Genomic DNA, 72,089 nt, shown 5'->3' with positions numbered 1-72,089 from the left:
TGACATTTGTGAGTGTGTTGTGTTACGATTTTTTGGAGGTACATGTGGCACTGCCTAGTTGACAAACAAGACACTATTTCAGAACATGGTTTTGGATTTCTTCTGACAAAAAATTAAACTGATATCTAATGGTAAACATAAAATAAGTAAACTAGAGTACCTCCAGTGGCCACAGGTTCCTTTCGCCGCCTTAACACATCACACGTATACTGTCACGTTTTTAAACAAATATGGCGTCTGGTATCTGCTGGGTGTAAGGTTCGTATAGCAGAAGAGAAGGCATAATCGCAAAGTGCAAAGAATATACATCGTAATAACATGATTAGAGAATAATTGTTTAAAGCATTTGGAGGTGTTTGTTTTGAGGTGTCGAATATATGTGTGTGTACTTCAGGTGGCATATAAATCCAATATTGACAAGTTAAAACAGCTTAACATTCGTACTGTTTTATACAATCAGGTGAAATGTTAATATGGCTTAAACTTCATACTTGTTAATAACAAGCAGGTGAAATGTTACATACCGCAATATTGTACGCAACTGAGTACGACATGACCACAAAAGTTGAAGATGTTTCCAGTACCTTTGTGCCACAGTCTGAAGGTACAGATCGAGCATATACGAAACGACATGCAATTCTTTGTCAGTAATATGCACGGGACAAACAGGTAGGAATTTTAAAACAAGATATTCAGAACAGCTCACAGCTGTAGAAAGTAACAGCTCCCGTAGCACACTTCCTGACCACTTAGTAGCCCACAACCTTCACGCGACTAAGAAGAAACATATTTAAAAACAGTGAAATCCAGCTACAAACTTGCAACAGAGAAATCTTCCACAAACTGAAGGCTTTAGCAGAAAGAAAACAGGTTATGAGAACTATGCAACGGGACACTATTTCACACTTTTACACACTATAGCAGTTACACAGAAAAGACGACACAAACAGGTGAACTGAACACACAAATGTACACAGACACACACATATACACGTACACAGATACAAGCTCGCGAACGTACGTACAAGGGAAGAGAAAATAAATAAAATTCAAATTTAGTGTATCACATTGCTTTACGAACACCAATACCGACTGCACACAAAGCGACAACATAAACACAGCGTTTTGTAAAATTGTAATATATCTAGCTGTACAGCCATCATAGTCAGGCACAAGAAGTGCTTCTTAGATCAGTTTCTGAGGCGTCTTGTCACGGTTCGTGCGGCTTCGCCCGTCGGAGGTTCGAGTCCTCCCTCGGCGCAGGCTAGGGTGGCCGAGCGGTTCTAGACGCTACAGTCTGGAACCGCGCGATCACTGCGGTCGCAGGTTCGAATCCTGCCTCGTGCATGGATGTGTGTGATGTCCTTTGGTTAGTTAGGTTTAAGTAGTTCTAAGTTCTAGGAGACTGATGACCTCAGAAGTTATGTGCCATAGTGCTCAGAGCCATTTGAACCATTTTTGAACCTCCCTCCGCCATGGGTGTGTGTGTTGTCCTTAGCGTAAGTTAGTTGAATTAGTGTGTAAGCCTAGGGACCGGTGAACTCAGCAGTTATTCCCATAGTTCTTACCACAACTTTCAGATTTTTAGAGCAGTTGAGAAGGCAGCAGTGGGAAGAAGACTTACTATGGTGTGAGGCCCCGATGACAGATGGTTTGTTCGGTAGGGTATCGGTGAGAAAGACCACCTGAATTCTGATCCTACTCCGCGATTGGCTGCTATGCTCGGACGTTGCGCGCCGAAATGATAATCTTCTGTTATTAATATTACAATAATAAATAGCGTATTTACTTGCATTCCATATTAAAGCGTCGCTCAACAGCGTCCTAAAATTCCATATTTTACAATTATTAGTAACCAGCAGAACAATAAACAATTGCTAAACGAAAAGGCAGACGAAGGAAGGACTTCGGTGATCTCCGGATCGCGCCCGACTTGGCTGGCGGGCGAAGTGGTTCGCCTGTAAGATCCGAGCTGGTTGGGCAGTCTCGGAGGACATAAATTTTGCCTGCTGCGGTCGGCACCGGTTAAAGTTTATTAGCAACGCATGATTCGTACATGTGAGAACTGATTCGGTAGTTTTGTAGGACAGGTATGTTGTCTGCCACGATCACTTTTACTTAACAAAATGGTTTAAATGGCTCTGAGCACTATGGGACTTAACTTCTGAGGTCATCGGTCCCCTAGAACTTAGAACTACTTAAACCTAACTAACCTAAGGACATCACACACACCTATGCCCGAGGCAGGATTCGAACCTACGACCGTAGCGGTCGCGCGGCTCCAGACTGTAGCGCCTAGAACCGCTCGGCCATCTCGGCCGGCTCACTGTTGCTTAAGACTTTATAAGTTTCTGGTTATTCGGACATGTAGTTGAGAACAGTGTGATAGTAATTACGGATATACGCAGTTCATTATTTTGTTGAAGAATGGAAATTATTTGTGACTCTGAAGTGGAATGTAATTGTGCAGTTTCTCGTGTTCTGCTAATAAAAAGCGCGTGGCATCCCGCATAAACAAACTAATTGGAAATTTAATTATTTCCAAAATATTTGTTCTACGCAAAGAGTTTATTACAACCTCAAGGTATCGAATTCGCGACCTACCTGCGGTTTTCTGCATAGGCGACAACACATATAGAAGACTGCAGCTTGGTGAACATTTTTAGAACTTATGCATTCCAGTCAGGGCGGTGGAGGCAAATAGGCACCTCGCTTGTACTGCAATCTTAGTACAAATCAGATCAGTGACACGTCATCTGTGTTACTGTAATAAAAAAAAAAGGAGGTATGAAGGAGAAAAATTTTCGAGGGACATGGTTTATCACAAGCACACATATGTCTCAATACCACTCCCTCTCTCTTTTTCAACTTGCTGTAAAATGAAAAAAGTGTAACTTGTGTGTGAAGTTCCCCAAAAACATTTATTGTATTTATGTGTGCATTTCAACAACGGATGAGACTTCTGGTGAGAACAGATACTTCGAAACGAACTATGGCAAGCTACCAATAAACAATAATGTACAGGGGGTTCTACATAACCCAGTAATGTAGAAAAAATTAACTTAATAATAACAACAGACAAAAACTGTTTTTAGGTTTAATTTCATTAGAAAAATTATTGCTCAAAACATGTTTACATTTGACAGAACTGAATGAAGTAGCCGCTGACAATGACACAAAGATGGTGAAACATGTTAAGGTTTATATTAAAAACAGTTGTTTCCCTAGTAGGCGCATCTGGATTCCAGTCATTCAGAACTAATAAAGTTCGAAACAAAATGATCATAATTTTTTTATGCTGCAACAAGTGGAAACTCGCACGTAAATCATTATGTCTTAGGAGCAGGCATCACACTGCAAGCAATTTTCACAAAGCACAGCAACTATCACGGTATAAGTGTATAAAGGGATGTGTGGGTCCACGTATCACGGGACAATTATATATTTTTATTTTTATAATTATATTTTTATGATTGTGGTTGGGGTGCCTTGAAATATTGTGGGCTAGCATGAGACTTTTAATTAACTTATACGGCGATAACACTCGTACGGACATCGGCTGCCCCGAAGTACGTACGATATAATATTTTTTAAACACAGCGCGCGACTCACCGCCTTCTAATAAACAGCTCGCGTGAACGCTGCTATTTAGAAAAGAAAATATGCGTATTCTTACTCAAAATGTAATTAGTAATATGGGTCTCAGGGGCTACTGGTTATTTATGTACCACACTACATAAACGTTAACTGAGATATTGCGGAGCTTATTCGATGAAAATATTTTCATTTCTTGTTCGTTATTTGCAAGGCAAAACTGGAGAGAGTCTCATAGCATGCATTGTGTGACGGTACGTCACATAAATTGACATTTGGAGAAAGGGAAAGGAAGTTTTTGTTGTGTGACTTGTGAATTACAAATTATTTCAAGACTGTGTATAAGATTAAAAAAGTTAAATAGTACCACCAAAAATCAAGAACAGCGATGTGATATAAAAATAAAAGAACATTCTTTTTATCTGTTTAATGAAAATGAACATGACCAGAGACTGTCGTTTTATTGTATTGAAAGCTCTCCTGGTTTTCTTTCGTCTAGCGGTAGGCCGCCATTGTAGTGCTGGATAATAATTAATGTAAGTTTTTCTGTATTTTTTGCAAAATATAATAGAAATTGTTATTAGAAAGTGCTTATTACTGACTTAGTTGTCACCTCTCATGATCGCAACCATTAATTCTCATTAACCAAGTTTTTACATAACTTCGTAGTGCAGGGAGCTTATCTCCCGCAGCAGGATTGGATTTATAGGCGGCCAAACTCGAAACATACTGAACTCATTCGGTATTCTAAATATTAATAAACCAAATCTATTTTTACTCTGTTAACTCTGAAACTGTCGTAAGATCAAGGTAGAGAAACCTCTCACATTTACATTTAATATTATGACATGCAACTTTAAGTAATACAGTCAGCGGAATGGCCGACTAAATCCTGCTGCGGGAGATAAGCTCCCTGCACTACGAAGTTATGTAAAAACTTGGTTAATGAGAATTAATGGTTGCGACCATGAGAGGTGACAACTAAGTCAGTAATAAGCACTTTCTAATAACAATTTCTATTATATTTTGCAAAAAAATACAGAAAAACTTACATTAATTATTATCCAGCACTACAATGGCGGCCTACCGCTAGACGAAAGAAAAACAGGAGAGTTTTCAATACAATAAAACGACAGTCTCTGGTCATGTTCATTTTCATTAAACAGATAAAAAGAATGTTCTTTTATTTTTATATCACATCGCTGTTCGTGATTTTTGGTGGTACTATTTCACTTTTTTAATCTTATACACAGTCTTGAAATAATTTATAATTCACAAGTCACACAACAAAAACTTCCTTTCCCTTTCTCCATATGTCAATTTATGTGACGTAGCGTCACACAATGCATGCTTGCCTCTACATATTCACACACACTGTGCAAGCCACTGTTCAGTGCATGACCGTGGATATGTCTTCCTCTTGCTTTCTAAGGGACTGAAAGCTACCGTGCCGATATCAAAAGTTGCCTCAGAATGCTTCTGTCTTGTGCTGCCTCCTGCCAATTATTTTTGCCCATCCTGTTGCATATTATTTTAATTTCACTGAACCATGAATTCCTGGGTCTCACCCTCGGTCTATTACAAAAAGACTACTTCATGAATATTGTTGAAACCGCTTGATCCTCTTTCATTGTCATCGGATGATCGGCCCATAGAAGTCTTCTGGAATTTGTTATGCTCATTATTGTTGCGTTTTATGTTAGCCTGTGAATATCTGTATTGTGTCTTCTCTTCATTCTTCATTATGACGGAATGGACCAAAAACTTTGCCATAAACTTTGTTCTCAAATATTTGTAATTAGTGTTCTTCCCATTTACCTAAACTCCAAATTTCTGCTCCGAAATTTGGGACTCGTCTGATGCTTTTGTTATACAGCTTCACAACCGTTTTCCTCGTCAGCAGTTTAGACGCTAGAAGTTTTTTTGTATGGAGTAGTAGGCGACATTAGCATTTTGCTCTCTCGTTTTCACTTCTACTTGTCACTGATTCGTCTATCATTGCGTCTAGAAATCAGAACTGTTTAACACTTTCGTATTTATATTTGTCGATTACTAACAGATGCGACTGGATGTCTCTTGTTCATCTCTACATCTTTGAACTATCAAATATTTTGTTTTCTGATCGTTTACTTATAGTTCAAGCCTGGATACCCCTTCTACGAGCTCCACAAATAACTGTCTAATCTCTGTTTCACTTTTTTCAATGAGCACTGTATCATCTGCATACGCTAAAGCCTTAACTTTATTTCTTTGGAGCATCCCAGTAGGTTATAGTTTCAGATTCCTCACAACTCTCTCCGTGGTCAGAGTTGATTCCATTTAGCAAAACCTAAGTTATATTATCGTTCATTAACATTCTACAAAGTTTTACTAGTTTAATTGGAAATTCCAAGTCCATCATCACCTTCCAGAGGCTATTCCTGTGAATTGAGACATAAGCTTTTATAAAATAGACGAACAAGCATGTATGTTTTGTTTGATACCCACATTTTTAATTTATTCGTTTGATTACAAACAAATTGTCAGTAGTGGATCTATTTCTGCAAAAAAAAAAAAAAAAAGGAAAAAAAGCGTATAAATTTTGTACTTGGCAATTACTATTACTTGCAATTATGCATCGGCGATTTACGACAGGGCCACAGCACTTACGACATCTACCACCAACATGCTCTCTCATGTGGGACTACGTGCCGTATGTCTCGGTTCTAAGCTTCACATACGTTAGGTCATAAAGTTATTTCCTGAGTGGACTAGTAAGCCTTATGTTTCTTTCGTCATGAACTGACATTCTTGTCAAACTTGCATTTTCCTTCTATACTAAGTGGTATGCATTTTGTTTTAAATGTGTTCGTTGTTCAGTCATGTCTTTTAACACTTGAGTAAATTTGCAAGACTGTAAAACAAAAAGATTTCTGTTACCAATTTGTCGCTAGGTCATCTGGAGAGGGGCAGACCCCAGACGTGTAATGAATAATAAATGGGTCCAGAAACATCCAGTAATTATTATTTTGCGACCAACCGGCTATTTTAAAGCCATTTGCGTAATTAGAACTGTGAATTACATAAATGCGATATATCTACGACCAGAATTATGGGACGCGAAAAGTAATGTATAGAAAGAAACAGCAATAAAAAGAGACAGCAAATTGCTGCCCATTAAGTCGGAACCACACGTGTCGAAACTTGCAAAAGAAGTCAGAAGTCATAAGAATCTGTGTAGCAGCGAGAATGTCCTCTGGAGACACCTGTCTTCGTTCCATAACTCTCTGGTCGTAGATGTACGCATGACAAGTATGTAATTCATCGTTGTCTCTTTTGCTCATTTTTGCATTTCTGTGGACAAAAAAAAAAAAAAAATAGAATGCCCCCTACGTGTGCGCGCAATGTTTCGAAACTGAAGCGAAAGAATATTGTTTCGTTTATGTGACCTGGCAGTGCAGGGCAGGCGGCGCGGGAAAGAGGAAGCAAGGCTGCGAGGGAGATGGGAGCATTTACATAAGGACAGAGGCAGATATTGCTCTGCAATAAGAAACATTCTTGACACCTGGTTGACAATACCGGCAACTCGTCCCGGCAGCACGTCGGGAACACCTGCAAAGCCTTCCTTCCTCCGTCATCCATCCCAGTATTGCCGGCCATCGTGCAACATTGCCGTGTATTGTAGCCATGTGGCGGCAATGTTGATAACAACATTGTGACTACACAGCCCAAGTAAACAAACGGCACAGGCTCACAAAGCTGGCTTGATCGTGCTGCTTCCCTCACTTTGGCGGGAAACACGGCGCTTGCGGTGCCAGGCGAACAGCCGGTTGCAGGAGGTAGCAGTGTAGCCAGGATGCCGCCAGCAGCGCCACGGTAACAGACTTGGACAGTAGCGACGCCGCGTGGCCGAGACGAGAACCAGTTGGCGTTTCGCTGTCGAGTAGCAGCTTCCCGGAATATCAGTCGCGGTTTACGTCGATGCGTGTACTGCATGCGCTGATCGAAGGGGAAAGTGTCACGGGGGTCATTATTTCTCCCCTCCCTCATTCCCAAACAAACAAATAAATAAATAAATTTTTACAAATATTCATTTTCAAAAATTTCAGATAACTTTCGGAGAATGCGGTATCGTAAGAACTAAGAGTCTCAGAAGTGACAGGTAATTCTAAAAAAATTACAATCTTCGTTTTACACAGGATAATATTCAGTTGCTTACCTGAAGGTTAGTCCACATGTATTGATTTGTGGACTGACCGTTCCAGCCAGAAAAAAAAAAAAAATCTTATGGGACTTAACTGCTAAGGTCATCAGTCCCTAAGCTTACACACTACTTAACCTAAATTCAAAGGACAAACACACACACACACACCCATGCCCGAGGGAGTACTCGAACCTCCGCCGGGACCATCCGCACAGTCCATGACTGCAGCGCCTGAGACCGCTCGGCAAATCCCGCGCGGCCAGCCAGGAAAATATCCCATTTAGACACTGATCAGTAACCGCTGACAACAACAAATTTTTCACGGTTCGAGAGTCCACAGGTGCAATCGGAAAATCACAGGAAGTCGAGGGAAGGCAAGAAAGAAGGAAAAACGAGCTCCACCTAGGAAAAAATTGCCAGATGCGAGTAAAACTCGGAGAGTTCCGTACAAACTTAGTTATGTATGTACACAGTTCACCTATCCCGGGAATTGACATTCTCGGCGATTTTTGCCTGTTCTTGACATTGACACTGACAACATATCGGCCCCAGAAATTTCAAGACTTTCGAAAATATTTTAATTTTGATTTTGAAGTCGCATAACAAACGACAAAATAAGTATTTTTTTCGTCTGATATAATTACAACTTCATACTTTTCGAATTTTTTTGTATACCTGTATTGTGAAACCTTACTTTTTGCCAAATTTTGTGATTCTAGGCTAACGGGAAGTATCCTATCGGTTTTGATTGAGTGTGACATAAATGGCTGTATCTTGATTACAATGACTTAGAAGTTTCAATTTTTTAGACTGCTAAGACACCGTGGACCTTACTATGACAGATAAATTTCTACTTGACTCGTGCAGCCATTTCCGAGAGTGGAGTTTTAACAGTCGGACAGACAGAAAGATGGACAACAGTGTGATCCTATAAGGGCTGTTTTTACCGATTGCATTACGGAACTCTAAAAATAATAGAAAAATTGACATTTTAGAACGTAGGTCGAACCGACAGAAGGCTACAGCATTGTCCGCGACTCATATGCTCACATAACCGTTGTCTCCAGACCTGTGTTCACAGTCTTATGCGTAATGAAGTACTGGTACTGGTGACTGCACACTTCGATTTTATATCTTATAAGTTACGAAGCTGTCAAAGTTGTGAAGTTAGTAACTTTCATTACTATTAAAACTATTGTATGACACAGACACTTCCGAAAATCTTTGAAATATTTTCCAGATAATGCATTTACCTAAATTCCAATTTCTTTTGCTTCAGCGATGTCTTAAGCACTGGTGTAAACAGCTTGTACAGAATATTTAATACAATAATATCGTGTTGTTGTTATTTTTAGAATCTTAGTTGTCTGTAGCACTTCAAAAGTGAAGCTGATAACATCTTATATTTTGAGGGGACTGAAGTAACAAAAAGTGACTCCTTCCGGAACCGAACACAAGACCTGCGTCTGATGTACGGTATGTCATAACACACAGTAACTTGTCCTATCGCCGAGGAAAATTAACTGTGTCGTCGGAATCACTTCGTCCGTTATCGGTAAAACGTCGTTGGAACGACCTCTCCGGTATCGATAAAAACAAGAAATCGATGTCGTTCAGTTCGGAATGCCGTTCCAAATGAATCATATACACATACTCTGCTTCTCCGATTTATGCTAATCCTGGAAATACTTAACGCAGTCTTTACACAGAACCAATTGAAACCTTTTTTGTTTTCGTCCAGCATGTTGAACATGATGGTCCAGTTACCGCAGCTGTAGTAATTAATTGAAAAAATTAACGGCACCATTTGGAATATTATTTGCTAAGCAATCAAAAGCTTGAAAATGTCGTTAGTGGCTGAAACTGGTCGCGATGTCAGATATGGTGCTGTAATTTGTGTCCACTTGGAAAACTTTACCTCACAGCGGGAACGGCTCCATCAAATATCGGAAGAAAATTCTGTGCTTAAGTGAAATTTACTAAGGGCCTGAAGTCCGTTACTACGATGCATTTAGTGCAGACAGCGACTTCAGTCAAGAAGGTAATATATATGACCACAGAAAAAATTGTTCAAATGGCTCTAAGCACTTTCGGACTTAACATCCGAAGTCAACAGTCCCCTAGACTTCGAACTACTTAAACCTAACTAACCTGAGGACACATCCACTGTTCAGTCTGTACATCGAAGAAGGAATGATGGAAATAAAAGTAAGAATGAAAAATAGATCTAAAATTCAAGGTGAAAGGATATCAGCGATACGATTCTCTGATGACATTGCTGTCCTGAGTGAAAGTGAAGAAGAATGACACGATCTGCTGTATGGAATGAACAGTCTAATGAGTACAAAATATGGGCAGAGTAAATCGAAGAAAGACAAAAGTAATGAGAAGCAGCAGAAATGAGAACAGTGAGAAACTGAACATCAGGATTGATGGTCACGAAGTAGATAAAGTTATGGAATTCTACTACCTAGGCAGTAAAATAACCAATGACGGACGGAGCAAGGAGTACACCAAAAGCAGACCAGCACTGGGAGAAAGTGCATTTCTGGCTAAGAGAAGTCTACTAGTGTGGTATCGATAGCAACGATGCCACGGCGTATTAAAGTTATTAGGTTGGCACTACGACATACACCGACGACAACGCCCTCTAGTTGGTGCTGTGCAAGTCTGCGAGCTCCGCTACAGATTCTCCCCATCTGCTCTAGAGCAGACGGCGGGGACGCTTCGCTTCAGCTTCGCACTTCCCTGCAAAGTTATATACTACTCTTCTTGCACCAGTAAACCACTTTTACTTTCTTGCAGTACCGACGCGTATTACTTTTTCCTGCTCCTGCTCCTACCCACAAAAACTAGTATCAAACATAGGCCTTAATTCGATGAAGAAATTTCTGAGACTGTACTCCTGGAGCACAGCATTGTATGGTAGTGAAACAAGGATTGTGAGAAAATCGGAGCAGAAGAGAATCGAAGCATTTGAGATATTCTGTCACACACGAATGTTGAAACTTAGCTGGACTGATACGGTAAGGAATAAGGAGGTTCTGCGCAGAATCGGAGAGGAAAGGAATACGTGGAAAACACTGCCAAGGAGAAGGGACAGGATGATGGGACATCTGTAAAGACATGAGGGAATGACTTCCATGCTACTAGAGGGAGCTGTAGAGGGCAGAAACACTAGAGGAAGACAGAGATTGGAACGCATCCAGCAAATAATTGAGGACGTAGGTTGCTAATGCTATCTGAGATGAAGACGTTGGCGCAGGAGAGGAATTCGTGGCGGGCCGCATCAAACCAGTCAGAAGACTGATGACGCAAAAAAAAAAAAAAAAAAAAAAAAAGAAAGATGCTCTGCCGGTGTGGTCTCAGGGTCCTGTTGTCTGCCAAAGATAATAATCGGCGTATCTCATTAGGAGAGTCGCTCTTGCGTCAGGGAGATGGGCAGGTTTACGAAAGTGAGACTGCGACGTGATTCATGTTTGTGTGGGCAGAGCCAGCGCCTGATCTAGCTGAGGGCAAGGAACACCCTGCCACCACTACCATCCACAGCTAATAACTGAGTATGACGTTTTTGCCCTCTCTGCGCGAACATCAAAGGTCTATCACCGCAGTGCCGCTGGCCATGTTCAGAATTCTTCTGGTCGCTTTCATTCGAAAATTTTGGTCATCCAATTGAGCTGAGTTTGCCCATCGCCGTGCTCAGTGCAAAGAGACTGACCAGTCGGGGAAACACTGCTCTAGGTCAGTAACTACCTCGTGTTTGTTAACGTGCATTTTGTATGCCAAGAATGGGAAGTTTCTGCTGTGTGCCCTCGTCTTTTCATTAAATAAGAGACACTCTCGTCCGTCACCATGGCAACGGCGTTGAGTTGTTCCCTCCATACTGAGATTTAAAAAATCTTGAGAGTTGAGAGTGGAGAAGTAAAAGTTCAATGGCATTCGTATTCCGGCCACCGTGTGATTGGTCTCCCAGCCGCTGTGTGATTGGTCTTACGGTCGCTATATGTTGCCGATGGGAGCACGCTTTGCAGGGTATAACGATATGTTTACATAATGTGTATACATAAACATACAGTTATAAATGTCCCCGTTCGTCGTCTGATCAGTCGGAAGTTGCATTGCATAGGAGAGTAAATGCCTATTCAAAATATAATTGTTTTGGATAGCTCAACATGAATTTCCTAAGGGACCGTAGTTTATCATGCATTTACCAGTAGAATATGGCGCGGAGAAAGTATTTCGCCGCATGCAACTTCCGTCCGAACTCGACGAAAGAATTCGTGACTGTGAACTCTCTATTTGGCAGAAACATAAAGAAAATTAAATAACTTCATGAAGGAGTGAGACATAGATTCTATATTAAATAAATAGTCCATACACCAGTTCCATTTAAGTCTGAATTTATGGCAATTAATAGACGAACTTACACTGCAATGAAGAATTTAACATGGATGCCGTTTTGACTGGCACTTCTCTTAATGAAAACAATTCCTTCGACGTTTTCACATACACATCGCACAATAAATCTACTGCTAGGCACTTTTAGTATTACACATTCACTTTTCACTAAAACAATATTATTTTTAACGATAATAATACGGCGGCAAGACATGCGCGTCCGACACAAGTTACAGGAGACAAGAGAAGAATGAATAACTGTTCATCGAGAATATCTCGTACCTCAAAAAAAAAAAAATGGAATAAAAGTGTTCTTCTTCTGTCCGTTTTTCGCGCCGCGGTTTTCAAAGTCAATAACTCACTCATCTCTGACGGCGCTTCGACAATAAACAAGTTACGTCACAGGTCGTTCACCTTTTACATTCTCGCAACATTATTTGCTAACTGTAGCTGTTGCCGAGCGACTGCTCGATTAGTGAATGATTTAAAATGATAAGACAATCACATAATGTTACAAGGGATATCTAAGTTCTGCAATCTGAGATAGTGTGCCCTGTACTCTAAGCATCTCGCTACTCACTTCTTCTGGCACAGAAACTGAGTTGTCCATTTGATTATAATTTGTAATTTTCAACGTTGAACTCGTGAGCTGTTAGATAAGGATACCTTGTTGCGTTTTCCCAAAGCACTTTTCCGTGTAATTTAATACCACGCCGCAGTGATAGCGTAGTTTTGTGTAAATTCGATTAAATTTTTAGAAAACTTTCCTCTCTCTTAACTAGCCGTATATTGTGTCCAATAATTCTACCAAATAAATCTATTATACTCGGACATGATTTATGTTACAAGATCTTTAAATTGGTCTATCCTGTCTCTCTCACCTAGTGTGAGGATCATTCACGTGTCTGTGAGAGTTAGAGGTGGTGTGGAGTATTGGAGGTGGTGTGGATGTAGTTGTTGGTCATCTGTAACATGCCAGACGGTACAGGGAGCAATATCCATTGTCAACGTGATGCTGTGCAGCCTCATCAAATTTGTTGTGTTCAGCATCTGATTGTTACACCACAATCCCAGAGATGGCAAGGGCAAATAAATACGAGAACTGTCACACATTCAGCTTGACGGCTCACGCATCCAAGTACCTGTCCGCCGCTCGTGGTCTCGCGGTAGCGTTCTCGCTTCCCGAGCCCGGGGTCCCGGGTTCGATTCCCGGCGGGGTCAGGGATTTTCACCTGCCTCGAGATGACTGGGTGTTTGTGTTGTCCTCATCGTTTCATCATCATCCAGGAAAGTGGCGAAATTGGACTGAGCAAAGGTTGGGAAATTGTACGGGCGCTGATAACCACGCAGTTGAGCGCCCCACAAACCAAACATCATCATCATCGCATCCAAGTACCCTTTTCTCGAAGCTGTTGCGTTAATAGCGGCGAAAGGAGTATGCGATGGAGTGGCAAGTTGTGTACAACGATCTTGATAAAGGCGATGTGCAGCTGTTTCATTATCGTGAGCTGCGTCACACAGAAGGATCAAGTCGGTGTCTTCCGCAAGCGTGTACTCAACCATGTTACTCTAACACTCTGAGACACGTGAATAAGGCTCGAACCAGGCCAGAGAGGTAGGACAGATGTCAAATAACATCAGACAATTCGACGTAAGCACCCCTATATAACAAACACGTTTTCAAGCGGCTGTGGCATGGAAACGGTACTTCCGGACTTGAGTTCCTATTCAAAATATGATGTACTCACTCTCCTCTACAAGTCCTAGAAGTTTGTAACGGGAATTTCTAAGTACCCTATATAATACATGTAACCTGGTGCACACCTAAACTTGTTGTTCTTACTGTGATGGTCTATTGTAGTGCTCAGTGGCTAAAATCAACGATCATTCACGTATTATACACTGAAGACAACGAGAATTGCACTCGCTCTTCTTGTTGAATAATGAGTCTGTTTATCGACTAGGGAGAGCTGTGTAGATTTCCACTAGGATTATAAGTTTGCTATGCTGTATTTCATGACTATTTTGCTAACGGCCTCGCAGTATTCATACCTATTTAACAACAACATTTTATAGCAACATCACAGCACAACGCAGATCCAGAGTGACTGCATATGCAAACAGCATAAACTTTTACTTCGTACAAACACCAACAAGAGTTAAAAACATCTCCGATTTTGTTTTCATTGTAATGACACTTCATCCTACGGTGAACTACATCTACATCTACACCTACGTGATTACTCTGCTATTCACAATAAAGTGCGTGGCAGAGGGTTCAATGAACTACCTTCATGCTGTCTCTCTATCGTTCCACTCTCGAACGGCACGCGGGAAAAATGAGCACTTAAACTTTTCTATGCGAGCCCTGATTTTCTTATTTTATCGTGATGATCATTCCTCCCTATGTAGGTAGCCGGCCGGAGTGGCCGAGCGATTCTAGGCGCTACAGTCTGGAACCGCGCGACCGCTACGGCCGCGGGTTCGAATCCTGCCTCGGGCATGGATGTGTGTGATGTCCTTAGGTTAGTTAGGTTTAAGTAGTTCTAAGTTCTAGGGGACTTATGACCTCAGCAGTTGAGTCCCATAGCGCTCAGAGCCATTTGAACCCTATGTAGGTGGGTGCCAACAGAATGCTTTCGCAATCGGAGGAGAGAACTGGTGACTGAAATTTCATGAGAAGATACCGTCGCAACGAAAAACGCCTTTGTTTTAATGATTGCCACTCCAATTCACGTATCGTGTCTGTTGCATTATCTTCCCTATTTCGCGATAATACAAAACGACCTGCCCTTCTTTGCACTTTTTCGATGTCATCCGTCAGTCCCACCTGATGCGGATCCCACACCGCACAACAATACTCCAGAATAGGGCGGACAAGCGTGGTGTGAGCAGTCTCTTTGGTAGACCTGTTGCACCTTCTAAGTGCTCTGCCAATGAATCGCAGTCTTTGGTTTACTCTCCCCACAATATTATCTATGTGATCGTTCCAATTTAGGTTATTTGTAAATGTAATCCCTAAGTATTTACCTGAATTTACGGCCTTCAGATTTCTGTGACTTACCGCGTAATCGAAATTTAGCAGATTAGTTTTACTACTCATGTGAGTAACTTCACACTTTTCCTTATTAAGGGTCAATTGCCACTTTTCGTACGATACAGACGTCTTATCTAAATCATTTTGCAAGTCGTTTTGATCATCTGATAACTTTACAAGATGGTAAATGACAGCATCATCTGCAATCAATCTAAGACGGCTACTCAGATTGTCTCCTATCTCGTTAATATAGTCCAGGAACAATACAGGGCCTATAACAGTTTCTTGGGGAGCGTCGAATATTACTTCTGTTTTACTCGATGACTTTCCGTCTATTACTACGAACTGTGACCTTTCTGACAGGAAATCACGAATCCAGTCACACACCTGAGGCGATACTCCGTAGGCACGCAGTTTGGTTAAAAGACGCTTGTGAGGACCGGTGTCGAAAACCTTCTGGAAATCTAAAAATATGGAATCAATTTGACATCCCCTGTCGATAGCACTTATTACTTCATGAGTATAAGGAACTAGTTGTGTTTCACAAGAACGAATTTTCTGAATCCATGCTGACTATATGTCAATAAATCGTTTTCTTCGAGGTACTTCATAATGTTCGAATACAGTATATCTTCCAAAACCCTACTGCAAATGGACGTTAGTGATATAGGCCTGTAATTCAGTGGATTACTCCTACGTCCCTTTTTGGGTATTGGTGTGACTTGAGCAATTTTGCCGTCTTTAGATACGGATCTTTCTGTGAGCGAGTGGTTGTATACAATTGCTAAATATGGAACTATTTTATCAGCATACTCTGAGAGGAACCTGACTGGTATACAATCTGGACCGGAGGCCTTGCCTTTATTAAGTGATTTAAGCTGCTTTGTTACACTGGGGATATCTACTTCTAATGTTTCTCATCTTGGCAGTTGTTCTTGATTGAAATTCAGGAATATTTATTTCGTCTTCTTTGGTGAAGGAGTTTCAGAAAACCGTGTTTAATAACTGCTTCAGTGGCACTGCCATCAGTGAGTTCAGCGTTGTTATCGCGCACTGAAGGTATCGATTGCTTCTTGCCACTGGTGTAGCTTTGTAACCTACAGAAGTATGATATAAGAGTTGCGTTTTACTGGATACTACGTAGGCCATTGGACTGTCGGTATCTCGTACTATACATAGCCATTCCCTTTCTTGTCTCATTCACATACTGAGCAAGGTGCAAGTAATTGCCTAAGTGCGGCATCGTTAATACGATGCTCGAGCGAAATATACCACGGCGTAGGTAAAAATGTTGCATGATCAGTATAATTCGTTCTGTTCACTGTGGATACCAAGTCTCATCGGCGGAAGGGACAACAATCGTGGCGCCAAACTTCCCAAAAAGTGCAACAGTTCTGACACAGTCTGAGATACCTTTCGTATTGTTATGTCGACTGCTTACAGTTAGGATACCGGCAGAATGATGGACGGTACGCAACGAGGACGTTATCTTCAAAGGAACTTGGCACTGGACTATCCGAGCCCAGTGCGTGCCTAATAACCCACGATTCCTTAGTCTTGGTGTCAAGCAGAACGTGATTGTTACCATTAATGAGTTAACCCTAGGACCCCTAAGGGGGGAGGGGGAGGTTCGTTGAACCCACAATTTTTTTATGTCCCCTGCTTTTGCCCAAGTAACTTTCATACTACATATTCCCTTTGAGTTATTGTTTGTTGGCTATTTTATGAAACGTTAGTGTCAATATATTTTATACAAAATTCCTGCTTTGAAAGAAAAAATAAATAAACTTATTATGGGTCCAACAAACCCTCCCCCCCTTAGGCTTCCATGCTATAGAAAATTTCCTTTAGTAGGGTTTCGTATTCTCATCTCTACAACAATGCAAGTTAGTTTTTTGTTGGTTGGTATTCTTGATATTCACAACAATCGATTTACTTTCAGAGGAAGTGATTGTTGATGTCAGTCAGCTGTTATTTATCTTGTAAATTTGCAGTGTGTGAGTGCAGTTCCCAACACATGGGCCTCCAGTAACTTTGGTGTCCTACACAGCAAAAACGAAACCAAGTAAAAACTTACTGACGTTGTCAACAATGCACCAAGATAAAGGCACTGTTGGAGGAGAGAAGAATAAAACTGAGATAAATGCATATTATAATTCCACTAAAGGTGGAATTGATACCACTGATCAAATGGCGCGTATGTACACCTGCAAGAGGGGAACAAAGAGATGGCCTCTATCTGTATTTTACTCTCTCATCGACATTTGTGCTATCAATGCAACCACCATATTCATCCAGCAACATCCAAGATGGAATGAAAAGACACACAACAAACGGAAACTTTATCTTCTCCAAGCTGGGATGGAAGTAGTGAAATTGCAGGTAAAAGAAAGAAGTGCCAATGCAAGAGAGTTATCTAGCAAAATTGTTCAATCAATGGAGACTATCCTACAAAATAAAATCCTAGAAGTGACAACAGAAGCATGTCAGCCTCCTACAGGGAAAGGTCGGTGCCATATTTGTGTAAGAAAAGCTAAAACAAAAAAAAACAGAAGTACAACAATCTAAGTAAACCAAAACAGTATTGTGGACAGTGTCGTAAATATGTGTGTAACACACATTCTGAAAAAATTGTGAAGTGTGTCTCTTGCCTTCAAGTTGAGGACTCAGAGTAGTCTATTATATGAACACATCTGTATTTTGTATTGTAATATGTCAATTTGTTATTCACTCAATCCAATATTTATAACAATTAACAATATTTATAAAGCGATGCCTTAGTTAAAATACATAAACCATTTCGAAAGTTGTAATTTTTCGTCAGTAAACTTATTTTATACCTGTGGGCTCGCCGAACCCCTCCCCCCCTCCCCCCCCTTAGGCATCCAAGTTAGAAAAAAAGGCTTGGGCGTCCTAGGGTTAAGAGCAATCCACAGGGTTAACAACAAATCGAAACATTTGTTAAATATCCTCTCCGAATTGAGATCACTGTTCAGTTGAAGACATCGTCATTTGTTTTACTGGAGTATGTAAAATACGACAATGGGTGGAAATACTAAACAGAGTATACAAAATTGATTGCTTCTCACTTCGATTATTTCTAATAACCAACAGTCAGCGCTCTAAATGTGTTTGTAAGTTCATCAGCCTGTAAAAGAGATCTAAACCCGGGGTCAAGGACCTTGTACATTACTCATGCAGTGCACACATTCATCTGTGTCCCAGTGCAGTAAAGGTGAATTGCTTACGAAAGCAGAACACATATGAGAATCTTACAATCCCGCCTGAGGCAGTTTTCTCGTAAAGCTAACGTGTCGTTCTGTTATTGTGAGCCGAGAAACTGAAGCAGACGTAAAGCCCATTAAACGTCTACAGTCCGTGTATCTCCGAAACGCTTAGGACAGTAATTGTAAAATAAAAATATTGCGATATCTCTAACCTGCTGAGGCTACCAGTATCAGAGTGCAATGAGGTGACTTTTTTTTTCTTTTGGCCGTAATAGATTTAATTCCATTGACTTGTCAGTCTATTTCTGCAACAAGCAGAGCTTTTGGGCAGTTCGTGTAATGGATTTATCCTACACAATTAATTAGGCTCAATTCCACCGCTGAAAGTGTGGAAGCAAATGAAATAATTCATTCGTTCGTGTCAGCGAGTATACTGTTTGCGGTTATTAGCACCATAAAGTTGTGACTAGAAAGCGCACACGTCATAACGGAGGAAACGAATTGGGCGCCTTTTCTTTCGGTTAAGTGGCGGGGACTGCGACAAGGGGTAGGGAAAGCCGGCGAGAGTGGGAGCGCCCCTTCCCTCGGCGTCAATTTTCTGGATTCCGCCACGAATTCCAGTTTCTGGCCTCCAGCTACTAATACAAGAGTAAATTTCCAGCAGAAAGAGGGAGATAAGTGTCTGTTTCGAGTCGCTTTTCGTGTTGTGGGATGCTGTGGAAGCTAAAATTGCTCAAGAAGTGGGGACAGCAGATCGATAACAGGGTAGGGAGACACGCGAGGGTGGGAGATGAGCACCGCCTCCACGAGTCCGCAGCCACCATCCACTGGGGCCGGCGACGGCCAGGGACGTAGCAGGTTCGAGGAGGTGGTGAGTGGCTGGCCGCGCGGGGAGCCGGCAACTGGGGCACTGCGGCTGGCGTGACGTCACCGCCGGAGGTGGGGGGCCGGCGAGGGAACGGGAGCAGTCGAATGGGCCGCAGCGGCAGCAGAGAGAGGCGCGGGGCACCGCGGCGTCCTTCCGGTACCTTTCCATAATGTCGTCGCGTCTACTGGAGATTAGAGCTTTCTGCAGGGCCATTTGTACCATTAGGCAAGACTAGACAGCCGCCCCGGTTGACAAAATTTAAGGGGCGGCAAAGGGCTGAAAAAATTAATTTCAAATAAAACAACGATAAAACTGAGCAAATAGGCAGAAAAAAACTGTGGCGAAAGTAAACACATTGCCTTTACCTACCTCAAAACTAAAGCAGCCGCTAGTGGGTACGAAACGGAAACAAATGTCATGCTGATTAATCTCTGTCGAGCGCTGGAGAGGAACCCGTGCGCTGGCTCGCCGAAGATTAGCAAAGAATTTATGAACTGTATCATTATTGTCCAGTAAACGTATATCGAATCGAAGTGATTCTCTTTCGTGTAAAATGGTTCAAATGGCTCTGAGCACTATGGTACTTAACTTCTGAGGTCATCAGTCCCCTAGAACTAACAACTACTCAAACCTACCTAGCGTCAGGACATCACACACATCCATGCCCGAGGCAGGATTCGAACCTGCGACCGTAGCGGTGGCGCGGTTCCAGACTGTAGCGCCTAGAACCGCTCGGCCACCCCGGCCGGCATTTCGTGTAAAATACGTATAAAATAAGAATAACATGGTCTTTCAAATGTTACTCATACGGGCAGCACCTAAACACAAAGCTACATTTTGATATAGTGCTGAAATTTCATTGTGATTCTGTGAAAAAATAATCGGAAGCCAAAGAAGAAGGAATATTCGAAGTCCAGTAAATGGCTCTCAGCACTACGCGACTTAACTGCTGAGGTCATCAGTCGCCTAGAACTTAGAATTAAAGTAAACCTAACTAACCTAAGAACATCACACACATCCATGCCCGAGGCAGGATTCGAACCTGTGACCGTAGCGGTCGCTCGGTTCCAGACTGTAGCGCCTAGAACCGCACGGCCACTCCGGCCGGCTCGAAGTCCAGTAACTTCGGTTGTAGAAACAGCTTAATGAAAGAAAAGTACTTAACAAATGCTTCATTTTTTATTTCTTTTATTTTTATTTCTTTATTTTTTCTGTTTTACTTTGGGTTTAACGACCACCGTGAGCAGTTCAATGGGGTATAAGCAGTCGCACGTCCCTAATTTAGGGCCTTTTGCTCCAGTGAAGGGACCGAGCCAGTGTCTTTAGACAAACACAATATCCATGGCTCACCCGGATTCGAACCCGGACCCATTTCGAACGGGTAATCAGAAGCCAGTCGCTTAGACCAATGTTTCCCCGGGGCGGATAATGAAAGCCATGGAACTTTCAACGGAAATTGCAAACAAGGCGTCATTTATTTAATCGCAAGAAAATGGATGCTTAAAACGACGAGACTTAATCCTTAGTCTTAAAATATTTCAGTTAAGACAGAAACGAAACAAAAACCACAATTATCGAGATGATCTAGTTTGATGCTTCGGCATATCTCCCATCAGTATAGCATAATTTCTAAATTCAATAAAAAATTCATTCGCATCAGAAAATAGTTCCACACCTTTCTTAGTCCATTTTCTTGCAATTAAATAAAATAAGTAAATGATTCCATATTTGGTTCCTCTGTTATATTCATTTGAGTTCTAGTTTAAAATGTTCAGCATACATTTTCTCTTTCAGTTATTTTGGGAAATATCAAAAATTGGAGGCTAAAAATACGAAATTGAGGGAATTTATAGTAAAAAAGGGAGGATGTCATTTTTCAATTCTCGCCTATGACGGCAGAACACCTAGCATTGGCACTGCGTTTCTCATTGGCGAAATAACTGAGCAGCTAGAGTTCAAATGTGCAGTAACGTGGAACTTGTGTGACAAACGAATATTTAAGTTTTCAGATGCTTATGTTATTAATAGACATAACGTCGTGGTCTCTCCGTGGGAGTAACTTCTAAGCTAGGGATTGTTAATTAATAATATTCCGTCGTAAGTCACATATTTTTTTTATTTTTTAAAATTCTGTCCAACGTCCGTTCATTAGAAGACCTTCTTACAAAATTACCACACGATTCGACATGTAAAGCATCAAAATGAGCTATTACACTCCTAATAAAACAAAGCATGTACTGCCTCACATCTGCAACAAACTTGATAAACATAAACAACCAGGTGTTCACACTGTCACATGTTCACACTGCCCCGTTTTTTATATAGGTGGTACAGGCAGATCATTTACCATACGATATAATGAACAGTCAGCTCTTCAGTTAAACGTACCTAATAAAACAGCAGTGGCAGCTGACCCTTATGATATCAAACACATCATTCCCGACCTCATAAAAGATCTTACCATCTGCAATAGACAATATTCAGGCACACAACTCAACGTACTAGAGGCACTTGGAATAAACATATTACAGATTTTCAACCCAGTGACATGTTGAATGGGCAGACAGATACTGAATACAGAACATGACTTCCTGTATTCGGTATTGACAGTCTCTTACCACAATACTCTCACAATAAGAAATGAACACAATTTCCTTGTATATGGCTCAAAAACGAATATATCCCTTCATATCCATCTCATTCACCTACCCCTGTCTCTCTCTCTCTCTCTCTCTCTCTCTCTCTCCCTCTCTCTCTCTCTCTCTCTCTCTCTCCTCTCCCTCCCTCTCACTACCTCCTTACCCCCTCCCCCACTTCAATACAACTCCCTCCTAGGACATACTCACTGGCAGTCTGAAGGCAATTTCATTTGAGGGTAACTAAAACAATGTGAAGTGAGAATTGTGAAAAGTATAAATTACGTAATTAGTAATACAACTAGTAAACTGCAGTGCTTACAGGTCACCTTTCATGTAAATGAACATGTCAGTTTTGTCTTGAATTTATGTGTCACTCCTCCAAATAACTTATAAATTTCTTATGTTATTTCGTCAATTATGTAAATGTAAATAACAGTAAATCTAACACTCCATCACATCAGTGTAAGGTAGGTTAATATGCACAATTTGAGACCTGTAGTAACGTAATAAACATGTTAAATAGTTTCAGAATGTAAGTACGAATGTGGAACTTTTTCACCAATGCAGAAGATGAAAGCCAGGTGATAAATGCAGGTAACATTTTACAAGACTTTATTTCATTTCTCTTGCTTCATCTCATTAATCCCGCCTGAGGTGTAGTTTACTCGTTGTATCTAACAACTGTGTCGTTCTGTCTCTGTTAGGTGAAAAACTGAAGGAGGTCTAACGCCCAGTATACCCATACAACCCTTGGAAATGGAGCAGTAGTTCCAAAACGCGTTGGACAGCAATCAGAAAAAAATTGTGACTGGCGACGTCGGAACTAGACCGGAAATAAAAGCAAGCACTAACTAGTACTTATCTGTATAGCAGTTTAAGTGGCTCCTACATAGCGCAGCTTTCAATGTAGATTAAAAAAGATGTCAAATTAATACGAGGACACACACTGAAACGTCCCCTTAGAACAATTTATACATATAAAATGTCCACTTAGAACAATTGTACAAGACTGTGCTTAACCTGGCACACAATAATTTTAGTGCAACGCAATCTGACTATCAAAAATCCCTGCAAAAGAATGGCCCTGACAAACATTAAACTATACCTTTCACAAATCACTTACCTCACAAAAATCTTCGTTACTGGAACTACGGCAATACGGCGAGCGCCACTACTGCCAGCTAAATAAAAGATTCAAACTACTGAAGGCACTAACTACTGATAGGGATAGTTAGCAAATGAAAGATATTAATAGAAAACAAACACTGTATTTACCTTAATAGTCATCAATAGTCATAATATATACAGCAGCTCATGACATCAATTTTTACAAATTTCAAACTCCGCCATCTCTGTCCTCACATCCACCACTGCTGGCGGCTCCCCTCCAACTGCGCAACGCAATCTGCTGTTCACATCCAGCTGCCCCTCTACAATGGCAGACAACAATGCAAACTAGCCACAGACTGCACACAGCACAGCCAGTGATTTTCATACAGAGCGCTACGTGGCATTACCCATATAAAAATCTAAACAGCCTACTTACAACACACCTAAATACTCTGTTCTTTCCCGTCGACTAAATAATTATTCAGAAGGCAGAAAATGACCTGCAGTTTGTAATACAGCGCCTAAATCAGATATGAAAGAATTGCCATCTAAAAGTTTCAGAACAAAATTAAATAATTGAAGGAAAGGTCTTCAATGGGATATTTTTAGTTCGCTTCAGAATCGTATTAGATGAACAACGTTTTTCACATTTTCAAGTGTCATGCTACGATATTAGCTATGAATATGAAAACGACGTTACTAATAGGTCAAATTAGTTTCGAATCATAGGCGACATAAGGACGGATACAAAGTTAAAGCTTTACAAAGTAATTGCGACCCTTATTCAATTACCAATAATATGGAAGAGAATTTTCAACTTAGAAAGACGAATGTCTTGGTTAGCAACTACCTAACGATACTGCGTGGTGAATGAGTACTACTCAACGAAGCATTTACTTTGGCAAGTGTGTCTTCCTTCCGGTGTAGGAAAAGAGGGCGTTAAACAAGAGTAACGAAAGTTTAACAAAGAATTCCACTGGCGAAGTGAAGAATCTCAGCTTACCATTGAGTAGTAAAAATATCGGTAATCCGATACATCGATATTTCAAAAGACATCATAATAGGTCCTTCGTATACCAAAAAAATAATCGCTATATCGATGTATCGACGGAGAAAATATCAACATACCTGAGTGTCAAAATTGCGTGGGGAAGGTAAACGTTTGCAGTTTCTGTTGGTAGCGCCGAACGCCGATTACGTCAGCATTTCCCTTCACACGTATCAGCCCACCGTAAAGATCTGCCTTGTCATTTAGATATTTGTTTTTGACCACAATTGGTGTTGTTCACCTCAGAAACGTTGTTATTTCATTCACAGCGCCCCCCCCCCCCCCCACGCCATGCAAACGGACTTCCATTGTGCCACATATACTTGCTTCACACAGTCCCAAGAGAACGACTGGACGTGATGAAAGTTAAAAAAGTGGTAAGATTCTTTCACACAGCGAAAGTAAAACTATGTTCCACTACAATTTCAAAAGAACAACCTCAAATATTTACCGACAGTTGTGAAAAAAGTATAACATAAAACAAAAATATAGGCACTCGATACCGCTGTATTGTTATATGTCGGGGAGAAATAGCATAATACCATGATTTACACCGATATGTTTTTGGAACAAATACCGATATATCGATATTTAATCAACAAGCCTAGAAACACGCGCGTGGTGGGACTTGGCAGAACAGAATGGAGAGAGGCGGCTCAGGGGTACTCCTGCAGTGGGAGACTTCGGGCTAAGCATGCATGCCGGCCATGCATCATCTGTCAATGAATTGCACTATATAACTCCGATAAAGTTTTTGTCATAAAGTAATTAGTAATACCAAGAAAAGTCACCACGAGATTATTATGAACAGAGAGGGCACATTATGTTTTATTCTGTTTTCTTACTGTGTGATACAAAGATAGGTTCAGAATAAGCTACAAGGACTGTCAATGCTGCACTTAAGTGCATTGTTTCAAATTATCAAAATCTTTCATATAATTTATCTCCTGAAGCTAGAGAATATACGGTGTCTTATAAAAGTTTGTTATCACGAAAACAGTAATACAACCATTCCTTCTTTCACAGGCCTTTTACATGCTTTGTCAAGAAGAAAGAATAGCCATTGTTTCCTGGAAATTTGATCGTAGAACATTAGGAGTGGTGCGTAATCTGTGCCATCGGAGAAGAGGAAAAGCGCAACTAACATGGGCCAATATGAGGATTCTTGTCAATAAACCGAGACGTAGAGGAAGGGTGCTTAATGAGGAACGTCCTGGACGACCATTAACTTCTGACATCGCAGTCCGGAGCATTGAGGAGGACACAGAAAGGAGCCCACGTTCTTCCGCTCGTCGGCAGAGCCGTTAGTTGAACATTCCACGATCCACTTCGTTTTAGACTGAAGAAGACGGCTCATCAAGTCCAGGCAATGCATCACCTCGAGGAAGAAGATTATTCCGTCTACATGGTAGTGTGTGCTGACCTTTCGGAATTCGTTCAGGCGCACGATCGGAATATCTGACTCGCCAGATACTGCTATGCACGTTCGGAAAGACTCCCGAACGTGCTATTCCACGCTATGACGTCAGAAACTCGGCACGCTCAACGCTCAACGTTCGGATTTACGGTCCATGTGCCGACGGTTTTAGCATACCCTAGATCAGGGCTTAACAACTGGCCCGTTTTGAGCGCGAGTACTCGCGTCTGCTCAGGCACGTGCTCGCGAGCAGGTGCAAGGTCGCGGAGTGGGGAGGGAGGGGAAATGCGCGCGCACGTTTGAATAGGGCCGCAGCTTGCCTATTGAAATTGCGACGACTGTGTAACGTTTAAAGTACTACGATCAGCTCTAACAGTCACTTCGCTGGTTAAGAATCATGTCAAGTCGCCGTTGTGCAACCCCAACCATGCTTTCGCAGTTGGGAGGAATTGTATCTGTTTACAGAGAAAGATGGTGTTGCAAAATGTTTAGTATGTCACAAAACGCTGAATTTTTTTAGGAAATTTAATTTTCAGCAACATTATATGTCGTACCACGCGAAAGACTACGCAAGTGGAAAATGTGATGGACCAGATCGTGCACAGGAAGTTATTAAACTTAAAAGAAAGCTATCCGAAGAAGATCTGGTCGACGAAAAAAAAATAAACTGAAGCATCTCTCAGAGTGAGTTACAAAATTGCTTTGCTTTTAGCAAAATCCCTGCGCCCCTTCACTGATGGCGATTTAATAAAAGAATGTTTGGTAGTTGCAGCGGAACATTTGTGTCCATCAAGTTGAACAGTTTCGGATTGTGCCATTATCTAACATGACCATTATGTGTCGCATACAGAACATGGCAAACGACGTCCAGAGCAAGCTTGCAAATATCTGTAAAGATTTTATGGCTTATTCTATAGCTCTGAACGAAAGTGTTTATATCACTGGAACAGCGCAGCTTGCCATATTTATTAGAGGTGTTAAAAGAGATCTTCAGGTGAGGGAGGAGCTCCTCGATGTAGTAGACATGAAGAACACTACAACTGGAGGTGATATTTTAAGTAGTATTGAATAAAGTATTGAAAATATGGGATTGTCGTGGAATTCTTTAGTTTCAGTGTCTACAGACGGTGCACCAGCGATGACAGGGAAATAATCAGGTTTCGTTGCGCTGTTGAAGGAGAAAATGCCAAAACTGACCGTGCCGAATGAAATATGGGGTGTTTACTGTGTGATCCACCAGGAAAACTTATGTGCAAAGAGTATCACTCTAAAAAATGTAATGAGTGTTGTTATTCGTACAACCAATTATACACTCCTGGAAATGGAAAAAAGAACACATTGACACCGGTGTGTCAGACCCACCATACTTGCTCCGGACACTGCGAGAGGGCTGTACAAGCAATGATCACACGCACGGCACAGCGGACACACCAGGAACCGCGGTGTTGGCCGTCGAATGGCGCTAGCTGCGCAGCATTTGTGCACCGCCGCCGTCAGTGTCAGCCAGTTGGCCGTGGCATACGGAGCTCCATCGCAGTCTTTAACACTGGTAGCATGCCGCGACAGCGTGAACGTGAACCGTATGTGCAGTTGACGGACTTTGAGCGAGGGCGTATAGTGGGCATGCGGGAGGCCGGGTGGACGTACCGCCGAATTGCTCAACACGTGGGGCGTGAGGTCTCCACAGAACATCGATGTTGTCGCCAGTGGTCGGCGGAAGGTGCACGTGCCCGTCGACCTGGGACCGGACCGCAGCGACGCACGGATGCACGCCAAGACCGTAGGATCCTACGCAGTGCCGTAGGGGACCGCACCGCCACTTCCCAGCACATTAGGGACACTGTTGCTCCTGGGGTATCGGCGAGGACCATTCGCAACCGCCTCCATGAAGCTGGGCTACGGTCCCGCACACCGTTAGGCCGTCTTCCGCTCACGCCCCAACATCGTGCAGCCCGCCTCCAGTGGTGTCGCGACAGGCGTGAATGGAGGGACGAATGGAGACGTGTCGTCTTCAGCGATGAGAGTCGCTTCTGCCTTGGTGCCAATGATGGTCGTATGCGTATTTGGCGCCGTGCAGGTGAGCGCCACAATCAGGACTGCATACGACCGAGGCACACAGGGCCAACACCCGGCATCATGGTGTGGGGAGCGATCTCCTACACTGGCCGTACACCACTGGTGATCGTCGAGGGGACACTGAATAGTGCACGGTACATCCAAACCGTCATCGAACCCATCGTTCTACCATTCCTAGACCGGCAAGGGAACTTGGTGTTCCAACAGGACAATGCACGTCCGCATGTATCCCGTGCCAACCAACGTGCTCTAGAAGGTGTAAGTCAACTACCCTGGCCAGCAAGATCTCCGGATCTGTCTCCCATTGAGCATGTTTGGGACTGGATGAAGCGTCGTCTCACGCGGTCTGCACGTCCAGCACGAACGCTGGTCCAACTGAGGCGCCAGGTGGAAATGGCATGGCAAGCCGTTCCACAGGACTACATCCAGCATCTCTACGATCGTCTCCATGGGAGAATAGCAGCCTGCATTGCTGCGAAAGGTGGATATACACTGTACTAGTGCCGACATTGTGCATGCTCTGTTGCCTGTGTCTATGTGCCTGTGGTTCTGTCAGTGTGATCATGTGATGTATCTGACCCCAGGAATGTGTCAATAAAGTTTCCCCTTCCTGGGACAATGAATTCACGATGTTCTTATTTCAATTTCCAGGAGTGTATAAGGAAGCATGGGCTACAACACAAGCAATTTAAAAGATTTCTTGAGGATGTAGAAAGCCAGTGTAGTAGCCTGCCTTATTACAGCGAGGCCCGCTGGCTTAGTCGTGGCGAATTATTAAATCGATTTTTTTGCCTATTTGATGAGATAAATATGTTCATGGAAATAAATAACATGTGTGTTCCTGAATTGAAAGAGCCTTCATGGAAATGTGATCTCGCATTCTTAGCAGACTTAACTAGCCATCTGAATGCTTTGAACATTCCACTACTAGGTAAAGATCTGCTAATTACTCATTTCATAGATCGAATACGAGCTTTTAAAATGAAATTGACACTTTAGGTGAGTCAGCTGGAAACAGGAAATCTAGCTCATTTTCCTAAATTATCATCCATGCAAGATGTTCACAAAGACTGTGAACGTTATTCCCATAGCTTAGTTGCCCTTAAGGAAGAATCTGATCAACGCTTTCAATATCTGACAGCACTAGACAGTGATTTTTATCTGTTCTACTCTCCATAGTCAGCGAATATTGAAGAGATTCGTCCTGAGCTGCAACTAGAAATTATTGACCTGCAATGTGACAGAGAATACAGAGACAAATTTCAGAACAAGAAAAACATTTTGGAATTCTACAGGCACTTTCCTCAGGATAGATTTCCTCGTTTGCACAAACTGGCGGCTACAATAATATCAATGTTCGGTTGCACGTATGTTTGTGAACAACTGTTCTCTGCAATGAAACGTAACAAGACGCGCCTGAGAAACGCATTGTCTGATCAAACTTTAAACTGCACGCTGCGCCTACGATGCACAAGAACAATTACTCCGAACATAGACGCAATTGTAAAGGGCAAAAAGTACAAGATAACCGAGAATCTCACACTTCAGTGACACCTTTTATTGTTTAATAGTTCACAAATTAATACGAATGTAGAGGCATACACTAAGCTAATAAAATTATGTGGCACTGAAACAAACGTCAAGAAGCTGTCGCGCTCTCACAGATACAAGTCTCTTGGCTAGCCTTCATTTATTTCAATTGTCGCAGTAATAATTCGTGAGTGATATCCCGGCAGGCGGCCGCGGATTTACATTGATTGGCGGCAGCTGTTGTGTGCCTCACGTGACTCTCCCCACTCTCCGCTCTGGTCCGGTAGTGGGGGTAGCGTGCTCGCGCTGCTCCGTGCTCGCGCCTTGCTGCTCACAACTTGCTCCGCGAGCACGTATCTTGTGAAGCCCTGCCCTAGATGGTCCGTCAAAATCTTGTCAATAGAGGTTTTGCTGACATCAGGGACCATTTCGGAGAGTTCACGAACCATCACTCTTCGATCTGAGAGCACCGCTGCCTCCACTTTTGCGATTGTTTCGTCAGAAACAGATGGGAGTCCGGAACGCTCCTCATCATGGACGTCAGTACGCCCGTTCTTGAACTCTCTGCACTATTTGCGCACGTGTTGTACGCTCATACACTTGTCTCCATAGGTTTCGCATAGCTGGGAATGGATTTCTGCCGGCGCAATGTTTTTTGCAGACAGGAAGCAGATCACCGAGCGAAGCTCACACCTGGCGGGAGAAGCGAGGAGCAGATCCATCACTTAAGCCGTCGGCGCACGGACCGTGCTGTCGAACGTTAACTTTGAGCGTGCCAAGTTCAACGTGCTGCTGAACGCTCAGGAACGATGCGACTTGTGCATACGCTACGTGGTCCCCAACGTGGTATACGCGATAGCAACGCACTACAGCGGCAGTTGAGGGATGTTTCTAGTTCGTAAATCACACTGTTTACTCAAGAGGTGCGCGAGAAATTCCCACGTTAGCTTTATTAAAATGTACATTTCCTTCATCGTCCACGAAAAGGAAAGTACCATGTCCAATCAATAAGGACACAGGCTTATAAAAGTTCCATTACAAACAATGCGGTACAAATTTGGAATACTTCTCCGCATAAGATAAACATTATTTCATCATTCCCACATTTAGTAAAACCCCCAAGGTCAGTCTCACTTGATCACTGTTCCTACCCACTAGCAGAATCTTTGCAACTTGCGAATTACGAAGCGTAAAAGAAAAAAGGAGCAAAATATCTTTATACAAGTAGCGCAAGCTGTCTAGTAGATTAAGCCAATCGAACAAAGTCACCCCTCAAAAAAAGGTGAGCTTATATTTATATAACATCAAATATTATAACATATACTTATATGAAACTAATAATAAAGTATCAGAACCTAATAAAAACGTGAATGTTTGGAAAAAATTTGGAAGTGATACGACGCGAACCACCGCCCCCAACAAAAACTCCAATCTTGGACAGGGATGCTACTCATTACGTTACACCAACAACGGACTCCTTGAGCTCGGCCATATTGTGTTACCCCTTGCTAAAAACATTAATCGTAGATAATTATGTTACTAATTGAAATTTAACTATAACAAATTGTACCAAGAACAATGCGTTTTGGGTGGATCTTCAGTGTGTCGCTGCCTTCAAATAGCCTACTCTCATAAAACGCAAGTTACAATAATTCTTTTGCCACAGATATGATGTTTCTAATTATTTTATTGGAACGAATAAAACAGTTAACAACGGGTTTTCCAGTAATTCTCAATTTGCTGGTGCTCAGAAACGCCATATATACATATAGGCTTGAAATGAATGCCAATATGGCGCCTCACAACTTCGTACTGAAGGGAGACGGCGTGCGTGTGACGTAGGTGGCGTTGTGCCATCTCATTGGTCAACGCTCAGACGCACGCTCAGAATATCTGACATGCCAGATAGTGCTCTGCACGTTCGGAAAGACTCCCGAACCTGCTATTCCGCGCTATGACGTCAGAAAAACGGCACGCTCAACGCTCAACGTTCGGATGCACGGTCCGTGTGCCGACGGCTTAACGGCTGCCAAGCCAAGACGAGTTCCGCAGGCAGCTCGCTAGGGTTCGGGACTTGGAGTGGGGAAACAAGGTACACTACAGAATTGCGGGATCCACCGTATCAGCGCTTTTCAGGACTGTAGAGCCATGGGAACCTTATTTTACGGACAAACCTCGTAAATTTGTGAAAAACGTCAACTTCACGTAGTGCATCCACTACAACCATAGTTTGTACCATGCACCTGTGACAGTAAAACTGAGACATACATATGACATCCTCTGAAATAGCTAATGAATATGCCTTATCAGAGTTGCTGATAGTTCTCGCAATAGACCAGAAATCACTTCATTATTTACTTCGCAACAATAAACGGACTAATCGCTAGCGCAATGCAACGCTAACTATGAAGAGGTTACAACACTGATGTAGGTTCTACGCTGTATTATAATTATTATTAATTTTAGTGGCAGTGGTCATACGAAACATCGGCAGCCTGAAGTCTTCCAATGTCTACCAGTCCAGATGGATGGAGTCCAGCAAATGATTTACGAACAGAAGGCCTAAGTGTAGTGCTCGCAGTTTTTGGAATGGAGGTGCAAGACGTTGTTGAAACTAGCTTCGACAGGAGTATTGCAGAGGAGGCATGTTTTTCTAATAAGAGTCTAGCTTTCTGTGGATAGTTAGCTTTCGTTTTGAGAAGGAGTTGCAGGCAGCACACGCGACACACACAGAAGTGCTTCATCATTCCATAAAAGAAATGTATAAAAAAAGCAGTACCAGTTGTCTCACTGACTCATCAGCTCATAGTTTAATAAAACAACTACAATAACTAAATATGACTTATCTTACGTCATTTTAAAAATGAAAGTCTTCAAAGAAAATTCTTTTCCAGTAGAAAATTTACTACAGTCACGGACTGTGCCGCTGATCCCTCGGGCATGGGTGTGTGTGTTTGTCCTTATGATAACTTAGGTTAAGTAGTGTGTAAGCTTAGGGACTGATGACCTTAGCAGTTAAGTCACATAAGATTTCACACACATTTTTTAGAAAATTTAGTTAGGCGCTAATGTTGATAACTGTGGAGGGAGTAGGGTACTGGCTAATATCTGACTACACTCAGGGGTGATTACTTCAGAAAGGCTGGGAACCAATGCAGCGTAGAAGTTCGGACGATATTAATGCATCCGCACTGAAACAAACGTCAAGAAGCTGTCGCGCTCTCACAGATACAAGTCTCTTGGCTAGCCGGTCTCTTGGCTAACCAAGATTTTTAAATATCTTGGATCCGGTATATCAGTATTTAAAAAGAGCTATTATCGGCTATCGATATGTCGGAGAAAGTATCGATATACCGACAAACGATGGAAAAAATATCGAAGTACAGGCCTATGAAAACATCGGCTGCACATTCGAAACATACTGCCTGTTTCAGAGTTTTGGCAACGACCTTGCCGCAGTGGATACACGGGTTCCCGTCAGATCATCGAAGTTAAGCGCTGTGGGGCGTGGCCGCCAACTGGATGGGTGCCCATCCGGGCCGACATGCGCTGTTGCCGTTTATTGGTGTGCACTCAGCCTCGTGATGCCAATTGAGGAGCTACTCGACCGAATAGTAGCGGCTCTGGTCAAAGAAAACCATCGTAATGGCCGGGAGAGCGGTGTGCTGACCACAGCCCCCTCCTATCCGCATCCTCGGCTGAGGATGACACGGCGGTCGGATGGTCGCGATGGGCATCTTGTGGCCTGGAGACGGAGTGCTTTATCTCAGAGTTTTATATTTAAGTACTGATTTATTATTACATGTTCTGTATATGAACAAGCTAGCAGCCCCCTTAGAGCAAGTCCTGAAATGAAAACCATGCACTTTCACGCTTGGCGATAACCATTTTGCTAACAACGGTAACTGCATGCAAGTGGCACAATGAAAGGTGGCCCGACAGGTCCGTCGTTCGGCTTCGTCACATGTCAGATTTGTCCATAACACTTCATGTCGACTTCCCTGTCATTTAACTTCTGCCAACGCCAGCTACCTAGCAGTTATAGTGTCCAAAAGCTAAACATTGCAGTATGTATCGGTACCGCCGAACGCCGATGACAGCATTTCCCCTTACACGCCTCCGCCCACCACAAAGATCAAACGTGTCATTAAAATTTTTGTTCATCATTTTCAGCACCTGTATTTGAAGAATGCCGATGTGAAGAAACAGCTGCTTTTTAACGCAACTGGTGTGCTCTTTCTTCAAATCGAAAATCTTGTTATTCTATTCACACCGTCACCCTCCAGTACAGTCGGATTTCTTCTTTTGTCCTACCTATACTTACTTCACACATTCAAAGAGAAAGACTGGACGGGATGAAAGCTCGAAATGTGGTAACATTCCTCCACAGATTGAAAGTAAAATTATGTTCTACTACAATTTCAAAAGAACAACTTCAATTATTTACCGAAAATTATGGAGAAATATAATATGAATTAAAAATATCGGCACATATTATTGCAATTTTGATATCGATGTATCGACATATTTGTAGAAAAAATGTCGCCGTTATACATCGATATCTTTTTTTTTATAAGCTATAGATATATCGATATATTGTCAACAGCCTTACCATGGGCAGATGGCTCTGAGCACTATGGGACTTAACAGCTGAGGTCATCAGTCCCCTAGAACTTAGAACTACTTAAACCTAACTAACCTAAGGACGTCACACACATCCATGCCCGAGGCAGGATTCGAACCTGCGACCGTAGCGGTCGCGCGGTTCCAGACTGAAGCGCCAAGAACCGCTCGGCCACTCCGACCGGCCCATGGGCAGATGTTTTGGATGTGTGAGAGGTCTGCAGAATGTGCTCTCTATGGCAACAGTCCAACAGACTGTATCGAGGTACGACAGGCCGGGCAAAACCCGCTCATGAATTGTCTTGTCGAGACGTAACATTGCGGGAACCTCGTAAATAGAGCACAGCCAGCACCTTAATCACGTCAGAAATATAACTGATTAGTGGCTGTGCGAATCAAAGGTGATCGTGTTGTGTATGCAAGAAGATCCCATACCATCATGACAGGTGTTTGGCCCTTGTGACGATGACGAGTACAACCAGCAAAGTTACATCTCTCCACATACGGATACGTTCATCGTGATGCTGAATGCTGACTAGGCATTCGTTTGAAAACACGATTTGGCGGCCCCCATGTATTGTTGGCTGTACGACTGTCGGCGGATCTCTCCCTGCTGCAGCATCGAGGAAAGCCGCATAGCAATGATATCGCGGAATGATAAGCCGCCGTCTCGATAGGGCACGATCCTACCACTGTCTAATTCCAGCATGCGCCGGCAGATGTCTCTCCTTCTTACACGAGGCAGAACACCATCTTCTCATAAACATACGACGTTCAATTGCTATTTCTGAAATAGGAATCCTCTGCGTAATCTTTCCTCGTATATAGAATGCGCATGGCATTACTACTACCTACCTTGTGTGCTACTTTGAAATACGAATCTTGAAACAGATTTTAAAAATGCAGTAAGGCGGCTCAAAAACATTGCCTGGTTTTTGGTTCAAAAATGGCTCTCACAAGGGAACCTCCCCATCGCACCCCCCTCATATTTAGTTATAAGTTGGCACAGTGGATAGGCCTTGAAAAACTGAACACAGATCAATCGAGAAAACAAGAAGAAGTTGTGTGTAACTATATAAAAAATAAGCAAAATATACAAACTGAGTAGTCCATGTGCAACATCAGCAACATCAAGGACAATAGGAGCTCAGGAGCGCCGTGGTCCCGTGGATAGCGTGAGCAGCTGCGGAGTGAGAGGTCCTCGGTTCAAGTCTTCCCTTATGTGAAAAGTTTTCTTTCTTTATTTTCGCAAAGTTATGATCTGTCCCTTCGTTCATTGACGTCTCTGTTCACTGTAATAAGTTTAGTGTCTGCATTTTGCGACCGCACCGCAAAACCGTGCGATTAGTAGACGAAAGGACGTGCCTCTCCAATGGGAACCGAAAACATTTGATCTTAAGGTCATAGGTCAACCGATTCCTCCACAGGAAAACACGTCTGATATATTCTATACGAGACTGGTGACGGCATGTGCATCACATGACAGGAATATGTTGTCGACCCACCTAGCTTGCACACTTGGCGAATGGGTAAAAACATTCTTCTACCTTGCCCGATTTATGTTATGTGGATGTGATAATAACTCCCAAAAAAGTGATGAAAACATAAGAGTTTGTCACATAAACTGCAACAAATGAATGCAACAGTTTCACAGTCGCACTATTGTCCCTGTGCTCTGTCAAAACATGTGTTTTGTTTCGATGCTTCTTTAGGTGTAGCGTCCCCATACTACGGCGCAGTTACCTCGCATCGGACGGACGGACGGACAGATAATAATTGTCTGAAAGCAAAAAAAATAAACTTTCCACTCGAGGGAAGACTTGAACGAAGGACCTCTCGTTCCGCAGCTGCTCACTCTAACCACGGGACCACGGCGCTCCTAATGAAACAGTAGCCATGATGTTATCTATGTTGCTTATGGACTACTCAGTTTGTATATTTTGCTTATTTTTTTCATAGTTACACACAACTTCTTCTTGTTTTCTCGATTGATCTGTGTTCAGTTTTTCAAGGCCTATCGACTATGCCAACTTATAATTAAATCTGAGGGGGGTGCCATGGGGAGGTTCCCTTGTCAGAACATCTTAGGTCATCAGTCCTCTAAAACTTAGAACTACTTAAACCTAACTAACCTGACATCACACACACCCATGCCCAAGGCAGGATTCGAACCTGCGACTGTAGCAGTCGCGGGGTTCCGGACTGAAGCGCCTAGAACCGCTCAGCCACCGCGGGCGGCTGATTTTTGGTGAATTACTTTGTTGTTACTTCTCATGAATCGTTTCGGATTACCCTCCATCTGATGACCTGATAACAAATAAGATTTATTTTTACATATGGTAGATATTACAAGAGTCTCATAGTGACCATTACAATAAAACAACAGTTAAGAGTAATATAACACGAGCATCATATACATAGGCCTTACCCTAGACTACATTGCGTGGCTTACGTGCAGGGTACTTAGTCAAGTAAACAACAGCGCAGGCAGTTCGGCTTGACACTACAGTTCTACTCTTATGCCTATTAGGTTTCTCATTGGCAGTAAGTTTTTAATTGATGAACCTGAGCTTCAATCGACGACACACGACTGGCATGGCAAATTCGTGCAGTACGTGTGTATTGTATGGTACGTATCGGAGGTTCACATTTTATTACTTTTGACTCGTTTTACTGTAATGACCACTGTACATCTTTTGTAATATCTACCGTATGTATAAAGAAATTTTGTTTATATGTATCAGGTCATCACAATAAATCTATGAATATTTTTGAGCAGCCTTACTGCATTTTAAAAGTCTATTTTATGATTTCTGTGGGAATGGTTGCATTCCTCTTTAAGGATTTTCAGTTGGATTAAGAAATACCAATCATTTACAAATGTAAGTATGAAGAATACTTCACGCCATTTTGCCATTTGTTATATGTCGCCATCATGTTGTTGCAACTTTAATGGGCACTCATGCATTACATCTATCTTTACATTAATATTATAGACAGTCCTGTCGCATTAATATGTTCGACATTGTAAGACGTCGTGGTCTCCTGACCTTCATTGCTTACATATTCCGTCCTCACAATCATATTCCGCACATCAAGACGCCTCACTCGAACCCAAACTCGATAAGATGAAATCAATGTTGTATGAATTCATCTAACGATATGCAAACAACTAATAATTCGCAAGTGCGCACCGTAGTTGAAATACTCGAGGCTGGCGTACACACATACATTCCAGACACGACGGCCACAGGAGCTTTTAGTTCGAGACAGGAAACTGCACGCAAGGAGGCCGGTCCAAACCCATCTACGTCTGCTGGTGGACGCCCGTGTAGCGGACAGTGTGCGCCCGAGTGAAAAGGAGGAACGACCCCATGTTCGGCTTAAAAGGAAATTCCGCTACATTGTGTGGGAGCGGCCAGCCTACGCATTCTTTACACATAACACGCAGTTTCAGAGATTTTCACAGGGATACAGCAAACGCCAAAGGCCGATACTACAGATTTCCAGATTGGTCGCCTTAAACGAAACGTCATTCTCCCGTTTTAGAAGAGCAATGCTGATTGGCAGACGATATTTCTGACACCTTGACACCTTGAGTTGAAGGAATAATGGAATAGACCGAAAGATATACCCCTTCACGTCTGGCGTGGAGAGGCGCCGTTCCGTTGTCGCTCTTGGAGCGAGGAACATGTCTCTCCTCAGTACTTCACTGGGAGAGCACCTCTGTCGAGAGCGAATCGAAGTGCGTCTCTCTATATTGAGTCCTTGCGATTAAGCGTTGTTCACTGTGTTGACCGACACACTTATTGTGCGATGTGAACGGACAGAGCTATAGTTAAACGCCTGCGAGTGAGTTTTTGAGTGGCATCGCGGTGGACTGGTTATCTGAGCGGCGTACCATGACAATAGTTAGACTAGGGGAGAATAGGAATCCTTGACTTCATCAAGGTGTAGGGAGGGTTTGATTGGCGAAGGTCAATCCAGATAGAACGAGAGTTATCTAATTTGTCAGCAGCGAGCGGCGCAGACGGCAGTCATCGCAGCTTACGGTATTGTGCGCTACAGCTATTGCGAGCCCCATATTTCCTCCACAACAGTACAATTCACTGCATTTCACACGCGATAGCCTCGACCGTACCTAGCAACATTCTAAAGGATAATTATTCAAGCTGAGAAGGCGCGACTCTCAGCCATTCTGCCAAGTCAACAACCATCTTGAACTTTGTATAGAAATTTCATTAGCGAATCCTATCCTTGAGAGGTAACTTCACATTCCGAAAAGAACCAGGAGATAACTTGTTCAATTCATAACTAAAAGTGCCATTATGATTTCTCAGAATTTTTGCAAAATAAATAATAAGTTTCGTTAGTTTCATGTTTTTCTTACACTAACTAGCACTACTCCAGTAGCCAAGTATCCCACTAGTTACGTAAGAAATTTTGTGAATTTTTGCGTCATTTCCTTACAGCGGACGACTCCAGAAGATATTTATTGCTGAAAGTTTTTCAGGCATTTCTCTTTAGAACCTTAGGAGCATCTGTCTGACTTCTGTAGTAATGTGCGGGTGGAAATTGCATCTTACAGGAGCCACAGGGTAAAGGGTACATCTCAGATTAATCCGTTGCGCAGAATAACAGAATCTCAGATCAACCCCACGCTCACAACATTAACGTGAAGGGTATATACAGCGTGTCAGGGGACGCAGAAAAACAGTGCAGTCGTTGTCGTAATGCCGGAAGGAGCAATTTATCTGACGTCCAGAACTGTAAGGTCATTCACTTGCAGGGCAAGGGTGAAAGGATTTGCGAAACGGCAAAGTTGGTAAACTGTTCGTGTGCCGCCGTGGTTGAAGTGTACTGTGCGTGGCAAAATGGTGCAGAGGAAGCTGCGGTCCATCACAGGCCATAGATGACGAGGTCAACGACGGCTGCGGAGATGAGTGCAGGCGAATAGACGTGTAACTGTTGAGCAACTGACCAGCCAGATGAACCAAGGGGACACCAACTATGTATCCTCAACGACAGTTCAGCTAACGTTGTTGTGTATGTGCCTCTGCAGCAGGCACCTGGTTCATGCGCCATTGCTTACTGCTGTTCACCGGCGACGAAGCCTGGAATTTGCACACCATTGTCGAAGCTGGACGTCCACTGAGTGGCTGCAGGTGGTCCTTCCAGACGAATCACGTCTTATAGGCTCTGAGCACTATCGGACTTAACTTCTGAGGTCATGTCCCCTAGAGCTTAGAACTACTTAAACCTAACTAACCTAAGGACATCACACACATCCATGCCCGAGGCAGGATTCGAACCTGCGACCGTAGCGGCCGCGCGGTTCCAGACTGTAGCGCCTAGAACCGCTCGGCCAATCCGGCCGGCGAATCACGTCTTATACTCCAGCGGACAGATGGCCGTTGTGAAAGGACTGTACTGGGGTACACTTATATGTGACATCCTAATATTGTAATGATATCAATGTAAACTAAAATGAAACTATTATATTGTAAACGATGTATGTTTCTGATGAGCTCTATAAAGCGCATCGCTGACTTTGCACGACCGCAGAACCAAAGATACTGTTTCTGGTCTGAGATTGTACAGGGTGTTCAAAAAGTCTCTTCGCAGTGCCGTACGATTGTTAGCTGCGCGTGCCGTATGTCGCAGTGATTATACCGAAATGAAACTCTGTGAAATACAAGTTATTAATTTATTGAATATTCATTTTTACTTACAAATTTTCACATTAAATGTTGAAAGTGTCCCCCTGTTGTTGAATACACAATTCAGTTCGTCTAATCATGTTTCCGAACACAAGCTGTAGCATATCTTCTGTAACAGAAGCAGTGAAAGTGAATATTGCAGTTTTTAATTCATCGATGGATTTTGTACGGTTTTTATAGACAGTTGCTTTCGCTGCACCCCAGAGGAAAAAGTCAGGTGGTGTTAGGTCAGGCGATCGTGGAGGCCAAAGTCCCTGTGAAATTATGCGATCACCAAAAACATCAGCAAGCAGTGACATTGAAACGCGAGCTGTATGCGCGGTTACACCATCTTGTTGAAAATAACCGTTCAGTATCTCACCTAAAACAAGTTCTCCTATGAATGGGTACAGAATATCACTGCAGTATGGTTGTGCATTTATTGTTTCGTTGAAAAATATGGACCCACAATCCGACATCTAGAAATTTCAATCCAAACTTCTATTTTCACAGAATGAAGTGGTTCCTTATGAATACACAACGGATTTGCAATACTCCACATACGAGAATTTTGCGAGTTCATGTACCCGGATAAATGAAACCACGCCTCATCACTGAAAAACATTTCATTAAGAATACCCCTTCCATTTTCTTGAACGAAATTTTTGAACCATCGACAATGATGCAGTCTCTTGCGATGATCAGTATTTTTCAGTTGTTGCACGACTGTCACTTTGTATGGGAAAAGTTCTAATTTTTTCCTTACAACTGTGTGGGGCGTTCCGACACTAACATCGATTTCCTGGGCGAGTTTTCTTACTGACTTGTTCGGACTCATGGACATTTTATCAGAAATATCGACTAGTTTACCCTCAGAAAAAACGCAAGGACGACCACTTCTTCGGGCATCTATCACTGAACCCGTACTTGGAAATTTGTTAATCAAATCTCGCACAGTATCGCGATGTGGGAGTGCTGTCGCCGGAAATACTGAATTAAATGTTTGACGAACTGAAACTGAGCATTTACCGCCAGCTTTGAATACTTGTTCGACTAAAAACACACGTTCTTCAATGGTTGGCACTTCAACAGCGACAAAAACGAAACAAACGAACAAAGTGCTATAGGACTGCTGGTTGGCTGTATGCTCGTTCTTTAAATATTTTTAGTGTATATTGAACCTGTGTGACCATCTCCCCGCGTTATCTTAGAGAATTGTACCCGACTTTGCGTCCTGGCTGCTAATATACCAGGCCTATAGGAAATGGTGTCTATATTGTGACCCTTATTTGTTAACTTGATAAACAAATTAATTATTTTTGAAATATGCGCAACGGAAACTGGTGCAAGTTTCTCTAAGATAACACGTTCTTGGGTGGTTGAGCTCAAAGCCGTCATATAGCAGCTGGTAGCCTATCTAAATTCACATTTCAGATTGTTTCTGTCTTTCATTAACTTTAGAAAATCGGACTGAATAAGATACATCCTACCCATTTCATGTGTCAGGTGACTGGGGGACTATTTGTTAACTGAAATGCTGACTCTCATTTAATATATTTATTTTCTACTTTGATGAAAACTTTAGAAGACACATTACAATTTTTCTTTAGTTACAAAACTTCAGCGTTACCTCTCATGGGTAGGACAATGACAAAACGAAAAGGCTACACGAATAATTTCATATATGACACATAATTTCATAATAACACAAAAAATAAATGACACATAATTTCATAATAACACAAAAAATACATAAGTGGGCCACACCGTCTTTAGTGGGAAAATCGTCATTCATTCTTTAAGACTGACTTATCGTCATGCATGAATTACACCACTGGAAATTTAAGGTAGGCCACTGCTGAAGGTAGATAACCTCTATCAGAGAACAGATTCTGGGCAAAAATTATGTACTATTGGCGCCAAAATGAAGTGTTAACTGAACTCACACAGAAAGTACCAAAAATAATTAAATTTCGCGACAGAAATTTCTAGATCTACCATCCGATAGGCAATCTGCACTCATTGGGCTAAAAGTGAAGCTTATAACTCGGGAAATAGCTACATGAACTGGTGGTTCCTGTTACATGCTCACTACCACAAAGCAAAATTTTACAAACACATTTCCGAGAAAACTATTGCAAATAAATTAAAACCGTAACCTGTACCGATGAAGATATGTTGAATGCGTGCTATGAGCATACCCTGTCGTGAATTTTTAGCCACATTAGGTCATTTTCATCTCACCAAATCTGCGAGCTGCTGTGCTCCTGCGTCCGGTCCGTCTCATGGCTGACCCCACAGTGCTCTCCACGCGCCAAAATCCGACCAACATTCCTATTCAAACGCGGTGGTGGGGAGACTCGCCTCACCCCCGCACCAACTTTGTAACCTACCCTCGTGCCTGTTTTCATCTTTGCTTGCTGCTCTGGCCTACCTGCCGTTATTCTTGTAATGTTGGCAATGACTGCTATTCCCTTAAACTGTTCCCTTTGGTCCATGCTCCCGCTGCATTTGACTTCCATTCACACCCATGCACACTCATACAGGATGGAACAAGGAGTATACATATAAACGGCGTGTGACCTCTTTGTGAAATAATGAAAAGAAATAAACAAATGCGTCAAATATTCCTTTCACCCAGCGAAGTACTGAAGCTGCTAGCAATCAAAGAAAAACTTATATATCGATACAGAAAACATAATTACTTCCTACTGTAACCTGAGGCAAAAACGAAAGTAACGCCTCAAAAGGAACTAAACTTAAACGTCCACGTCAACTCGTAACGACACACACCAACGACACTACTGACGCTGGCTGAGATGAACGGAACAGTGGAATGTTGGGAGAGTCCACTTGAAGGGAAGTAACCAAGGCAGGCGAACAATCATACGGCACGCCCGGCCAACAATCATACGGCACTGCGGAGAGACTTATAGAACACCCCGTAGTGTTGGAGTAGGAGAGTGCTTGGCGTACAGCACTGAGTCTGTGATCGAAAGAGGATGGAGTAGGCAGTTTTTCTGGTGCGCTCTGTAAAACCACCAAGTGTTAGATTATAATGTAGGAATTTTCTCATACCAATATTTTGTGTTACACAGCACGTAAAATAGGCAGTTAAAAATGACGCGTGATTTTATAATGGAATATAAAGTTAAATGTTGAAATGTAAATTTGATTGTGACAAGAAAGGATTACTGGATTGATATTACAAAGAAGCTTTACGAGTACATGTATTATTGTAAATACAAATATGGAAGCAGATGTCTTCTCGCAATTAAGGTAAAAATGCTAATTTTTATTACTTTCCTTTTGCCAGCGCGTGAGTGTAAATGAGTTGGCTGATAATTTGTAACAGAGAGTTCTTTGTTGAGTAACTCTCGGTAATGTTTCTAAGATGTGTTAACAAAGGTACACGTAATTTGAAGATTTGTCTTTATGCTTTTTAGTAATGTTAGATAATACTTGCTGTACAAATCTCGTTGTTTGTGACTAAGTCAGCAAAGAAAGCTTTTATTTAGTAAAACGGATGTAATTTTTCTGAGTAATATGATTTCACTTATCATATCTTTTGAAAAGTCAAACTTAACTTCCAATAAAACTTCATTATTGAAAAAGCTAGTGTTAGTAATTCACCCAAATCACTACCGCCTCCCTGTCCAGGTTATATGTTTTTTAAAGACATTGAATTTTTCTTGAATGTTTTCATTTACCAGCCAAAAGAATTTCCTGTATATTTCAAAGTATTACGTCCAGCATTGCAAACCGCTGAGGCTGTAGCTAGTGTATTTTACTCTTCTTCAATAGGGAGCAGAATATATCACGATCCACCGTTGCTGCTGTAGAAGTAAGACAATTTTATTTATTTGCGATGTGCACAGGGACCAAAGTTACCAGTTTTGAACAGGGCTATAGAATTCAGTACCTAATGGGCTGAATATACTGTATTTTGCAGTGACTGTATTTCTTTATTGGTATTGGGAGTTGCATTGCCCAATCAGTTCGTATAAGGTTTTTGCTAACAATAAGACAGAGTAAGTACATCACTTGCAGTAAGTTACAGCACGCTACACGATAACTCCAGTTTTGTATGGATTGACAGTTCAAGCATTCATTTAAGTATTTCAATAATGTTTAAAAAGAGCGTTACAGTTGGCTTTTACGGCGTGAAACATCTCAAAGCAAACACCTGCATCAATCATCGGAAGGGTCTAAGCCGGAGTGGGTAGCGTTATGGTCTGCCGAAGATTTTCAGGGCGTGTTTCCTCAAGCGAATAACCCATACTTCACTTACATCCATGTCCTAGGCGAGACTGAACGCAGGATTTTCATTTCATGAGGCAATGATGTTAATTTGCTGGGTAGTGTGATAAAGTAAATTTATGCTGATCTATTTCGATCTTTAAGCGACAATACAACTCTTTCGTCTATATCGTAACAAATTTAATGTATGAATATTATTATATTCAGTTGACTCATAAGTTCTAAGCGTCTGCTAATATTTCAAGGTGTTGAATAAGTTTCACACTCACTTAATAGCAAATTACCTGGTCTTTGTTGAGCTAAGAGTCGGAATTCTGCTGAAGTTTTCGCTGCAGTATCACAGTGATTCACGTCGTTACACTTGACCGCTATCGTTGTCTAAGAACCATTAACAGTTCCTGCGGTAATTTGCGGGGTAGTGTGATAAAGTAAATTTATGCTGATCTGCAAACACCTGCATCAATCATCGGAAGGGTCTAAGCCGGAGGGGGTAGCGTTATGGTCTGCCGAAGATTTTCAGGGCTTGGATCCTCAACCGAATAACCCATACTTCACTTAGATCCATGTCCTAGGCGAGACTGTACGGAACTGTTCTAGACGGAACTGTACGGTGTCAATGATTATCGAGCATATAAACAGTCGAAGGAATTAAAATATATGTAATGCGCAATTTGTTAATATGTAAATTATCATTTAGAAAAAGAAACAAACAGGGTTATTCAAAGTTCACAATCTATTCTCCCGGCACTAATTACATGCAACAAAGGGAACTATAATTTGTGTATCCGACTTGGTTGTTAAAATAATAATGGCTACTTACAGTTCTGTGCTGTTTACAGTGTACAAATTCTGTCCGTAATCCAGTTCATTATACAACGTTCATTCTTTTTTAGATTTGTCAGATAGCAACCTCCTTAGCAATAGTATGTGCCAACAGTCATGTTCCAGTAACACTATCAGTTTGTTTCAATACACGCCTACGCTTAAGAGGTGAAATTCCATACTGGCTCTCTTTCAACCCACATAGCTTGTTGTTCTAAATAAACAGCAGGACCTATAAGAAGCAAGAAAACGTCTATAATGTCGTGCTTTGGGAAGAATGTTCATATATTATCGAATCCAAAGTTTGCATTTACACAGAGAAGAGAAATTAAATACAGCAAGCTTATCTTCCGAGCAAAATTATGTTTCAATGTCGATTATACCATTTAACGCAAAATGCGTTACAGCTCTTTTGAGTGTAGTTTTAACATAAACGAACATCCACCGGGCAGTAGGAATACTAAAGACTGATAATGTTATACAGTCGTTTGATGGGTCCTTTTGCGACACATACTGACGTGAAAAGTACTGCAATAAATGGTTGTAAAGGTCATGATTGTACCGTATGGAAGAGCGAATGAGAACGTTTTGTTGCTGTTTTTGTTCCATCTTAACGGGCAGATACAGGTATTCAGGAAGCTGAAGTAATGTGACTCTGATAAAATAGGTTCCTGGTTGAGAGGTTCGTTTTAAGATATGTTTCAGTAGGAGCTAAAACCCAACTAGAATATACATAAATAATTTTTAAAAGTTATTTTGTCAGTGGTGGAGGGAGAACATGAGACTCCAGAATTACAATGATGGGTAAACGGGAAACATTAAAACTACATAAAAATCCCGCGAATGGGCGGTTTTTCCGTTTTTTTTTTTTTTAATTTTCCTTGACATTTCTCCAATCTAAGCTTGTATCTAGACGGCGTAATATACGCTTTTTTTTAAATATAGAATACATACTGTTTCTCCTTTTCTTGCTACAGATCTCGTTTTCGTCTTTGATAAATACCTTGTCTGAAGATGGCGTTAGAACACAGACTGTTTAATGGACAAAAACTGTTCATTCGCCAGAAGTATTCCTCTTTGTAGTGCATTTTCTCATCGTCACAGTTCTAAACTGTCGAATTCTCCAACTACCTTGTTATGGAACTTAAGGGGAGCCGGAGGTGCCTATGCTGCCCATGTTAAAATCACTAAGTTTGAGGAACATTTATGAACAAACTACCAAATAGAAAAATTTGAATTTTTTTTTACATATAGAGTGGTTTAGTATTGCAGTTATGACAGAGGGATTTTGGAGTATCTTTTCTAGTTTCCTTCCAATTATTTATTTTATTAATGACCCAATTTTTTTACAAATAATTGCTTTATAATTAAACTGAAATGAAACTACTGAACATATTGCCAAATGGCTGTGTTACAATCTAAGTTTGACCACTAGGAGTGCTGTATAAAAATTTCATCTCTCTCGCTTGAGTGTATTTTGAGAAAATGTTCCTTATATTCGAAGAATTCTAATTTACGGGAAATGGCTATCGAAGTTTCTCAATACATTCCTGCACTATAGGATGGATTATCAGGGTCTTCTTCTTCATCCTCCAAAAGCCTCCTCTTCCGTCTTCTTTTCTGGCCTGTTGTTCCATCATACTTTATATGCCTTTCTCTTCTTTCTGCTCCTCTTATCCTTTCTTTGTCAATATTTCTTAGTTCTCGTACAGTGTTCACCCCAGCTGTAAGTCCTAATGCCTTCAGAACTTCACACTTCACACTGTTCCCTTGGTTGTAGGTTGCTATTGCATCATAAATGCCAAAATGCAGTGTTTTTATGCTTACAAACGCCCTTTAGGAATCACTTTCCAAATCAAACTGTCTACGCTCTCATTAGGATTTGCGTCTTTCCGTGTAGACATTTGTGTAACAATTCTGGCTGTGCTAAGTCATGAAAAATTGGTTTTATTGCATTTATCACAGCTGCTGGCAAACCATGTTTGTGATCATAGTCCTTTTTTGCATTATATTTGCACCAGAAATCTTTTGGGCACAGCCTGTGTTGAGGGTATTCATTGGAAGAGGCAGTATGAAGGAACAATGCCCACACTGCTTTTCGCATGTCACTAACATACTAGTATTTTGCCTTATAGCATACCCGTAGTATCTCTGTAGACGTTCAATCACCTCATCAGTAAGCCTGCCTCTCCCTCCTATTGTCTTTCCATCACTGAGCTTACTTGAACCCAAAGTTTGTTTGATTTTTTGTTTAATTTTTTGGATTTGACCACCTCCGGCTCCCCTTAATGAAAGTATATTACAGCAAGAAGATATTCCAGAACATTTCACAGAAAAGGTCAAATATGTAAACAAACAAACAAGGAGAAACCGTAATTAATCTGCAGAATAAGTGCGTGCCGCAGTCTGAAATTTTGACCTGACAGAGAGAGAGAGAGAGAGGGGGGGGGGGGGGAGAGAGAAAAAGTCTTAACTGAAACATATTTTCATGTAGCTAAAGCACGAAAGTTAGGTTTCTAACATGCTAATTACCTCACTCACACTTTGTTTCCATATGAAAAATAACTGGCTAGGTATCTAAATGCAGAAACGAGGGAAGCGTAAACGAGGGAAACGTTTATCCGTGCAAAGTAACAATTTCTGGGTAATCCAGTGGGTCTGATGAAGCTGAGTGTCACAAGTAGTAACTTACACGTATTGTACGTTGTACTTGCGGACTGATTGCCACCGCGCGTGTTAGAATGAGGGTTTGAGGGGGGGGGGGGGGAGAGAAGAGTGGGTGGATTCCTAGTGGCGCTGGATTCCCCACTGGCGCAGCCTGCGGCGACGGCGGCAAGATGGGCGTTGGTGCCTTCCGCTGCCAGGGTTACATACAACGTGAGGAGGTAGCGAGTAACACGAGAGTGTCGAGGCGCACCTGGTGGCAGTTGACGTAAGCTAGGGAGCGAGTCGTTAGCTGTCGCTGCTAAGAGATGGCGCGGAGCGACACAGTTCACAGCGCGGTAACTCCAACTGCGCAGCACGAGGTGCTGAAAACCGGCATCTGGAACAGCTGTTTATATACATCGATTACATTCCAGGGTGGGACATGTTACGCTGACACGAATGAGCAACTTCATTGTATAGTCTATGTTGCGATAGAGTGAAAAATAAATTTGTTCCATGTTGCCGTTTTTGTTTTCAGGCATCTTTACCGCAGCAGCAGTTTTACAAGTAATGTAGGTTATATACAGTCTTTTACAACTCTAATGTACTCGGTCTACATAACATTTTTGTTAGAGTGACGAACGACGGTACATAACTTACATTACTTGTTAGTTAATTCCATTTTAAGACTAATATTTAGCGACGTTACGTACTCTGATACAGCTGCTGAGAACGACTTGCGTGATGAGAATCACTGGTGGTCGTGCACCATTTTCAACTTACGATCGTTGATCTGTGTAATCTTTTTGTTAATGTTACAGTGTACAAACATTTAGGTCTCCTGAAATAACAACGGATGATAACACAGGATGGAATACATTAAGAATCTCAAAAAAGGTTAGAATTTGCTACGAAATAATACAGTTCAATAAACAAGGTAGTACAATTATGAAGAGGCAGATGTCGTTTGTATCATTAAATTACTACATTAATCTGAGAAACTGGGGTCAAAATAAGCATAGAACTATGTGCTACTCTCATGGGAATATAAGAATTTATTGATCGTAGTGGAAATTTCAAGAAGGCTTGCACTGTTATGACAATTCTTAAGAAATTAAAACGAGGAAACTATGAAGATACACAGCTAACATGACGTGTAAAACCAAAATGGTTCAATTGTGTTTCAGCCATGACAATAAATTATTTGTAAAAGATCATTATTATTATCATCCCTGTGTCGAAAGACTGTGACACTGATTACACGAATTACCAGTAATTAAATACTTTTTCTTTCACATTCTAGCAATAACGCACGACACAGTGTGGTGGAGGTTACAGCATGTGTCACGAATGGCTCAAATGTTTCAAATGGCCCTGAGCACTATCCGACTTAACTCCTGAGGTCATCAGTCCCCTAGAACTCAGAACTACTTAAACCTAACTAACCTAACGACAACACACACTTCCATCCCCGACGCAGGATTCGAACCTGCGACCGTAACGGTCGTGCGGTTCCAAACTGTAGCGCCTAGAACCACTCAGTCACTCCGGCCGGCTATTTTAACATTATTGTTATTAGTGGGAGTGGTCAGACGCAGAACACGGGCAGCCTGAAGTCTTTCAATGTCTGCAACTACAGAAAACAGTAGCGAGTCCAGCAAGTAAGTGATTTACAGACAATAAGTAAGGTGCACACACGTTAACTTGGTAGTTTTTAAGGGGAGGTGCAGGGAGTGGCTGAAGGAAGTATCGCTACGGTTCTGAGTGTTGCAGAGGAAGTCTGTCCGTAATGTGGATAGTTACACTATGTGATCAAAAGTATCCGAACATCCCTAAAAATATACGTTTTTCGTATAAGGTGGATTGCGCTGCCACATACTGCTAGGTACTCCATATCAGCGACCTCATTAATCATTGGTGGCCGAGCGGTTCTAGGCGCTACAGTCTGGAACCGAGCGACTGCTACGGTCGCAGGTTCGAATCCTGCCTCGGGCATGGATGTGTGTGATGTCCTTAGATTAGTTAGATTTAAGTAGTACTAAGTTCTAGGGGACTGATGACCTCAGAAGTTAAGTCCCATAGGGCTCAGAGCCATTTGAACCATTTTTCAGTAGTCATTAGACATCGTGAGAAAGCAGAATGCGTGCTCCGCGGAACTCACGGACTTTTAACGTGGTCACGTGATTGGGTGTCACTTGTGTCAAATGTCTGTATGCGAGATTTCCCCACTCCTAAACATCCCTAGGTTCAATGTTTCCTATATGATACTGAAGTGAAACGTGAAGGGACACGTACAGCACAAAAGCGTACAGGCCGACCTCGTCTGTTGACTGACAGAGAACGCCGACAGTTGAAGAGGGTCGTAATGTGTAATAGGCAGACATCTGTCCAGACCATCACACAGGAATTCGAAACTGCATAAGGATACACTGCAAGTACTGTGAAAGTTATGCGGGAGGTGAGAAAACTTGTATTTCATGGTCGAGCGGCTGCTCATTCGCCACACATCACGCCGGTAAATGCCAAACGACGCCTCGCTTGATGTAAGGAGCGTGAACATTGGACGACTGAATAGCGGAAAAACGTTGTGTGGAATGACAATTCACGGTACACAATGTGGCGATCCGATGGCAGGGTGTGGGTATGGCGAATGCCCGGTGAACGTCATCTGCCAGCGTGTGTAGTGAAAAAACAGTAAAATTCGGATGCGGTGGTGTTATGGTGTGGCCATGTTTTTCATGGAGGGGGCTTGCCCCTTTTTTTTGCGTGGCACTATCACAGCACAAGCGTACACTGATGTTTTAAGACCTTCTTGCTTACCACTGTTGAAGTGCAGTTTGGGGAGGCGACTGCATCTTGCAACACGAACGAGCACCTGTTCATAATGCATAGCCTGTGGCGGAGTGGTTACACGACAATAACACTCATGTATTGGACTGACCGGCACAGAGGCCTTACCTGAATCCTACAGAACACTTTTGGGATGTTTTGGAACGCCCACTTCGTGGTAGGCCTCACCGACCGACATCGACATCTCCCCTCAGTGCAGGACTCCGTGAAGAATGGGCTGCCATTCCCCAAGAAACCTTCCAGCATCTGAACGTATGCCTCCGAGAGTGGAAGCTGTCATCAAGGCTAAGGGTGGGCCAACACCGTACTGAATTCCAGCATTACCGATGGCGGGCGCCACGAACTTGTAAGTAATTTTCCGTCAAGTGTCCGAATACTTTTGATCACATACTGTATTTGAGCATTCCATTTCATATCCCCTGAACTGTTACACCCATGTATTTGTACGAGTTGGCCGATTTCAGTTGTGACTCATTGATGCTGTACTCATATTGCTTCTTTCGTTTTGTGACTTGCCTAGTTTTACGTTTCTGAATATTTGGGGTAAGTTGCCACGCTTTGCGTCACTTTGAAATTTCATCAAGACCACGCCTTTTTCAGGCAGTATATCGTTGTAGATAGCAGCATCATCTACGAAAATTTTGAGATTACTATCAACATTGTCTGCAAGGCTGTTAATGCAAACCATTAACAATAGGGGTCCCAACAGACATCTCTGAGGTACAGATCAAGTTACCTCTGCGTCTGTCGATGACTCTCTATCAAAAATAAATGCCGAGTCTTCCAAGGAATTCTCAGTTCAGTCACAAATTTCGCTTATACTCCATACGATCGAACTCTCGATAGCCGCGCGGGATCAGCAGAGCGGTCTATGGCGCTGCAGTCATGGACTGTGCGGCTGGTCCCGGCGGAGGTTCGAGTCCTCCCTCGGGCATGGGTGTGTGTGTTTGTCCCTTAGGATAATTTAGATTAAATAGTGCGTAAGCTTAGGGACTGATGACCTTAGCAGTTGAGTCCCATAAGATTTCACACACATTTGAACATTTTTGAACTCTCGATGGTAAGCTTAGGTTTAAATGGCTCTGAGCACTAAGGGACTTTACTGGTGAGGTCGTCAGTTGCCTAGAACTTAGAACTACTTAAACCTAACTAACCTAAGGACAACACACACATCCATGCCCGAGGCTGGATTCGAACCTGCGACCGTAGCGGTCGCGCGGCTCCAGACTGTAGCGCCTAGAACCGCTCGGCCACTCCGGCCGGCGTAAGCTTAGGTGTGGCGGTAAGTCAAATGCTTTTAAAAACTCAACTGCCTCCTGGTCAGGCATGGGGGACTGGAATTCGATAGTAGGAAAAGGAAGAGAAAGAAAAGTAGGAGAAAGGAATGAAAGAGGAAGCCGCCTGGTAAAATTTTGCACAGAGCATAATTTAATCATAGCTAACACTTAGTGTAAGAATCATGAAAGAAGATTGTATGCGTGGAAGACACCTGGAGGCACAGGGACGTTTGAGATTGATTCTGTTATGGTAACACAGAGATTTCGGAACTAAGTTTTAAATTGTAATACATTTCCCAGGGGCAGATGTCGACTCTGACCACAATTTATTGGGTAAGACCTGCTGATTAAAACTGAAGAAACTGCAAAAAGGTAGGAATTTAAGGAGATGGGACATGAATAAACTGAAAGAACCAGAAGTTGTAGAGAGTTTCAGAGAGAGCAGTAGGGAACGATTAAGAAGAATGGGGGAAAGAAATACAGTAGAAGAAGAATAGGTAGCTTTGAGAGATGAAATAGTGACGGCAGCAGAGAATCAAGTAAATAAAAAGACGAGGGCTAGTGCTAATCCTTGAAAACACAAGAGATACTGAATTTAATAGATGAAAGCAGAAAATATAAAAATCCAATAAATGATGCAGGCGAAAGGGAATACAAACGTCTAAAAAACGAAATCGACAGGTAGTGTAAAATGGCTAATGAGTAATGGCTAGAGGACAAACGTAAGTATGTAGAGTCGTGTGTCACTAGGGGTAAGATAAATGCTGCCTACAGGAAGATTAAAGAGACTTTTGGAGAAAAAAGAACCATCTGTACGAATATCAAGAGCTCAAATGGAAAACCAGTCCTAACCAAAGAAGGGAAAGCAGAAAGGTGGAAGGACTATATAGAGGGTCTATACAAGGGAGATGTACTTGGGGCAATATTATGGAAGCTGAAGAGGACGCAGATGAAGATGAGAGGGGAGATATGATACTGCTGAAGAATTTGACGGAGCGATGAAAGGCGTAAGTCGAAACAAGGCCAAGGGAGCAGACAAAGTTCCATTAGAACTTCTGATGGCCTTGGGAGAGCCAGCCATGCAAAGTTCTTCCATCTGGTGAGCAAGATATGTGAGACAGCGAAATACTCTAGGTCTTTAGGAAGAATATAATAATTCCAATCTCAAAGAAGGCAGGCGCTGCAGGTGTGAAAATTAGTTTAATAAGCCATGCCTGCAAAATACTAACAACTTTTTTTTAACAGAAGAATGCAAAAGCTGGTAGAAGCCGACCTCGGGGAAGATCAATTTGGATTCCGGAGAAATGTAGGAGACGCGAAGCGTTACTGATCCTACGACTTCTCATAGAAGATAGGTTAGGGGAAGTCAAACCTTCGTTTATAGCATTTGTAGACTCAGAGAAAGCTTTTTGACAATGTTGACTGAAATACACTCTTTCAAATTCTAAAGGTGGCAGGGATAAAATACAGTAAGCGAAAGGCAATTTCCAATCCACACAGATACCAGACGGTAGTTCTAAGAGTCTAGGGATGCGAAAGAGAAGCAGTGGTTAAGAAGGGAGTGAGAAAGGGTTGTAGCGTACCACCGATGTTATTCTTTCTGTATACTGGGCAAGTAGTAAAGGTAACAAGAGACAAATCTGTGGTAGAAACTAAAGTTCAGGGAGAAGAAATAAAAACTTTGAGGTTTGCCGATGACATGGTAATTCTGTCAGTGACAGCAAAGGGCTTAGAAGAGCAGCTGAATGGAATGGACAGTATCATGAGAGGAAGATATTAACAAAAGCCAAACGTGGTTAATGGAATGTAGTCGAATTAAAACAGGTGATGCTGCGGGAATTAGATAAAGAAATGAGACACTTAAAATAGTAGATGAGTTTTGCTATTTGGGAATCAAAATAACTGATGATGGTCGAAGTAGGGAGTATATAAAATTAGGAAATGTTTGTACGGAGTGTATGAAAGTGAAACATGGACGATAAACAGTTTGGACAAGAAGGGAATAGAATCATTTGAAAGGCGGTACTACAGAAGAATACTGATGGTTAGATGGGTAGATAACGTAGCTAATGAGGAGGTAATGAATAGAATTGGGAAGAAGAGAAATTTGTGGTACAACCTGACTAGAAGGAGGGATCGGTTGGTAGGACATATTTTGAGGCCTCAAGGATCACCAAATCAGTACTGGAAGGAAGCGTCGTGGGTAAAAATCGTAGAGGGAGACGAGGGGATGAATACAGTAAGCAGATTCAGAAGTATGTAGGCTGCAGCAGTTACTTGGAGATGAAGATGCGTGCACTGGATAGAGTAGCATGGAGGGCTCCATCAAAACAGTCTTTGTAAAGAAAACAACAACAACAACATAGTTCCATCATTATTGGGCTTCCGAACTATCTGCTGTAACTAGTTTTCACAGAGTGTATTTAGTAATGTTTCACAGGAGTCTTGTCATGCCCACCTCTTTCAAAACTGTAATAATCTATTTGTCTATTGGACCATTTAAGTCTCCTATGATGACAGTATGATTGGGGAAGTTATGTACTAGCGAGCGGAGGTTTTCTCTGAAGTTATCGGTTACATTTGGAAGTGAGTCTGGTGGTCGATAGAAAGATTCAGGTATCAGTTTCGTCCACCCCTATTACTGAGTCTGGCATAAAAAATCTAGCATGCAGCTTCAGTTTGTGCCTCAGTGGCTCTGCTCTACTGCGACAAATACACCATTCCAGTTTCCCATTAGGCTATCCATTAGCTCTTGTTTTTCTTCTTAACTCGATTGAAAAGTCATTCTTGCTCGTTTCGGCTTCACAGTTGTTTCCCGTGTACCCTAGGTCAATGTCTATCTCTTCTTACACTCGGTATGTAGTTCAATGCTGTCTTGGGAAATATGGTATTTTCCATTCTTTGTCTATCATTTAACATTTTATTAGGAGCTGTTTATTATGCATATATTTAATTCTTTCCTAATATCTTCATTTCGTATTTAACCATCCTAGTACAGCCTTCAACACTTCTTAAAATAATTTCTGCCGATTTTATTTTACTCAGTTGCTTTTGAGTCGGGACAAGGCTTCGATGCCATAAAGGCATGTAGGTGCAGCCATTACTTTATAAAACCTTATTTGTTTCTTCTCAAACTCTATTTTTTCAAGTTATTTGAACCGTCCCACATGGAGGTTGACATTTGCTAACTTTTTGCGCAAGGCCCTTGTCATTAGAAAAACATGTTGCAGTCAAGATATTTAAAGTTTGACGGTTGTTTTCTAGTGCAATTTTTGATCGAACTGGATCTTTTCCTGTAAAAGCCACAATTTTCATGTTTTTTTTTTCTTCTTTAGGGTCGGCAGCATAATAAATATCTGATAACGAAATGATTGTTAGAGAAGATGTAGCAAATAACTGCTTATAATAAGTAATCTTTAATTTACGACAGACTGTTTCGGCTTTATCGCCATTTTTCAAATACCTGCGATTACAATTTTGGTGAGAACAGATATGGATGCTATTGTCAGTTATATTAAAGTAGCTACATTGTACTCATGTCTAGATTGATGTAACGCCCATATTACGTCGTTAGTGGGCTGTTTTGTAATTGTCACCTGTTTTCACCAAAGTTGCAGTCGCACTACTTGAAAATGACGATGAAGCCGAAACATTTTGTCGTAAATAAAGATTACTTATTATAAGCAGTTGTATAGTGTGAAGAGTCGTGGACGTCCAACCAATTAGCGCCTAGCGGTAGTTTCACTGTCCTATCTCTTGAAAGGTGGCTACACTGAGCCACAGCGCCAGAAATCGCGCCAGAGAGTATTGTTCCGCCGCCTCCACTGGCAGTGATTATTGAGACGTAGCGGCAGGCAGTTCTTGCCGAGAAGTTGTGGTGGACACTGCTTGTAGCTGAAGTTGGAATGAGATGGGGTAGTAGTGAGTGTTAGTTCGATGTTTTATGCAGCTATGTGATGGGAGAGATAGCAGATGTTATTCCAATGGAGATATTGTAATGGTCAGAGTGCTTTTCGTCAATATATATGAAGGTAATAAATATTATGTTGTCTATTTATTTGTGTGTCCTGAATAATGTGTCATTACAGGTTCAGTCAAAAAAGCATCTGGCTTGTGTTCTTGTATTAGAGTGTAATTCTGGGTTTCTTGCACAATTATAGTATTTCTAATTTTCTTTTATCACGTCAGTATAAATGATATTTAAAAATTCTTGTCTTGTTGAAGAAGAACCGTGCCAGATGTGCGTTGAGTCATACTACCACATACAGAACAGCTACACTTGTGCTTTGTTGGATTCTTAGATTTTATAGTTGCTGGGGACTTAATTAGTTAATTGTGTTAACAGAAATTTTCTTACATTCTTTGTTGTCATTCTAAGCAGTCAGATTGCGTACTAATACTAGTCAGGGCCAGCCGTTTACGAGACTTGCGTAATCGGACAGACAGCTACAAAAAAATATTTTCATTAATATTTAATTAAGCCCCCATGCACGTGGCGACCCTGCCAGGATTCGAACCTGGAATCTTCTGATTGGAAAAATAGTAGACAGTAGTATTGTTGTAGTAATTTGTAGTTTAGTAATTGTAGTTTGTATTGCATGTGTAGATTTGGTGATTGTCATTCTTCTATTGTTCGTTAATCGTGTTTGAAGGAAGCATTTCGTGTGATTGATATTGTTGGTGATAAAGTGTCATTGTGTATAAATTTCATATAGTGACGAGTTTTGTATGTTTTGTAAATGATTACGCGATCAATGAAAAAGGCAAAAATGATGAATAGTGAGAGTAACGAAATTGTTAACATGGCGAATTCGCCAACAGAGGAAAACAGTATCATGAATAATGAAGTGAAAAACAATTTAATCAGTCGGGAAAATAGTCCGGAAACAGTTCAAAATTTTTCACAATCGAAAAATTCTCAGAATACGAGATTAACGATTGATGAGTGCTATATTAAATATGGGATCACAGTTTAGATCTGAATTAAAAACATATAGGGAAACAATGGAAACACGGATAGACTCAATGGGATCTGAATTAAGTGCAATAATAAGAGGGTTAGGCTCACAAATAGGAACAAGTAAAACCGAGATGGAAACAATGGAAACACAGTTAGACTCACAAACAGGGACATGTTTCAAAAACATGAAAGATGAATCAAAGAAAGAAATCAGAGAAGAAGTACAACCGATTTTGAATTCTCACAATAATAGATTATTTGCAGTAGAGATTAGACAAGAGGAAGAGGATCGGGAACAGGAAGAAAAAGATCGCGTGATACTACAAAATTTTTCAGAATTAAATTTACAACGTGCAATCGATAAGGAAGAAATACTTGAAAGAATCGAGGAATCCGTACCAAATGACAGACTAAATAACTTAACGCAACAGTGTGAACAGTTAACTACTAAATGTGACAATACCGAAACCCGAGTCGTGACACTTACGGAAGACGTAAACTTATCGGAAAGAGTGGAGGAGATTTCAGATAAATTGTCAAATCTTAGTTTAAATGGGGACACAGATTCAGATGATACAGCTCCATTGCCATTTTCAGAAACCGAAGAGTATCAGAACATAAATAAGCATGTTGGAAATTACGGAAAATTTAATGAACGCGTTAAAAAGGAATCTGAGGCATTAGAGAAGCAAGTCAAACAAATTGAAGGTGAAATCGTAGGAAAGGACGGTAGAAGAAATTTGGAATCACCGATAGCAGCGGGTTTTGAAGAAAGTAATTTATTTCATTTAAGAGAAGCAACAAGAGAGCGCCAGGCGCGTGAACTTGACAATAATCGACATTGGGACTGGGACAGACGCGGTAGGTCTTTGTCGCCACGAGGAGAAAATTTTGACTATAAACACTTTTTGACTGTTCGGAAATTTAAGATCTTCCGCAATTCTAAGAGTGACATACATCCATGTTCATGGTTAGATCAATTTATGTACGCACTTCCGCTAAATTTGCCACTAAGTCACAAACTAGAAATTATGTGCAGCTATTAAAGTCCTCAGGGGATTCATTACTCTAAGTGAATGTGTGCCGTAGCGAGCATAGGGCCCCGAGCTGTAGTGGTGCTATTTCTCTTTTAGTTTTCTGCACTGCTGCCTACTCTTTTACTATTCTTTGCATCTATCAAAACAACTCTTCGACTATCAATCTATCTAGAGAGCGTGTAAAAAGTTAACCGGATATGACTGTTTTACCTAAAAGTGATTTCGGAAATTACCGTTTGGACTTACAGTATTTTCAGCAGCATTCATTCGTAGCTTAAATGAAATTTTACCTGTTTATCTTCGTGACGATATTACTTCATATGTTGACGACATTCTTATTGCTAAACGTTCTTGGAGTGAGCATAACAAAATTTTGGATTCATTATTACGTATTTTTGCAAGAGTTGGCATTACAGTGAACTTAGAAAAATCTTTGCGAGTCGTTCTCAGGTAAAATTTCTCGGTCACATTATTTCTACAGAAGGTATTCTTCCTGATCCAGAAAAACTAGATGCTATTCGTAATTATGCTGTTCCTACCACAAAACGTTATGTTCGTGGTTTGCTTGGTGTCTGCAATTTTCTTAGACGCTTTGTTAAATTGGACAATTTGGTCACACCTCGTTTTTGCGATCTATCTGGAAAGTTCTTTTTAAACGAAAATCGGTCGACAACTCTGTTTGGTTAGTTAATATTCCTGATGAGTGGGTTAATAAGCTGATTTGGTATACGCATTTCAGTTATGCACACTTTGGTCCCAGAAAATGCTTTCATAAATTACGAGAAAATTGCTACTTCAATAATATGGAAAAACGTATTCGATTTGTTCTTGCCAAATGCAAATTATGTCAAAACGCTAAGCCGCCGACAGTTTCTCACAGAGCACCGTTGTTTCCTATCATTCCAGCAAAATTAAAGGACATGGCTGCAGTTGATTTGTTCGGTCCAGTGGTTCGATCTACTAATGGTTTTGCGTACATTTTCGTAGCAGTGGAGTTGACATCAAAATATGTGTGTTTTACACCGTTACGCAAAGCAACAGCTCGTTCAGTGTCTAATGCTTTCATTAACCATTTTCTTAAAGAAGTGGGTCATGTTGATAAGGTTATATCAGATAATGGATCACAGTTTCGTTCTAAAATTTGGCTTCGTACTCTACGGCGTCGTAAAATTAAACCAATTTTCATTTCACTTTTTCACCCTCAATCTAACGCTTCAGAGAGATGGATGAAGGAAATCAATAAATTGTGTCGTCTTTATTGTCATCAGAATCACAGAACTTGGGATCAGTATCTTCATATTTTTCAAAACATTCTGAATGAACTTCCTAACGACTCAACTTCTTTCCCACCTATACTGATATTAAAAAACAAAGCACCGACAAATCGCATTTCTGAAATCGTTCCTTTTCCGCCTACACGGAAACTGCGGCATTCTGAAGTTGTCAACCTGGCTCTACAAAATATTGCATCTGCGGCTGCTAGAAGAGAGAAATCAGCTAAGCGTCCTGGTCGTTTAAAAATCTTGTCAGTTGGTCAGAAGGTGTTAATTAAGGCTCATCGTTTGTCTCACAAAGGAAAAGGCTTGTGTCGGAAATTTTTTCTTCTTTATAACGGTCCATATAGAATTCGCAAAATTATTCATGATAGCACTGTCGAAGTAGAAACTCTTAAATCACGACGCTCTAAGGGAATACATCATATATCTTACGTTAAAATTTTTGTGGAATGATATACTTTTGGAAAATTTTTGTAGAATGACATACTTTTGAGAAACTAACAGTTGTATGTAAACACACGGAGAGTACAAGGATACCGCGCTGTGTTTTGGCGGCGGCATATACTCAAAGCAACAGTCAAGTCTGCGCGCCGCACAAGGCAGTCGTTGACCGCAAACAATCACTTCCTACGTCATGCGCCTACAGCTGATCGAGCGCTCAGTGCGAATGCACGGACAGCCGTAAATAAATACACAGTCTAATTTCTCCGACTAAATTCAGTATAAAGCTATAGTGACTTGATGAATTCTGTTATTAACATTCAGTATTTTTCAGGATACGGTTCTCTAAAATATTTAAGAACTTCAGGTAAATTCTGTGCGTGTCCGACGTTAAGACGACTTGCTATCGAGAAAATTTCAGGAAAAATGTCATTTCGAAGAAGAAAGTAATAAACTAAAAAGGTAATTATTAATTGAGTTTATTTTTCAGATAACATATTTCCACTTAGGTACGTACTTTAGACGTAATTTACTGCTCGCGATTACGTGATTCATAATTTGTGCTAATTACATGTTCTATGAAATTACTTGTGAAGCGACGTGCTTGCGTACGTTAACTGATTTTGACAATGATTATTAATGAACTGAGTTGTAACTTGTGTATATTATGCATCGCTTGGCTGCACTGCTTTTTCACTGATGTCATATTTTTAATTATGTGCCTGCTGTGCCTATTTATTTAAATTATAATTGCCACCTGATTAATTGTGCTGATGTGGTTAGGTATGTAAGTTATACTTTGTGATTTATCTGCTTGCGCCTTCATGTTTACTTATTAAGATACGATGCTAATGACCTGTTTAGTACGTAAGATATATGTTTACTGCTATGCGTATGGATTACACATTTACACATTTCTGCTTGTTGTCATAACTATACTTTAATTTGGTATATAGCAATGCTGATGTACAGTGTACGGACATGGAGTGTGGGTTACGCTGTGGTATGGGTTACGGATTGTTCGCTTGGTGAAGCCTCGTTATAGAAATTGTGCTGCATCCACTTGTTGACATTCTGTTCACTACTGGTATATTTACTCGCTGTTGCTTGTTTTGCTTACGCTCAGTGCTTTATATTTTAACATAAGAAAATGAACTGCAGTAATTCGACGAGCGACTTTAGTACAAGAAACATCATAGAAGTCACATGAGCTGGAGGTTTTATGAAAGCTGTATAAATGTATGCCAATAGGAAGGAAGCTAACGACATGACATACCAACACAGTTATTACACTGCATTTTTCGTGAGCAATTGAAATAGGAAGTGACACTTGACACAAGAAATACTCCACATGTTTGCTTCTGTTTGCCATAATTCTTGAAGTGGTGTACACACTGTGAAATATTAGGATCATTCACACTCCGTAATCGTACTTAATTGCTGAGAGTTTTTCGAACTAAGTCTGTTAGAGGTCATGTATGCATTCTTTGTTTATAATTCATAATGAGTAGAAGATTTTGGTCAGATGGATTACACAGAGGTTGTGTGTTGACAGTGTGTCTTCGGATTGTATGGGATGAGGAGGTTTGCATTAGGATTTTATCTGTACTCGATCGAGGAGACTGACTAGAGGAAAGAGTTGTTATGGAAGTGAAATGATACTGGCAATAAGGTTTATATGTATCGACGTATTGAAGAGGTATTATGGAGGTATTGAGATTATATGAAGTTGATTGGAGTTATGGTGTATAAGAGGTAAAATAAGTGAGGTGCATATTTTTTTTTTTGTTGGTCTATATGGAACAAGGAGGATGAAGATAGCGGACTAGAACACTAAAATGGAAGGAAGATTGTCTACACACACTTTGTTAAATCACTAAGCAGTATGTACTTTTTTTTTGGAGAGAGGAAGTTGCATATCTTGGCACACTGACAATTGTTCAGCAACCGTACATTTTGATCTGGCTCGGCAAACATTGGTCTTGACATGATGACTATGACGTTGACTTAACTATTATTGACTGTTATACATTGCTGCCACTATTACTTGATACACATGATGAACATGAAATTTTGACAGAAGTGCATGTACACAGTTAACACTGTTCAATTACACAGTAGTACTTAATGTGGATGAAAGATGAGTGAGTGTGTTTTGTGTGTTTTCCTTTCCTAATCCTACCCACCTATCTCCTAAATATTATTTTATTTGTTTGTAGTGGCTTGCACTGACACCCATAAATATTATAGGTTACTGATGTTTGTGTACTTGTAATAGTTAATATGACAATTATCTGACATCATTTTTGTGTTTGTTATGATTTGTATGTTTAGTGTAAGAGCATTGATAATAATTTTGTAAAAGCAATTGTGTGTGCATTCAAACTGTTGTTCACACCTGCACCTGTTCAAATTGATGTGTGACACTTAGAAATGTTTAATTTCTGCTGATGAACTGTCTAATTAGTGATAGTGAATATTATGGACTGTTACTTGCACTTTTTCTACATGATTGGTGCCAATAGGACATGTTTAATTTCTGCTTATAAACTCGGATGAATAGTGTGTTCAGTGATAGTGAATATGATGGACTGCTCTCTGCACCTGCTCATCATTGCTGGGTGCAACTGATGGAACTGCCTTTATTGAAATGATGTCACTTGTTGCTCTCTGCACCTACTCAACAATACTGGGTGCACAGAATGAGCTACTTCTATGGAAATGATGTCATTTGTCGGTGTCTGCACCTACACAACATTGCTGGGTGCCACTGATGGACTGATTCTACTGAGATGATGTCACCTGTTGCTGTTTGCACCTACTCAACAATGCTGGGTGCCATTGATGAACTGCTTCTACTGAGAAATGTGACTTGTTGCTGTGTGTACCTCTTCAACATTGCTGGGTACCACAAATGGAACTGCTTCTACTGAAATGATGTTACTTCTTGCTGTCTGTACCTCTTCAACATTGCTGGGTACCACAGATGGAACTGCTTCTGCTGAAATGATGTTACTTCTTGCTGTCTGCACCTACTTAACATTGCTGGGTGCCACTGATGGACTGATTCTACTGAGATGATGTCACCTGTTGCTGTTTGCACCTACTCAACATTGCTGGGTGCCATTGATGAACTGCTTCTACTGAGAAATGTGACTTGTTGCCGTGTGTACCTCTTCAACATTGCTGGGTACCACAAATGGAACTGCTTCTACTGAAATGATGTTACTTCTTGCTGTCTGTACCTCTTCAACATTGCTGGGTACCACAAATGGAACTGCTTCTACTGAAATGATGTTACTTCTTGCTGTCTGTACCTCTTCAACATTGCTGGGTGCCACTGATGGACTGCTTCTACTGAAATGATGTCACCTGTTGGAGTCTGCACCTGTTCCACAATGCTGGGTGCTTCTACTGATGGACTGCTTCTACTGAAATGATGTCACCTGATGGTGTCTGCACCTACTCAACATTGCTGGGTGCTACTGCTGGAACTGTCAACCACTTGTTATGATTACATTTTATGTGAATATTTGTATAAACTGATTTTTTGTGTATTACTGTTTGTGAAAAGTTATAAGACTCTTACCTGCTCATATTCGTCATTGCTGACGCTATCGATTGAATTGTTTAACCACATGATATTTGTGTAAACTATTATGTAAAGTCATATGTATGAAAGAATTTGTATTCCTTACTGTATTTTATATATTAGGCTATTGTAAGGTCAGTGCAAAGCCAAAATTTTATCTAGTTATATGATACTTACGTATTAATATTATCTTTTATTTTTGTCTGTATTTTTTTGACGAATTTGGTGGTATTTTCACCACCAATGCTGGCAAAAATACCATCAAATTCTAGCCCGTGGAGGAAGGGCATATGAAAGGTGGCTACACTGAGCCACAGCGCCAGAAATCGCGCCAGAGAGTATTGTTCCGCCGCCTCCACTGGCAGTGATTATTGAGACGTAGCGGCAGGCAGTTCTTGCCGAGAAGTTGTGGTGGACACTGCTTGTAGCTGAAGTTGGAATGAGATGGGGTAGTAGTGAGTGTTTGTTCGATGTTTTATGCAGCTATGTGATGGGAGAGATAGCAGATGTTATTCCAATGGAGATATTGTAATGGTCAGAGTGCTTTTCGTCAATATATATGAAGGTAATAAATATTATGTTGTCTATTTATTTGTGTGTCCTGAATAATGTGTCATTACAGGTTCAGTCAACAAAGCATCTGGCTTGTGTTCTTGTATTAGAGTGTAATTCTGGGTTTCTTGCACAATTATAGTATTTCTAATTTTCTTTTATCACGTCAGTATAAATGATATTTAAAAATTCTTGTCTTGTTGAAGAAGAACCGTGCCAGATGTGCGTTGAGTCATACTACCACATACAGAACAGCTACACTTGTGCTTTGTTGGATTCTTAGATTTTATAGTTGCTGGGGACTTAATTAATTAATTGTGTTAACAGAAATTTTCTTACATTCTTTGTTGTCATTCTAAGCAGTCAGATTGCGTACTAATACTAGTCAGGGCCAGCCGTTTACGAGACTTGCGTAATCGGACAGACAGCTACAAAAAAATATTTTCATTAATATTTAATTAAGCCCCCATGCACTCTTTCCGCAGATGCCCACGACCGTAGCACGTAAACATTCGTCGTTTTCCAGATACTCGTTCACTGGCTCTACGTAACAGTGATCTGCCGTTTTTCAAAGTTGCTCATCTCAATGGATTTCCTCATTTGCAGCCCATATCTTAGCTAGGGTGATCCCCGTCCATGTCAGCTCTGCTTACATACTTCTGTTACTGCGTCACACACCCTCAACACCACCAGGCGGCATCCAACCTCACAATGGGTATTGGTAATAATGTTTTGCCTCATCAATGTAGATACTCCAGAAGCCACGACACGGCGCGTGGTGGAGGGTACCCTGTACCACTACTAGACATTTCCTTCTCTGTTCCACTTGTAAGTAGGGCGAGGGAAAAACTATTGTCTGCAAGCCTCTTTACGTTATTTTTTTTTCTTCAATCACTAAAACTTACTTGCTCCATATTCTCAAACCCCTTCTATTTCTTATCTGTCCCTTTTTTCCTAAGACTGCATGTGCAGCTTTATATATTTCCTGTGTTATATTTTCTCATCCTGTATTTGCACCTTCATCAGGTGGAGATTACGTTACTTACTCTGTAAGTCTTTTTTTCATACAGACTTCTTAAACTTCTTACTTTTAGGAGACACATCTTTTTACGCGATTATTTTTCCCAAACTGTTCCGTAATTGGTATAAATCGCGAAATAGAAGGACAAATCAAATCGGAACAATTAATCGCCACGGATAAATGAAACATGTATCCGTAGCTGTGTTTGCCAGTTCTTAACAAACATAGATTACAATTTGCTATGTAGAATTGCATGTATGCGTAAATAAGAAACAATTATGAAAGCAAGCTGTCCTTAACCGTAAGCGAACGGACGTGCGATGGGTCATAAACCGGGAGGGACAAACTGCTCCGGCAGAATTCGCAGAAGCCACCCGGACACCTGATAGGGCAAATGGCGGGCAGTCAGGCTCGGGCATGCTTTGCGGCAAGCTGCCGTGGGTGTTGGGCACACTGGAGTCACAATACAGATTGTTTCTCCAAGTTATGCATGGACTCGAGTACCTTTGATGACTGCACGTCACAGAGTTTTGCGCCTCGCCTTAGGCCCCTCGACACCGACATTGGAATGTTTATGACTGGAAACATGTTGCCTGGTCGGACCAGTCTCGTTTCAAATTGTATCGAGCAGATGGACGTGTACGAGTATGGAGACAACCGGGACCCTGCATGTCAGCAGGGGACTGTTCATGCTGGTGGAGGCTCTGTAATGGTGTGGGGCGTGTGCAGTTGGAGTGACATGGGATCCCTGATACGTCTAGATACGACTCTGACAGGGAACAAGAACGTAAGCATCCTGCCTGATCAGCTGCATCAATTCATGTCCTTTGTGCATTCCGATGGACCTGGGCAATTCCAGAAGGACAATGCGGTTCCAGGTACACTCTTCTAAGTTTAAACTCTTCCACCAGCCACCCAACTCCCAAGACATGAACATTATTGATCGTATCTGGGATGGCTTGCAACGTGCTCTTCAGAAGAGATCTCCACCTCCGCGTACTGTTACGGCTTTATGGACAGCCCTGCAGGATTCATGGTGTCAGTTCCCTCCAGCACTACTTCAGACATTAGTCGAGTCCATGCCACGTCGTGTTGCACACTTCTGCCTGCTCGCGGGGTCCCTACACGGTATTAGGCAGGTGTACCAGTTTCCTTGGCTCCTCAGTATATGTTGAGTACGAAGTTTTTTCGCCACGGCACTGTATAGCACGTCCTCGGACTTTTTGCTGTGTGTGGTAGGAGGATGCGTGACGTTTTTGGTTGTGTCCCAGAACAGCGCTGTTGGACAAAGAGCATTCGAAAGAATTTGTCGAAATACACAGACCGCCAATGATAACATTTGAGAGCGGAATGAGGAATAGCTAAGTTTAGGGCACCTTTGAAGGCTGTGGGACACTGCCACCGAACTCAGGCACTGCAAGACAAAATGCCTAGGGAAATGTGAAAACTGACATTTATGGGTAACCTAAATAATTTAGAACGGCAACGGCCTTGCCGCTGTGGATACGCCGGTTCCCGTCAGATCACCGAGGTTAAGCGCTGTCGGGCGTGGCCGGCTCTTGGATGGGTGACCATCCGGGCCGCCATATGCTATTGCCATTTTACGGGGTGCACTCAGCCTCGTGATGCCAACTGAGGAGCTACTCTACCGAATAGTAGCGGCTCCGGTCAAAGAAAACTATCATAACGACCGGGAGAGCTGTGTGCTGACCCCACGCCCCTCCTATACGCTTCCTCAGCTGAGGATGACACGTTGCTCGGTTGCTCCTGATCGGCCACTTGTGGCCTGAAGATGGAGTGCTTTTTTTTTTTTTAATAATCTAGACGTGGGGCTGAGAAACATGGCTGTGTTTGCAGAGGTCCATTCTTATTGGCTGACACATGAGCGTAAACAAAGAAAGGGAGAGAACGGGACACAGTTTGGCAGCGCTGCATGTTACGAATTTGTTTACTGGTTAACCACCTGAAACAAGAGTGAGGGATGGAGACCAGTTTCTTTTAAGCAGTTTCTTACCGGCCGGCACTCGGAATATGTATAGTTCAGCCAGCTGAAGTTATGTGATGACCTAAAACACAGAGACCTGACTCTTCCCTGCAGCGAGCAGATGGCAGAAAGTTACTCTACAGCCAGGTTTCTCTTCAGCCAGGTGTCTCTTCATCCAGGTGGCATCTCGAGCAGTGTTCTGATTCCGGTGTCATGTTGACTGGACGTATTCTCTGGCAGACTTCACTTGGGCACTGCTCTGGCCGACAAACTTATATGCAGATCCAAGTTATTGGTTCAGAGGCACTCACTGATTATGTAGCCACTTGATCCACCGCTTGAGGAATAATGTAAAAAATAGTCACAACAGCGTGGCTAACTGTAAGGATAGTCATTTTTACCGAAATTCAGTAATTTCAGTCTTCATTCTGAAGACTTGTTTGCAGTTAAAGATCCAACATGCTTTCAACTCCAGCCATCGATGCAAATACACACCCTACTGTAGCGGCGCTTTCTGTCTGTAAGCACTCCACCAATCACGGTACGATCTATATCAAGATATGTGTTTGTCTGAATCATATTCCATACCCCTTGTCCAGGCTTGCCAAGGCATTAGCTTATCGTAATCAATGATTGTTTAATAATTTCTCCTACATTTTATGTAATAAACTAAGTTAATAGAGTTCCTTGTTTAATTTCATAGATACAGAATTCCTTGATCTTTATTTTGGGGGGCGGCAGTTTTAATTACGCCACATATAGAGGGCCATTTGTACATATTCGATTAACATTGCAGTCATTATCAAGCACCTCTCCCCGTGACCACTTACAACCTTATAAACTTTTTCACTGAATTAATTCTGGAGCGCTGATGTTCAGTTCAGTACCTGAATTTGTAAACCAGGTACCTATTCAGGGACACCAAGTGCTAGCAAGAAAAGAACTGTGGATTTCTTTACTATACCTACAAATGTACCTGACCAGTCCCTTCGGATACAGGTCCACCTGGGTATGAACAGAAGTGGCAGTAGAGTTAACTCAGTCGTCTTTGTTCTGGAGTTGGAAGATCCGGGGGCCATCTCCAGAAATGGCTCTTCCCTCTGGATACCACCTATAGCCACTGTGGAGAACCGTAAAAACCACAGACCACGGATAGTCTACTGGAATGTCAAATATGTCCTGCATTTTGCACAGAAGACGGTCTTCTTCTTGCTACTGACTCTTGCTTCTGCTTCTGTAGAAGAAGGTTTTCTGCTTGCAATTGAAGTTGCAAGATTTTGGTCAAGAGTAGTATTGTTTGAAAATTCTTTCTTAATGTGTTTTTAACGATAATTGCCATGAATTGTATTTGCTTCTGATGCGAATAAAAAACTGCTTAATTTTCTCGTTTCTATTTTGGGTTTTTTCCCTTCAATTATCTGTTATTCGAATTGTTGAAATTAGGGGATGGGGATCTCTGTACTGTAACAACCTGTCCCATGGGAATTAATTTATCATTTTCTATTAATGATCTGCGAGGATTGGAACTTAAATAGTGGCAACTATTTATTCACAGCCGATCCAAAGGAGTTACATGTTTGCACCTGTTACTGTCCTTCAGAGTAGACACCAGCGTTGTGCAGAACCCGTTGCCAGCGATGTGGAAGGCATAGTATACCGTTAGCAGAGCCTGTTCTGTTGATGGTGCGAATGGAGCGGTCTAAATTTATGGTGATTCTCGTGTACGACTGTGATGTTGTTATCCTAACGCATTACGTTCCTCCACGGCAGACCGTCAATGCACAGTATTACTGTTCGTTTTTGGAGCATCACCTGCGACCAGCTTTGCGAAAGAAGCGGCGACACTTTCTGCGCAACCCACCCATAATTTTGCACGACAATGCGCGGGAGCATACAGCGCAAGCTGTGGCTGCTCTATTCGGTCGATGGGACTGGGAAGTACTGTATCATCCACCATACTCCCAGGACTTAAGTCCTTGTGACTTTGGTTTGATTCCGAAGATGAAGGAACCACTTCGTGGCATTCGCTTCACAACTGTTCTAGAGATTCGACAGGCAGTTCTCCGCTCCATTCGCACCAACAGAACAGGCTCTGCTAACGGTATACTACGCCTTCCACGTCGCTGGCAACGGGTTCTACACAACGCTGGTGACTACTTTGAAGGACAGTTCAAATGGTTCAAATGGCTCTATGGGACTTAACTTCTGAGGTCATCAGTCCCCTAAACTTAGAACTACTGAAACCTAACTAACCTAAGGACATCACACACATCCATGCCCGAGACAGGATTCGAACTTGCGACCGTAGCGGTCACGCGGTTCCAGACTGTAGCGCCTAGAGCCGCTCGGCCACTTCGGCCGGCGAAGGACAGTAAGAGGTGCATTTTGTATCGGTTGTGAATAAATAGTTGCCACTATTTAAGTTCCAACCCTCGCATAAGACGACTTCTCCTATTAACTTGTGAATATCTTCCTTAGGAAAGGAGGTATTTGTTAATTTCAGCTGTTTTCAAGGTGCGAATTGCGCAAGTCCCTCTCCACCTTCATTTATTGTTACTTTCCCGAAGTCCTTACAACAATTGGAATAGGTACTTTGCCTGTTTGAACATTTGCGTCTCTTCTCATAATCAGTTGCTCACTCTTGATACATTTATCGAATGCCGATTGTCGTATGTTATAAAACTCTTTCGTTCTGCCTGTTTTTCCTTCTTCAGGAGCGCACGCCGCTGTCACTGGTGTATGTCATCGCTCTGCTTTAAACCATGCTGTTGCCATTTTTGTATAGGAGATATTTTCTAATTTTTTCATCCGCTTTTGATCTATTAATATGACTACTCCAACCCTGAGGGCTTTCTGTCCGCTCTATTCCGTTACATATCACCGTGTACTGGTTCAAATCTCTCGTTCCTTCTTTTTTGTTTCAGTTATAATAGCTGTATTTGTACTCTTCCGCTTAGTTCTTCTTCTCATTCTTGCTCTTAAGTATTCATACCCTCCACATTCCATGTACTTCCCCATGGACTAACACCTTAACGTTGGTGGAGAGGTTTGTGGGCCTCAATGATCCACTGAGCAATGCTGGCGGGAGAAATACTCGTAGCAGGGTCGCCCATGCCAGACTGGTCAGCTGGTAAGGTTTCTGACAAAGCGTAGTCCCCTTAGGGACTGTGTGGGTGGCAACCATATGGGTTCTTAGCTGACATTGTACTGGCAGAAGTAAAGCTGTGAGGACGGGGCGTGAGTCGTGCTTGGGTAGCTCAGTTGGTAGAGCACTTGCCCGCGAAATGCAAAGGTCCCGAGTTCGAGTCTCGGTCCGGCACACAGTTTTGATCTGCCAGGAAGTTTCATATCAGCGCACACTCCGCTGCAGAGTGAAAATCTCATTCTGGAAGTCTGACATTACTTCCATTTCTTATGTTTTTCCTTGGCCAACTCTTGTGTTTTTAGACCCGATGGTATGAGGTGATGATGATGATGATGATGATGATGATGGTGATGAGTCCGCAGCTCGTGGTCGTGCGGTAGCTTTCTCGCTTCCCGCGCTCGGGTTTCTGGGTTCGATTCCCGGCGGGGTCAGGGATTTTCTCTGCCTCGTGATGACTGGGTGTTGTGTGATGTCCTTAGGTTAGTTAGGTTTAAGTAGTTCTAAGTTCTAGGGGACTGATGACGATAGCTGTTAAGTCCCATAGTGCCATTTTTTTATGATGATGATGTTTGGTTTGTGGGGCGCTCAACTGAGCGGTTACCAGCGCACGTACAAATTCCCCATCGTTACTCAGTCCAATCTCGCCACTTTCATAAATGATGAAATGATGAGGACAACAGAAACAACCAATCTCCGGTCGGAGAAAACCCCAACCCGGTACCCCATGATCCAGAGGTAGCAACGCTAGCCGCTAGACCACGAGCTGCGGATACAGTGTAAGGTTTCGAGGCCTGAAGGGGTCTTTCATTTTCCTTTCTTAGCTCTAATTTTCAAAGATTTCCAAAGGATCCCAGAGCCAGTTCAGAATCAGAACTCTGAGAAATGTTGACAGAAATTGGTGAATGTATCAGACCTCGAAGAATTCAAGGCAGCTCTGTCAACAAAATCTACTCCCACGTCCAACAAGACATGTCACGTGACCTCTGCTCAATACGTCGCCTACAGTGACTGTTCTTTATGTAATCAACGGAAGAGGGTGGAACACGAGTTCTCCCGCGTCTTTAAATAACCAGACCATATCGGCTAAGAGGGATGACCCTGTGAGAAAATTCTGGTCCTCTCAGAAAAAGGGTTGAGCAGATGGCTGGTAACGAACTCCCGGAAAACACATACTACTCCTAGTACGTCAAGGAGCCTCGGAAACAGGATGGCCTGAAACGTCAGTGAAAAAACTATGAAAAAGGACAAAGGAAAATGGGCCAACGGATATATCAAAGTAACTGAAGTGTCAGAGGAATTTCCCAAAAAGTGATAGAATTACCAAACATATTAAAAGACATAAGTATTGATGCTGTAGCAATCAAAGAAACGAGAAAGAAAATGAGAGGTAGTAAATATGTAGGCTATTACTTTATGTTCTACTACAGTCGAGTCGAACAAAATGAAAGAGCAGACAGAGGTGCGACATTACTCCTTCATAAAAGATGGGAAAAAGAGATCACAGATTGCGAAAGAATACTCACAGTCAGACTACGAAGAGGCAACGCCACCATTAATATCGAATATACATCAGAAGAAGGAAAAAAGGATGAGTCTAGAATCTTCTATGAAGGAGAATAAGCAAATTCCTACTGATCAGATTATAACGATGGGTGATTTTAACGCCGGGATTAGAAATATCCCGGTAACGAGCATTATAGGAACGTTGGGAGAACCGGTATGTAGTGAAAAGAGAATTAGATTCCAGGCCGAGACGTGTCTGAAATGTCCTGGACAGCGAAGGAATTTCGACCTGATTGTCACCCGCCGTGCGGCTGGACTGCAATTGTCTTCAGTGGTTAGTCCCCCTTCCAAATGAGTCCCAATGAACAACGTTTGGCGCTGTTGTCATTCTTAAGAGGGTACGTAAAGGCGGCGAACGCCTTCAGGTGTTGAGTGATCAGCAGCCGGAGTGGCCGTGCGTTTCTACGCGCTACAGTCTGGAGCCGAGCGACCGCTACGGTCGCAGGTTCGAATCCTGCCTCGGGCATGGATGATGTCCTTAGGTTAGTTAGGTTTAATTAGTTCTAAGTTCTAGGCGACTGATGACCTCAGAAGTTAAGTCGCGTAGTGCTCAGAGCCATTTTGTTGAGTGATCACTGTAAAGGACACTGAGGCGTTGGGTAATCATGTTGGACAGCTACTGAGAGATTTTGAAAGACATTAAATGTATTCGCAGTTGAAAATAAGGACAACAATCAACTGCAGAATGAAATGACGACAGTGAAAACTCGTGCCAGACCGGAACTCGAACCCGAATTTCTCGCTTATCGCGACCGTTCGCCTTACCTTCTTTTTTTTGGGGGGGGGGGGAGGAGTCAGGTCGTGGGGTGGTGGAGCCAAGGTGAGCAGGGGTCGCAACCCGAGGCCTGGCCGCAATGTCTTCCCCCTCCCACTCCTGGGTATGTGGTACAAGGGATGCAATTGTTTTATTGTTTTGAATGTTTTTTCATTTTATTTAATTAATTAATTTTTTAAGCAGTAAGTAACGGAAACTAATACGTACACTCGTTTCGTCGAATTGGGGATGCACATAACAGTAAACATGCTTACAGTTGCAGAAAAGGGCAGAAAGAAAGAGAGCAAAGTGTGAGGCTAAAGAAGTCATTAAATAAAGACTAAGAGTGGAATCCGCACCACCATTAACCAGTACTACACCTTGCACCGGATGGGAAACAAAAACTGCGAAGAACCTTCCGCACTGGGGACAAAAACAGGAAAGGGGGCAAATACTGCT

This window comes from Schistocerca cancellata, chromosome 8 (genome assembly GCF_023864275.1).
Source record: "Schistocerca cancellata isolate TAMUIC-IGC-003103 chromosome 8, iqSchCanc2.1, whole genome shotgun sequence".
NCBI lineage: Eukaryota > Metazoa > Arthropoda > Insecta > Orthoptera > Acrididae > Schistocerca > Schistocerca cancellata.
This window is presented reverse-complemented; position numbering follows the sequence as displayed.